This window comes from Lissotriton helveticus, chromosome 9 (genome assembly GCF_964261635.1).
Source record: "Lissotriton helveticus chromosome 9, aLisHel1.1, whole genome shotgun sequence".
Lineage (NCBI taxonomy): Eukaryota > Metazoa > Chordata > Amphibia > Caudata > Salamandridae > Lissotriton > Lissotriton helveticus.
Genome location: NC_136070.1, coordinates 559,187,147 through 559,259,235, shown reverse-complemented (window position 1 = coordinate 559,259,235; position 72,089 = coordinate 559,187,147). Strand labels below are relative to the sequence as shown.

The 72,089-nt window shown below is 43.5% G+C and overlaps 1 protein-coding gene across 1 annotated transcript; it reads right to left on the bottom strand.

The window, feature by feature from the left end:
• Positions 1-43,333: 43,333 nt before the first annotated feature.
• Positions 43,334-49,725, bottom strand: CCDC85B (coiled-coil domain containing 85B). Its single transcript, XM_078660461.1, has one exon. The coding sequence runs from the start codon at positions 48,455-48,457 to the stop codon at positions 47,855-47,857; it is 603 nt and encodes a 200-aa protein (XP_078516587.1). The 5' UTR covers positions 48,458-49,725; the 3' UTR covers positions 43,334-47,854.
• Positions 49,726-72,089: the final 22,364 nt, after the last annotated feature.

Genomic DNA, 72,089 nt, shown 5'->3' with positions numbered 1-72,089 from the left:
GGTGTGTGTTGGGGCCATCACCCCTGACGCCCACTGCACCTGCTGCACTAATAATTACAACACTTGTAGGCAGGCAATTAAGTGAGATTTTGGAGGCTGTTACGTCAATGACATGTAAAAGTTGCAATCCCTTTGAGCCGGGACAAGAGTGAGACACACTTGTGAACAGCTATGCACAATGTGCCTTCTACACTATGCCAAAAGCAGATAATCTAAGTAAGTCTACTTTTAGGCAGAGGATTGTTTACACACCTAACTAGATGACATACCTCAGGTTGTGCGGACCAGTTCCCAAAATGACCTGGATGTCTGTAACCAACTTCTGAAGGAGGCCATAATTTCAAGATGGCGGAGCCCCACTGAGGTGTCATAGCACAGTATCTGTGGTCGATAAACTCTTCGATTTCCAGACTCACCGTCGTTGCACCTCCTCCTGTAGGGGAAAACCTGTGTATCTACAACGAAAAAAAGGGGACTAGCACGGTGTACCTCAAATCTGAAAGACATTTTCAAATGTACTATCAGTTCTGTGCCCCCATATGGAAAAAGTCAATGACGGGACAAATTCGGCCACATGCCAGCCATCTACAACAGCCTGCCTGAAAATCTCGTGCTCCGTGTAAAGGATCGTTCCCTACTGATAACAATAACTCATATCGACTCCCGCGTGCTCTTATTAAAGCAATCTGTGCGTTTTCAGGGGCTTAAGTAGACATTTAACAAGAAGAGAGAGCACACGCTGTTTCTTGCCGGCGAATCTGCTGAGGCAACCCCTCTGCAGCAGTCAGACGTTCCTTCCGGGTCGATGGTGAGAGAGGAAAAGGCCCGCAGAAAACTCATCAGGATAAAGCTAATCAAAGAAAAAACCCCGACGCCAGCGTAAAAATGAAGACAAAGCGCCTGCCGAGGACTTTTAGCGAGCATTAGTTGTATTTCATTTAGCAAGCTCGGTCGGTTGAACCATTTGATAGAGAAAGGGGACGATTTTCGGACAGGCCAGTGATTCCGAAACGCCTCTAGGGCTGTTTTGAAGTCAGTCACGTGTCAGGTTTGCATCCCTGACATGTAATTGACTCTGCTCTAGCCCTTCCTTTACTGGAGCAGTAGGTCAATTGCCGGACCGCTTTTAAGTAAAGGGTCCGATGGCCCCAGATTCAAGCTAGGAGATATGGCCTGTGGTGTATCAAGCAACAGCCATAATTGGGGTTGCAGTGGCCCTTTTTCACCAATTGGCCCTGGTGCAATTGCATCTGTGGGATCAATGGCATCTACTCCCCAGCATGGAGTGCTGATAGGCATGGGCAGAGTTCATGGAGTTCTGCTACATGGAACTCCGCTAAGTGCTGAAAAAACTCTGCCACAATCATTGGAGTTCCACAAGCAGCAGAGTGCGGTAAGTCACACTGCTTTTATTGATTTTTAGTACCAGGAGTTTGCCCCTTGCTGTAACATGAGTGCGAACGGCACAGTGCAAGTTGGTGCTGCTTCCTTCTGCCGCTTGAGTAAATGTTCTACTCAGGCGGCAGCTTCAACACGAGCGGCAGGTTTCTCAGTGCGAGCGTTAGCGACCTGCCACGACCGCCCACATTGAGAAATCTTGCCGGGAGGTGATCTAGCGTATGATTTTCCTCGCTCGCCAACTTAAGCAGCGCAAGAGGAAAAACTCTGCTCCGCGTCCCTCGCAGAGTTTTTGGGAACTCTGCGCTCTATGCGGAGCGTAGAGTGGGCAAAACTCTACGAACTTCGCCGGCAGAGCAGGGTTCACTGCCCACCCCTAAGTACTGAATCTAGTTGCTGCTTACTGAGTATTTACAGATTCGGAGGCTTAGGATGGGATTTCCACCTGGGCGCATTTTTTACTGTCATGACCAGTATTATAATGTCCTGGCCGGTACACAAATTAGGAAAATCACTGTAAGCCAGTTTATCAATACATCCTTTAAAAAATAAATATAAGAAGAAATCACTACAAAATGTGTTCAGCAGCGGTCGTAATTTCCCCTGAGTGATAATTAAAGTAAACAAAGACAGAAAGGTCATGTTAAAAATGAATACAGACAATATTCTATAAAGTTCTAAATACGTATTATGTTGGGCCTTTGTAGAATGTTAAAACATGAACAAATGGCTGGTGATTTGATAAGGAAAGGTGGCAACCCTAGCTACACCTGAAGTATTGTGTCCAGTTCTAGAACCTACACATGAGTTATCTTAGGAGGCAGCAACCCTTTCAAGTATTTGGTACACAGGCTGTGACAAAGACACATGCGTGCTAGCATCATACACTAAACGTACTTGTATCACATACTGGGCAGAATTGAACTTTGGCTGCAGCAGGATCTGTACTTTGCAACCATGTGCAAGGCCAGTACCAACCACAGCACACACTAATCTACTTAACACCTTGCATCGAGATACCAGACTTGCACATGCTCTTGTATTATCTTGTATTTGCATAGGGCGCAACTTCTACTGGTGTGGCATCATGGCGCCCCAACTGTCTGAAGTAATTACAGGTGGATCTGTATGTTTGGTTGCAAAGGAGTTGCATGTAGTATGTGGGAGAAAAGTGTGAAGTCAAGACACATGGTTTGGTCTTAACTCAGCAATCCTGATGTTGCAGCTATGCGTGCACTGTTTACAGAGGTAAAAGTGATGTGATGATGCGCACTTCATCAAGCATATTTTACATAATTGATCGCAGAACAGTTGCATATTTGGAGTGCTATCAGTGGTGGCCGGCATGGCTTGTGGGTGGTGAGTCGGGAACAGTGGATCGTGCGGGGGGAATTTAAAAAATGTATAAACTTACCTTGAGGCTGGGTCCCACGTCTCTGCTCATGCTGTCCAGGCTCCGACTCCAGGAACTGGAAGCAGGCAGTCAGGCTCCCTCCCCTAAGCCAATCACAACACTACAATGCAGTGTTGGGATTCGTCTGAGCGCCGTGAGGGGCTGGAGAGGTGGGCATGTTCTCCATGCAGGCTGTAATGCAGCCTGCATGGAGAACGGGGAACGTGCGCATGACTGGTTTGGGCGGCCCAAGAGGCCCGAACAAGCAGTCACTTCACACTTAGGAGTAGGCAAACCACTCCTCCCCTGCTCCAAGAGCAGAGCAGCCCCACGCACAAGGCAGCAGGACACGAAGCATAAAATGATAATAACTCTAAGATATTATCATTTTATGTTTCTACTTGGTACTGCTTAAAAGCAGGGGGGCGACGCTTCTCTGCCATAGCGGAGGAGTAGCCATTGCGTGCTATCCATTTCTCAATAGGGTGCTGGAGCGGCCTTGTGGGTGTAAATCAACCAACAGTTGCCCCGTGACAAAAGTATATTGCGTAGTCATGGTCACCATATTAATGTAGATTATCGTAAAGTGTAAAGATAACCAGAGGAGCAAAGTCTTGTGTCTTCGTATGAAAGGTGCAATTAATCTCCATATAGAAAAAGCCCAAATTAGCTTAAAGCTTTCTAATGTGTGGTTTGAACAGACAAGCGAGTAGACCAGTGATTCAATCAAGCAGAGACATGGATGGAGAAATAACCAAGGTAGCTAAAGAAAAGAGCCAGTGAGTTAGAGTTCAAGACAACCTGTTGAGGAATAGATAAGGGGAAATCTGTTTTAGAAGGGTAAAGCTAAGAGAGGAAGCGGACTTACAATGCTCAATGGTAGCTAGACTGTTTCTTAAGCGATGAATGTCTGCAACATAAAATACCCATAGATTCAACTGGGTACCTTCCGCATGGACATAAATGCATGTGCTTAAATGGAGGTCTCCCATCGGGTCTATATAGAAACTGGAGGTCATAGGGGCCATAATAGAGACCCAATGTCAGGCTCATGATCCATGGCTATGTACAATTCCGAAGCAGCCAACATCAAAAGGCAAGAAGCAATACAGGACATTGCCACTCAAGTCCCTATGGTAGTCAGAATGGTCCAATGGTAGACTGTATAACATTAAGCTGAGAGATCCAAAAACATGAGCAAGCAGACATCCACCTCATGCAGCACACAGCCTGTCAACAGCCTGGTGGTGGATAATGCCCACTGTGTTAGACCAAGGACAGAAACCATATTCATAAAACTAGAGAAGACTGAGTGGAAAGGTGAATTTTTAAGTTGTAGAGTCAGAGTGTTTAATTTGGGTGAACCAGATGTCACACATGGGTGGAGTGTCTAAGGAAATGGTTGGCACAAGAACGTTCAATTCAAGCTGCACCTTGACTCCACTGCTGAGTTAGTGGCCCTGTATTAGAGCCACACAATCTTTCAACTGTGCTGTAAGTCGAAAAGTAGCTTGACTCAAGGTGAAGAGACCAAAGAGGGTAATCAGGAAATAGTGGTCCCAACCCCCACTCTCGACAATATATTCTCTGGCTTTAATGGGGTATAGAAGGAATTTGCAATTTTCGTTTAAGTGATGATGTACTTATTTAGGTTGGTATCAGTCAAAAACTCTACACATGCCTAAGGGTGGGGATGCAAATGGTGATGGGTGCAGGCCTCAGCCTGCACAGATCTAAATGTGGATATCTGAAGACTTCTATGGACACTGTTTCCATGCCACTGGTATGTCTGCTGACCTATCCAACATGAAGGGCATATAATATGCCACACACCCTATCAACATCTCAAACAGGGGTGTAGGGAATTGGGTTACTGGTTGTGGTGGTAAAAACCTACTCAAGCAGCAACCGCAGTCTCTGGCAGGGTGAAACACAAGCAGTGTTAAAGTGCGCACAGTCATAAAGCCAGTAAAAACGAAGTCAGCAAAGGATGGAAAACAAAACGTTGGAGCAAAACAACACCAAGGATATCAGGTCTAACACGTGTTCCCCCAGGCTGAAAGCAGAGAGAACTACCCACCCTCAGGGGTGATCTTGTTGCTAAGGTGAAAGAACCTGGAGAGACCATCAGCAGTGGTGTGGTCAGTTCCACGGCGATGCACCACCATAAATTAATTTCCCTGTATGGAGATGAATCACCTCAATAGTTTGGGACTCTCACCCCTCATCTGAATTAGACATCTGAGGGGTCTGTGGTCTGTCTGCACCCAGAAGTGAACCCCAAACAGGTAAGGAGTCTCAACTTCTTCAGTGCCCAGACCACTGCAAATACTTCCTTTTCTATTACACTCTCCCTTTGTTCCCTGGGTAACCTCCTGCTGATGAAGATTACTGGTTGATCTAGGCCCTCTTTATTTGGGTGTGAGAGCACAGCCCCCATGCCAAACTCTGAGGCATCTATCTGCACAATGAACTCCTGGGAGAAATCAGAGGCTTTAAGCATTGGTGCTGTGGATGGGTCCTTCTTGGGGGGTCTCTGAAACGCCTCTGTCCAGATCACCTGTCTGAGCTGCTTCTTCAAAGTCAGCTCTGTCAAGGGAGCAACAATGGTGCCATACCCCTTGACAAATCTCCTGAAGTACCTGGCGAGGTCCAGGAATGTCCTCACCTCAGTCTGGGTCTTAGGGGGTTCCCAAACCAGATTGGTTTGTATCTCGGCCTGGAGGAGCTGAACCTTGCCTCCTCCAACTTGATGACCCAAGTAGGCTACTGAAACCAAGCCTATCTGTTACTTTCTGGTCTTGATAGTGAGGTCTACTCTCTGCAGAGTCTGAAGCACTTCTTTGAGGTGGCACATGTGGTACTTTCAGCTAGAGATGAAGACAGCAATGGCATCTAGGTAGGTGAACTGAAGTTCTCCAAACCAGCCAGGACCTGATTGACCAATGTCTGGAAGGTGGCAGGGGCATGCTTCAACAGCAAGGACATCATCCAAAACTGGAAGTGGCCTTTGGGGATAGAGAATGCAGGCCTCTCTTTGACCCCCTTGATTCAGGCAATCTGCCAGTTACCAAACGTCAAACGTGCTGAGCAACTCGGCAGTCCGAACCGATCAAAGTGCTCATTAGCACAGGCGATGGGTAAGCGTCAGTCTTAGTGACTGAATTAAGCCACCAGCAAACCATACAGAACAGGAGTGCAGATGTGGTACCGTGAGGAACAGCCTTGGGAACCAGCACCACTGGGCTGGACCAAGGGCTTCTGGAGGGCTCAATTACCCCTAGCTCCTGCATTTTGGAGACAGTACCCTTTATGCTGGCTCTCGCCTTGTCAGATAGCCTGTAGATCCTACTCTTCTCAGGCATACTGTCCCTAGTGTCAATATCATGGTTTCACCATATAGTGGGCCCTGGGGCAGTAAGAAGAGGGAGACAAGCTGCCCCAACACTTGGTGACAGTTCCTCTGTTGCTCTAGGGTCAGGATAGGGGAGAGGTTGAAACCCTCCAATGGCCCATTCTGCTCCTTGAAGAAAGGAGGTCAACAAGAGGTTAATTCTTCTCCTCCACACCATCATCAGTTACTAGGACCTTGGTAACCTCGGACTTCACAAAGTGGAGTTTGAACTGACTGACATGCAGAAACAGTAAAGGGTTCATGGTGATCAGGAGATCCACCAGGTAGGTGACCATGCCACTGCGCTCCTTCACCTCACAGTGCCCAGACTAGTGGTCTTGTAGGACCCTGGACTCCATTCCATCACCCACACTTCTTGGCCAGGCTTCAACTCAACCAGACTGACCTTCTGCTCATTCCATAGCTTCATAACCTCCTGACAAGCCTCCAGATTCTCCTTTGCTTTATTCCAGAAGCACTTCATCTGAATGCGGAGGGCAAGCATGTAGCTGATCACATTCTAAGGTGCTTTCTTGGGAGCTTGCTCTCAACCTTCCTTTACCAGGATAAGAGGCCCTCTTATATGGTTCTCATATAGAAGTTCAAAAGGGCTGAATCCAGCCCCCTTATGCAGTACCTCCCTGTAAGCAAACAACAGGCATGACAAGAGGACGTCCCACTTCTGCCTCCAGGGCTCTGACAGGCCTGTGAACATGCCTTTGAGGGTGTTGCTGTCAAAAAGCATTGGTTTGAGGATGATAGGGTGTGGAGAGCTTAGACTTTATGTATGCAGACATGAAGTTGGTACCATGGTCAGATGGTCAGATACTATCGCCTTGGATACTCCAAATGGGTAAATATTTCCATTAATGCCCTGGCCACCACTGTCACTGTCCTCAGAGGTATAGCCTCTGAGTACCGGGTACCAGGTGGCATGGTCCACCAAGACCAGGATAAAACTGTTGTCCAGGGATACCTTGGGGTTCAGAGACCCAACAATGTTGATACCCACCCTTCCACATGAGGCGCCATTGGCTGGAAGGGGAACCAGGGGAGCCTTGTACTTCTCTCCTAACTTTTCCCTGGCCTGCCAGGTGGGACATGACCAGCAGAATTCATCTGAGGTCACCTTCATCCGAGGGGGAGGCAATAAAGTGCTGCCAGGGGAACATCACAAGCTAGCTAGCTCCAGCAGGAAGATCCTGCAGCACTGCCAACACATGGGTTGCACCAGGCTCAGCAACCTTAGGCTCACTGTATAGAAGGCCATTCTCCCAGTAAATCAGGTGATCACCAGGGGTGTCACTAGCTGCTTGGACCTCAGCCTGCCGCCATAGGCCCTCAAGAGTAGGGCACTCCTTCTGCACTTTGCAGAACTCCTCTCTGGTGGAACCTCCTTCCTTCTGCCAATTGGTCAGTTCAGGGAGGTTTCCCAGAGCGGCAATGTCCTCCCCTCTAGGTTCCAGGGCTTCGACTTTAGGCTTAGCCTCATCCAGGACCATGGGAGTTTCAGGAGTGGGTTTCCAGCTCCCCATGCTCTTTCTCTTTTTGACAGGTACCTTGGCCATTCTTCCTGGCTCCAGGTCCACCTGACTACCCTCTCTGGTGGCCATGGACCATGGGGTCAGGTACACCCACCCAGGCAACCCCAACGCTCCAGTTGAGACTGGATCTCCACCTCTTTCCAGATTGTGTGCTCCATGTCATTACAGAGCAGAGAATCCATAGGCACAGATGGACTCAGCTACCCTCAAGGAACCGGACACCCCCTACATTCAAAGGGAACCAGAGCCACTGGGTAGTGACTATCTTGGTTGTCAGCTACTACAACCTGGTGAAATATTTTAGGGACTACCTGCTCGGAGTACACCGGATGACACCTGATGGTTGTCATGCTGGCTCCTGTGTCTCTCAGAGCCCCCAACTGCTGCCCATTGATGGTGACCCACTGAGTGTACTTTTTAGTGTTTCTAGGAATGTGGGCCTTTGGCACCATATCTCCGTCACCCACCCAGGGACACTAAGGTAATTTCTGCACTTCCCCTGTACTAAGTGGGGAAATCTCCTCCTAGAGTGCTACACTAGCCAGCCCTGGTGTCTGCCCACCAGTGGGAGGCTGTAACTGCTTGAGACACTTATTATTACGCTTTGAGTGCTCAAACTGATGACACTAATAGCACTTAGGGTGAACCTCCCTGCGGGCTTATGGTCCGGAAACGTATTTTTCTTTTGCTCAGTTGGGGATTGGGAATCCTGCCCCATGGATCTATATTGGTGACCTTTAGAGAATTCCTTGTTTTAATTTTCATCTACCCCCTCTTTCTTCTGCTGTGGACCCTGTCCACCCTTGAGGTGATCACCCCCAGATACCTTCTAGTAGACCCTGGTCCTGAGCCAGTGGTCTGCCTCCTTGACATCCTCGCTGGTGTCAGTAAGGTTGCTGTCAATCAGGTGTTGGCGCAGCTCTGCAAAACAAAGACTGAACATGTGCTCACTTGTCATCAAATTGTACAGCCCCTGGCAATCGTTTACTACATTACCCTACACCCACCCATCCAGTGCCACACAATCCCCCCACGACTGATGGGACAGCTTCTGGGTGGTCCTAAACGGATGCCTGTACTTTTCTGTGGCTATTGGCTTCCTGTCAGCCTGTAATATTTCATTTATTGTCTGAGTTATATCAGCAAAAGCTTCCAACATGCTTTTTGAGTTTATTACACTCTCTGGACAAGCCAGAATGTGTGCCCTGTTTGCATTCATTATCTGCTCCAATACAATATCAGGGTTTACAGAAGCCCATTTACGCATGAGTCCCTTATTAACCCCTTGCATGCGCCGTCCGACGTCACAGTGGGCGTGTGCGGAGGACGGTCAGGGGGGCGTCCGAACCACGCCCACGCCATAAATCACCCGCACCACGGCGAAATTCGAGCTGCGGTCAAGGGGTTAATATTTTAAGTAGGGCTCCCGGTTTTATGGTATTTATTATTTTGACCTTTCCGCCTATATTTATCCATATTTTCTTTCTTCAAATTTTATCTGATTTTATCCATATTTATTGTCTTTTGTGGAAAAGTTAAGCTGAAATGAGTATATTTCCACATTTATTTAACCGAAAACTATGCACTCTTGCTTGAATCCCTGCCAAGATTCAATGCTGTGAACACCCGTAGAAGATAAATCAATGCACTTCCATGAAAATATGCACATTTCAGTATCATCCTAGTGCATACCTACTGGTGTTAAAGCCTCTTTACTAAAATTCCTTTCTTTATTAATCCCCTTACCTATCAATTTACACAGCTATTGGCCTGGCAGTCATGGCAGATATTATTTAGAATTACTCAAAAAGGAACTCAATTTCCATTTTTATCCACATCTAAAAATAAATAAAGAATAGAAAATAAATGTTTTCTGCCCGTATTTAGCTGTAAAAATCCATAAAAACGGAAAACAGGGATCCTTAATTATAAGTTATAGGATATAGGTTTGGTTTAGTGTTAGCTTTTTCAATCTGTGTTTCAAAAAGAATAGACAATGGAAAGTGATCACTAAAACATTCTTTAAAGATAGAAAAACCCACTGATTTTGGTTTATAATATCCCGAAAGAGCAATAAATTCAATAAGACTGCCTTGATCTCTGCCTATATATGTAATCTGATCCAGTAGTTACTGTATGTAGAGATCTATTGTCAGAAAAAGGGAGAATTTAGAGAGGATGGAGTTAAAACTATCCCCACAAGGATTGTGAGCAAAATGACAGTGATCCTCCATTTCTCCTCCCCTCAGACTCAAGGCAGGCATCTTAGAAAAGGGGCATAATATACAGTTAAAATCCCCGCCCCATAAGAGAATAAAATCTGTATTAAGGTCCATTACATGTTTACTAAGAGAGTGTTCAAGCCTCACACCTATATCAATGTTAGTATAGACAAAAGTATTGTAATAAAAATTAACAATGACCAGTGTTACATTTTTTTCAAACATAATATTAATGAATTGAAAGTGTGGCGAGTCAAGAGGAGTACTACAACCCTTATTATTTAAAGTGGTTGCTATTAAGGTAAGCAAACCCCCTTATGATGACCCCCCCACTGCCTGGCCAACTGGGGTATGGATAGATACATACCAATCAATAGGAACTATTTCCGTAGCCCAGGTTTCTTGAAAGCAAATAATATTATAGCCCCTAAGAAGGTCAAGCCAATCATCATTCTTCACCTTTTTTAAAAGATCTGCCACATTCCAAAATAGACACCTAAAAACATCACAGTCATTTTTAGGAAACAAACCGGGTCCGTCTACACAATCACTATTTCCAAAGTCAACATCACGATACGAGACTATGTTTAGAGAGGTTGCATCTACCCCCATTTCTGACTCCAGTTCCATTATAATATCAAGTTCTACATTGTCACAAATGGGGGGTGTAATCACATTTTCTCAGGTATCTGTCACCCTATCCTCACACAGTTTCCTGGACAGCAGTTAACCTGTGAGGATGCCTCAATCATCTTGCTCAAGAGGGGGAAAACGATTATAAGTCGGGACAGCAAAAGGCTGGAATACACAGCGGTCAATGTGATGGGACCTGGAGAGTACCTGAACACCCAGTTTGTAAAAATACCCCAATGGTACTGACACAAATTCTACCTTTGGGGGCTGAGCCTGGAGAGTCTTTCTAAGAGAGAACCAACCATATACATGTTTTTAAAATGAATAACGAAACAGCCTCCAGAATCATCCTTTGGTTGCAAGACGACCCACGATACTCTTTGTACATTATTTATATTCCTAAATAGGCCCTCACAATTAGGCCAGTTTGTTGCTCTTAATAACCAATGTACAACTTTATTTTTCAATTGCTGTGTGTCTTCGTCACTCTCATACCGTATAGGTGGGACATTTTTTAAAACGATAAGCAGTGGAGTTGCTTCTGGAGGAAGGTGACTGGCTCTGTTAGTGCTTATTCTTGCTGTGTGATGTTCAAAACTAGCAAATCCATAATTCTCTAATGTGTTAGGCCCATGTTTAGCTCAGGTTTGACTCTTTCTCGGTACCACACTTGAGTCCCTAGCTATTCTATTTTAGGATGGGAGATCCAAAGTGTTGACAACCAAATTGTTATCTTGATGACTAGTCTCTTGCAATGGATGTGACTAATTCTGCCTGTGAACAACTTGAGGTTTTGCCTAATCCGCTACTTTTTCAGGTCTACTAGTTATGCTAGTCAGACTTGAACCAATCAAAATCTTCAATGAGGTATCAATACTGTTAAGAATGACCATGAGAGGATGGACATGTGTTTTCAGAGTTTTTTCCAGAATATTTGCAAACTGAACATGCATCGATACCTCACCCAGACCTCTTTTACTGGCTCCATCCCATTGTTCAGTTTGAACCGGCGGTTGTACGGTGATAAGAGCAGGCATCCTTCGTTTACATGCAGCACCGCAGAGGAGGATTGGAGACTCTGACAATTCCTCAATTCGCTTCAACCGATACTATGAACATGTCAAACCAAATATGACCTAACAACATACTACATAGGAGAAGTTATATAAACAGGTTCGGGTAAAACCCCAGACCATTTGTTGGGGGACCCATAGAATACTCTTGCGAATTACACTAGTTCAGAGGGAGACAGTTGCAGTGTAATATCACTGATATCAGTGCAAAACAAAGACTTGTGCATTCCTTTTGGGAGAGAGGCCTAAATAATACTGACGTTATCTCATCACATTGACTCATCTAGTAGTGGTTCAATAACAAAACTCTTCCTTTCCTAGATGATATACCCCGACCAATCGTCTAACATTTTTAAACATTGGTGGTCCTGAAGAAGGTGGACATAATTTGGCAAATACCACAGAAATGTGTGTTGACCTGTCTGTGTAAACACCCAGCCCACAACATGGTCACGAAGACTAAAACATCTTTGTCCTTTGTATGACCACTATGTACATGTGTTCTTGGGTGGGTATGATAATTTGTATGGCATGAATGAGTATGTATGGGGAAGTGAGAGGCTAATATGTGGTGGAACTGTAGAGGTATTATAGAAAAGATCTTTCACTTGGATGAAAATGTTCATGAAAATTGTTTTTCCTTATCTATTAAATGAATAATACATATGTAAAAAAAGAAAAAGGATAAAAATTATGAACATAATGTATGGTTTTTTAACATTTGTATACACATAATGAAATAAAAGTTTTTCTGAAAAATAAAAACAATGTTGTAAAGTAGCAACTGGTTTGCATGTTATGTCTCTAATCTAATGATAGTAGCCCATTGGAGCTGGTCTAGCCCTGCAAAAAAAGAAATATGGGTCAAGTGGGAGGCTTTGAGAATCTGTTTGGGTTTTTGTTGTCCCCCTTTTCTCCCAGGCCTACAATTGAAAAGTCAGAGGGGGTTCCGGTATCAATGATCCATCCCATTGCTCTCCTTAGCAGAAGTAATTGTTTAACTAATTTGGGGCAGCTTCCATCTGATATTGGGTATATTGCAGCCTTTAGGTCTCGCCTGGCGAACGCAGCGCGAAGCGCTGTCGCCAGCGAGATCTATTGTTGTGGACTCTCCTCCGAAGTGGGACAGGAGATGGGTGCGCGCATAGCTTTTGGTGATTTGAGTAGGTGTATGCGCACGTACAGCCACGCGGTGTGCACATCTCCTGTCCCCCTTCCGTCCTCGCAAGCCAGCATGCAGTTTCACTTTCACTTTTTTATTTTTTTTAAACTTGCCCCATCGTTGGAGCGGCCCTTGCGGGCCCGCTCAGGGAATAAACATTGACACTGTGCCTTCATCGGCACAAATGAAGAATCCCCCACTTACCTGGTCTGGCGGCTGGCTGCGGCACGGTACCGGAGCACTCCTGCTCCTCTATACTTCTGCCAGCACGATGCGGGGCTCTCTCCTTAGGCATGGGAGCCCCACACTGCTATCTGCCACTCTCCCGGGACTTCAGCTCCCGCACTTCCTCTCTGGCGCCGGGGCTCCCTCTTCACCACGAGAGCCCCGGAAGGGGACAGGCGCTGCCTACACTGGCTGCACACGCCGCCACTGGGCACGAGCAGCAAGGCACGCGAAAGTTACATGTACCGCACATGCGCGGGCAGCCCTCGCCCTCCCAGGTCTCCTCCCCGGCCTGGATGTGGAGCTGCTTTCTGTTTTGCTTGTTTAATCGTGCTATTATTGTTATTCTCACACATTTTGCTGGAAAGCAGTTCATTGCATTACTTATCCTAGTTTTCTTTTTAGCCCGGACAATGGCATGGTTGTTTGTCAGCGGGTCAACGTGCTCCTCATTGCCGTCCTGCTCCTGGGTCCACATTTTACATTACCAACACCGGCGACATGCTTAATGTTTTAGCAGGCGCCCAAATGACTTGCCGACTTTGGCAATGCTTTCACTGTGGTTTAACCCCTTCCACGCTCATGACGAGCTGGGCTCGTCATGAGGTAGCCTCCTCGCACGCTCATGACGAGCCCAGCTCGTCACGTAACATGCGATTTAAAAAAACTCAGCGTACGGGCGGAATTCCGCCCGCACGCATGCGGTTAAACTGTTTCTTTAAATCACAAATGAACAGTTTCTAGCTTTATTTCCGGGCAGCACTTTTACGTGCACACGTATTTTCAAGCATGGGTAAAGCGATGGGGCTTACTCTTTCGTTGCTGATGATGCCCGGTTGAGCTGCCCTGGTGGTTGCTGGTGAGTTGACGAGGGAACTCCTCTCCGGCCGTTCCCCTGCCTCCCGAGCCTGAGACGGGGCTGCATGGTGTCCTGATTCGCATCGCTGGGACTGCGGCTGGATTTTCTAGTCCCCCTGACCCACAGCAACGAGAATGGCGCAACTGCTGCTGCCCTGTACCACTGAGCCTTTTTTCCCCTTCTTCATCCGAGTCAGCGCGCCCCCCTGACCCACAGCTGCCTTCCTCTCCCGGGGCCACTGCCTAGTCACCCACGCTGATTTCCCCCTGACTTCGACGACCTTAGAACGATCGAAAAACTACAGCCTTCCCCCACCACATCTGGTGATTGCCTTCCCCTTTAGCCCTGCTCTAAGGGTAGGTTTCCTTAAGAACTTGTTAACCGGATTTTGTTCTACTGCCATTTTGTCATAAAAGTAACGGGGTTCATTCATGGATCCTCAATCTTGCGGTCTCTCTTGTTTCTCAAATGTACTCCTTCCTCCGGTCAGCGCCTTGTGCGTTCCAGTCTGATCATTGCCTCAATCGATCTCCCCGCTGGAACTCCTGCACCCCGCTTTACTCGTATGGTCACCATTATGCTCCCTTTCTCCCCCTCCCTACCTGTCCCTTCCCATTTCTAATCCGACCCGATGCAACAAGCGGTCCGGCTCTGGATGTTACTGTTCTAATTGACACTTTCCGGTTTGTGTTCTACTCGCTTAACCTAACTGTGTTGTGTTCCCTGATGTTCGATCCTCCATGACCATTTGCCTAGGCTGTTCTATATTCCAACTCTCCTCTATCCCCACTCTATGCACCATTGTACTTGTTTTCTATCATGTTTAAGGCTCTAGTAATGAATGTAACTCGGCTTTTCTCCATGCCATGATTCGTTCTTGTAACTGACGTAACTATGTAAAAATGTAACTGATTTAACTATGTAAAAATGCTTACCGTATGTAAAGCGCTCTGATACCTCCGGGTCTAGCCAGCGCTATATGAAACTCCTTACATAAAAAAATTTAATAAATAATACTTGCGGCGGCCAAGGGACTTTGTCTCCTCACTGCATGTATACACTCCTCATGACGTCGGTTTACCTGATGACACAGCACTACATTAAATCGCTGTGAGTTTGTTGTTTGAGCATTCACTTGCATGTGGACTAGCCTTTGAGTTGCTAGTGTAGCTAATTGGTTTTCCTGTTGGCACAAAGGGCGCTGTTTGCGCGGCTTCATCACTCTTCGTTAAGACCAGTTTTGCTGTTGGCTTACTGACCGGGTTTGGTGCGAATTTCTACGGCTAACTCCGGTGAGTCTCCTCATTCATTACTTCACTAATATATAGCTCTACTATGCACTCATACTCAGTTTGTTTCACCTACAGTCCGGTTTGAATTACCTCCTGAGTTTTCGCAGGTCTCAGGTAATGAACTCATTACGCACTCACTATCAGGCCATGGCATAGGCACAGTGCACGTTTCATGGTTCAGCTGCTTGTTTTCTATTTGGAAGCTCTCAGGTGCTGTTGACACTCCGGTGGCATGCGCTGTTTTATGCACTGTAATAACCCTGCTCTGGCACTTGTCCTTCCGGTGGGTAACACGCGAGCTTCCTGACGGCAGAAGATGCACCCAGGAAGTTCTTCCTGATGGTGAGCGTGGCTCCACAAGTCCACTCAGTGGCTTGCAAATGCGCACATCACCATACTTAAACACCTCTGTGGGGGGAAAAGAGATGGTTTTCATTCAACCAAAACATTATTTTAACTTTCTTCCACATAAAGCGCTGATTCTCCCCCTTAGGTGTTGGCCCACACTTGTATTTTTTTTTTTGCAGTGAGTAGGTTGACATTATATCCGTTCCTCTGTTCTGAATCTTACTTTCACAGAAATTAAGCCCAATTGTAATTATATGCAATGACTAAACCTGAGTTCTGAATTTGTTTTTGAGATCAGAGCCACAGCATTTAAACCAGCAGACATAGTGGAACTATAGAAACTGTAGAAGAGACAAAGATAAAGACAAATAAATATCCCTAGAAATTAGGTTCTCATCCACAATTTAATTTAGCATTTCATTTATGTCCTATGTTTTAGAAGAGATAGGTGAATACTTAGGAAGCAAGCAACAATGCTGTGGCCAGGCGTCATGTTAAATTGCAGTGCATAGAGGAGAATTCCTTTTTAGGTCTCGCCTACGCAGCATTTACAAAAGTTTGTGGCCCAGATGTAGGTAATAGCAGATTACCGAATGGTAAATACCGAATTTTACCGATTCGGTATTTACTATTCGGTAATTGCTATGTAGGTAAAAAAATTCGGTAAGAATATAATTACCGATTCGGTAATTACCGATTCGGTATTTGCTATGGAATCCTATGGGCCTTGAAGCCCATAGGATTCCATAGCAAATACCGAATCGGTAATTACCAAATCAGTAAATTTACCGATTTTACAAGGGGGACAGGGTGTCACTTTGACACCCTGTTGCACCCCTGTTTCAGGCTTGTGTGCCATGTGACAAACATACATGCCCTTAGGGCATGTCTGTGTGCCACATGGCACAGGTGTACATGCACAGATGTGCATGTACACAGGAATTCGTTATTTACCATGTAATAGTATTACATGGTAAATACCGAATCCTGAATGGCCTGTAGCACTGTTAACAGTGCTACCTACATATCAAATTTCAGATTCTGTATTTTTACCGATCGGTTATTTTACCGAATCGGTAAAATTACCGATTCGGTAAAATTACCGAATCTGTAGGTTTTTCAAACCCCTACATACCAATGTCCAAATACCGGTCGGAAACGGCCGAAAATCGGTATTTTCGGCCGTTTCCGACCGGTATTTGGACACCTACATCTGGCCCTAAGTTATTTGCAGTGTAAATGACAATGCCTTTTATTTAGATGTTAATTATCAAAACAGATTAATTCAAATTTCTTTAATGAACGAACCCCTCTATTTTTTGAAAGTGCTAACTCCATATAGTGAATTTCATTTACTAATGACCACCATTCCAAGATGTGAGGGGGTTTGGGGGAAATCCAAGCTCTGGCTAAAGTTAATTTTGCGCAAGAGAGAAGTATCGTAACCAGTGCCTGCCGTGATGAGGTGGCAGAGTGTATATCCAACAATACTAGTAAAGCTTTAAGAGAAGGTAAGTTTATCTTTTTAATTTTTAAACCTTGTCTAGTTCTGCCCAAAATTCCCTCAAGGCCGGGCAAGAAAACAGCATATGTTCAAGGTCTGCTGCAACTAGGTCACACTTGGGGCATTTAGTACGGTCACTAAAAGAACTATTAGAAGGCCATTTATAAATCTTTTCCGGCGTATAATACAGCATACAGGTGGTTTTAAACTGTTGTAGCCTTAAGCTTGATGATTGCACTTGTTTATTGATATTGGAAGAAGAGGCAGTTATCTGTTCAGGCATTATATTCAGACCCATTTTACTGCTCCATTTCTCTGCTAATTTTGAACAATCATCGATTTTAAAAGCGCTGAGGCACCTATAGCCTTCACTGATTGACGATTCCTTCTTAAGTGAGTATAAGCAGTTCCAGGGTTCACAGTCTGAGATGTCATATATTTTAGTCTTCCGTATCAAAAAATAATGTATCTAAATATATTTAAATCTCATTGATTCAGACAAGTTATACAATATTTTTAGTGTCTCGAAATCTAAAAAACCTTGTGCGCCGTATAGGTCCCCCAATACATTAATGCCCTGAGCAGACCAGCTATGAACCATGCCATCGTTAAAAATCCCGGGGAGGCCAGGATTTCCCCAGAGCCGTAGTTTTGGATGAAAAAATTTGGTTTTACAAAATGTTAGGATATTAAACCAAATCTTAGCGGTGTCCCTGGCAGTCTTAAATTTCACACTCTTGAAATAGTTGGGGTCGTTAAGTCGTAGCAAAAACATTTTAGAATCCGATTTTAACATAATTAAATGAAAATAAAGTGGATTATCCATATTAAGCACAGAACGGAGACGCCTTAAAAAAGAAGCCCAGAAATATAGTTTAAAATCAGGAAAATTAAGGCCACCTTTGTCTAAACTATTTTTTAGTAGCAACATAGATCTACGGGCTTTCCTATATCCCCAAATAAAACTGCTGAAGATACCGTCTAGCTGCTTGAAAAAAGAATTATTCAGTGCTAGTGGAATGGAGCGAAATAGACAGAGAAATTTAGGAAGCACTTTCATTTTAATCAAGTTAATTCTACCAATTATACTCAGAGGGAGTTTGTGCCATTTTTTCAACCACAGGGTAGTTGTTTTAATTAGCACGTTATTGTTAATAGAGTTTATATCCTGTATTTTAGAAGTAATTCTAACGCCCAAATATGTAGCAGCTTTGCAAATCCCCAAAACCGGGACCTCAGGTTCATAATTTTTTTTTTTTTAAACCTTTATTGAATTATGCAAAGTATGACATGCGCAGGCCTACAACCACAGGGGCCAGCCGCAAATATAGGGAATAAAGCCAGGAGACATGCACATTTACACGACCAAGCAGGATCATCAATATAAGTACCACATGTGAATGTACGTGTCTCAAAGCAAAAGGATATAGAAGGTTTTCATTTTTTAAGATTATAAGGAAGCAGTAGTGGCTGCGTTATCAATGGCGTCACACCATACTGTAAAATGAAGAAGAGATGGGGGAGACGTACCCCGCAGTGCAATCAGAACCAGGCGATAACCCTTACAGCTATCAGAACAACACGTTCGCCGAGGCAGAACAGGAGCAAAAGGCAATAAAACAGCAAGCGATGTAACAGAGCACCATTCTAAAAAAAAAACACCCTCCGAAGACAGAGAGGCATAGGCAAGTATAGACGCCGGATAGAGAAAGAAGTAAAGTAAGGAGAGACAGCCAACCCTACTGAAGAGGAAGAAGCCCTCCCAAAAGCGGAAAGAGAAAAGAGCGAAAGGGACCATAGAACAAAACAAACTAAAATAACAAACCCCCCCCACACCCGCCACCCTGCACCCCTGTAATGGCTACGGCCTACCCCACTAACAGCGTGCCTGTCGCCCCGGAACTGCCCCAAAGAAGGGAAGAGAGAGAGAGTGGAGGAGGAGAATAACAGACACACTCCCAGCCACCTTTAACCCCCGCCATTAGCGACCTCCCCAAAGCATATTAGCCACTATTAAAAGCAAGTATTGAGCGTCAACATGGGGAGGACATCAACCAAAACCACCCGACTCCCTGTGAGATACACGGTACAATCCCGGCATAGAGACCTTAGCGTATTCCGTATAGTGACCCATGTCTTCCGAGCCACAGTAGTCCTGAGGTAGCCGAAGCGTCCATAGCAGTTCGAGTCAGCAAAAACGGAACAAAGACCGGACACAAAATGGCGACATCCACATATCCAACAGGGAAAGATGAAAGAGAATGGCAGACCTCTCCAACAGTCACTTGAGAACTGTTCTCGGCGATCAGAACCTTCGGCAACGATGTTCCACCGAGCAGGGATCGTGCAGGGAAAGCTAACTACGGTTGTAGGTGCAGCATGGACGAGGCCAAAATCATCCAAGTGGGCTAAATCAAGCTGCCACTCGGGAACCTCAAAATGGTTGTCCAGACCTTCCACCGGGACCACAGTGCGCTGTTCGTATGTCGCAGCATCATCGTCCGGTCGCAAGCAGATGTCTTCCAGTTTTGCAGCCATTCGGTCACACGTGACGGTGAATTGGGAGTGGAGCGCCCCAATGGCGGCCGTTACAGACCTCAACGATAGTGCGCCATCCGTCCCCTCCATCTCCCCCCGCAAAGAGACGAAGCAGGACTCGAGCCCCGGACTCACCTCCGAGGCTATAGGCACACACTGAGCCGATGACAACAGCGGGCGCTCCCCCAACTGGCAAACTCGATATCTTCGCCGCCCGCGGGGGCCAGCCCTTCAACCCCGTCCTCTCCAGCAGGGTTCCCGGGCGTGCGTCCCCCGACCGCGGCTCAGGATGATCACCGTATGTCACGATACCGTATCTTCAGCGCCAGCTGGTGACTGGATTGCAGATCGGAGATACAAAAAAATCCGATTCCGGAAGACCGGACGAAGCCCTGGTCCCACAGCCGATGTTGATCGATTCCAACCCGGATGGGTTAGAAATCGAGGTCCCGGCGGCAGCCCTGGAGCAGGCAGAGAACGGAACACGACACAACTCCGTCACCGAACAAGTTAGAAAATCCGGGATTGCACCAGCGGTATCAGGCGAACTTCATGCACACAGGCGTCGGGCGTGGGTAAAGGATAAATATCAGGATATACGAGCTGCCGACGGAGGTCGACGGAGCTGGGAGCTTACGCTGCCATCTTGGTTTGTAGCGTAGCTCCTCTCAGGTTCATAATTAACTACAATTTGTGTTTTGTTTATATTCAATCTGTAACCGGATACTGCTCCAAATCTGCAAGCCTCTGTCGTTATCCCTTGAAATGCCTCTATTACATCGGGAGAATAAATAGTGATGTCGTCGGCATATGCGGTGATTTTCAGAAACTGTGAACCAGACCTAAAAGGAATAATTCGGGATTGTGTCTGCAAAGCATATAAAAACGGCTCCATTGAAAGGGCAATTAATAAAGGCGATAAAGGGCATCCTTGACGGGTGCCCCGAGAGATGGCAAAAACCGAAGAAGTCAGCCCAGCGTAGCTAATACTAACTGTAGGGTTATCATATAATGCCCGTATCCACTTTACAAATTGGCCACTAAACCCCAATTTTGTCATAACAGACCAGAGATAGTCCCACCCCACTCAGTCGAAAGCTTTCTCGGCATCTAATAAAATCATGCCGAGTGGGGTGGATTCTGTCCCGGCTATATCAAAAGCGGTTATGGCCATATTGATGTGGGTGGTGGTATCCCTCCCCATCACAAACCCATGTTGTTGCGGGTTAACAATTTTGGGCATAAGAGGAGCCAGTTGTGTTGCTAAGATTTTTGCAAACACTTTAGCATCAGTGTTGATAAGAGAAATAGGCCTATATGATCCCCGATCTTCCATGGGTTTACCCTGCTTAAGAAAAAATTTATTTTAGCCATATTCCAAGAGTTGGGAGCTTTCCCATTTACCCCAATGGATTGAATAACTTGTAAAAATAAAGGTGACAGTTCTTCCATACAAATTGTATATACCTCTACAGGGATAGTATCTTCCCCTGCTGCTTTTCCAGAAGGAAGTGAGGTAATAGCTTGTCTGAGCTCCAGCAGGGTAATATCCTCCGATAATTGTTCCATTTCCGAAGTATTGCAGGTGTTTATAACATTCTCATCTAGATAATCCCGTATTGAAACTAAACTAGGAGAAGACTCCGGAGTATAAAGAGAACTATAAAAATCCACGAATTGTTCTAATATGTCTGCTGGTTGATCATATAGCATATTATCAGAGCCTCGAATATTCTTAATTAAAGTACTAGCTCTATCCTTCGCAACTTTATAGGCCAGAATTTTGCCAATGATGTCACAGAACATGTAATGAGTGATGTAATATGTGAGGTCATAAGCAGTGCATTGCAGGGGCGCAAGTTATAGTTAGCTAACCTAATTATAACTGCTAAATTTCACTGGTTTGTATGAGTGAAACCAGAGCCTAACTATAACCACTGTAACTGTTGTTTTTTTCAGTGAATTTCTACGTTTTTTAAGTTCCATTTCCTAACCATAACGTCCCTGTAACCTTTGTTTTTTTCAGTGAATTAATAAGATTTTTTAAATGCTAATTTCTAACTTTAAAGTCCCTGTAACCTTCTGTTTACACAAAGACGTCCTTGGGGGCCAACAACTCCTCCTGTTACCTCCAGTAAGTCCTACACAGTGCAATTGTTTAGAGATCTTCGGCGGTCACACCCCATTTCTCCACAACACTGGTGTGCCTCCCAAGATGGCTTCAACCAGGAAGTGTTGGCAGCCAATCAAATTTTAGTATGGTGTCAGTAGGATTTTGAGCTCCCAGATATCTATATGTTCTACACTTAAATATCTCTGAAACTACTGAACGGATTTACACCAAGTCACAAAAAGCACACTTTCAGGACCACCATCTAGTTTTCTGCCAAATTTGGTGTAATTCCGTACAGCGGTTTGGGCTGTAGTCGTGTTCAAGCCATAAAAAATCCCCAGAGACTTAACATGTGGAAAATGTGTTTTAGGACCCCTTTTTTCTCTGACCCCGCTTGTCGGATCACCCTGAAACTTTCAGCACAACAGCTGAACCAAAAGGGGGCGTTTTTTGAAAATATCGAGAAGATTCGTTAAGCAGCGCAAACGTTTTTGGCAAAACAAAAAATGCTATCAGGCACAGACCACAACAGAAGTTTCTTCAAAAAAGGTACGTGAGCTGGTTTTAGGGTTCCATCGTACAGTTTATTCTTCACCCAAAATGAACAGGCAAGTGTCTGCCTCAGACGCGTTTCGATCGCCTCCGCGATCTTGATCACCTGACGCGCTGAGATCGGACCACCATTTTAAAGCAGTGTGCAACCAATGATACAAAGGCATGTGGAAATGTGCAATAGAAATAAAAAACATACATAAACAAAGGAGCATATATATATTATATATATATATATATATATATATATATATATATATATATATATATATATATATATATATATATTCACTGAAGAAACCATAGGTTATAGACCATATATAGTTAGGAATTAGCATTTAAAAAACCTTATTTTACTCACACAAAACCATTGAAATTCCATATATAGTTAGTTGCACTAACTATATATCGCGCACCCGCAATCCACTGCTGATGATGTCACATATTACATCATTCATGACATGGTCAGTGACATCACTGATGACATCACTGATGACATCTCAAATGACATCACTGATGACAACATCCAGTGACTGTATGTTTCTGTAAAGTTAAAATGTGTCTTACATATTGAAGAATGAGTGGAAGTATAAGTGTCTGGACAAAGGATTTAGTAGGTGCATGACAATGTATGAGTGAGTGATTAAATGTGTCTCACTGAGTGCATGGGTTAGTGACTAAACTGTCTTAATTTGTGCATCATTATGTCTGTTGTTCTGTAAACTGCTGCATGTGTTGATCAGTAGCTATATGATTAACTATATGGGTTACTGATTGATTGACCAAGTATTTGTATGGGAGACTGAGTGTGTGTGTGGCTGGCTGGGAGGTGTGTGACTCTGTGCAGATCAATGTGTACTTGTATCAATGATTGTATAAGAAGGTAAGTATGTGTTAGTATATGTTTGAAAATGTAAGGTGCTCTATGTTTAACTGTATAGACAAGAAAATGGAAGTGTCATTGATTCTTTACAGGACTGACTAGGTGTGTGAGTAACTCCATGGATGAGTGGCAGACTGTGAGTGTCTGTATAGGTGTATGAGTGCATATGATAGTGTTGTAAAGATGAGTGATTGTATGTATGAATGATTGTATGGGTGAATGAGTGAAGGTGTGTGTAGACGTAGGAATCAGTGAGTGCGTATGTAGTAACTAGTATTGGTGTGTCAATGGTTTCAAAAATTATACTCTGTATTTAACACTGGGTGAAACAGAGGTTATATTAAAATGTGAGGAGATGCATTGTATTGTCACATGAATGATATCATCAGTGATGTGGTCATTGATGTCAAATGAGATGTCATCAGTGATGTCATTTGAGATGTCATCAGTGATGTCATCAGTGATGTCACTGACCATGTCATGAATGATGTAATATGTGACATCATCAGCAGTGGATTGCGGGTGCGCGATATATAGTTAGTGCAACTAACTATATATGGAATTTCAATGGTTTTGTGTGAGTAAAATAAGGTTTTTTAAATGCTAATTCCTAACTATATATGGTCTATAACCTATGGTTTTTTCAGTGAATTTTCAAGGTTTTGTAAATGCTAATTCCTAACTATATATGGTCTATAACCTATGGTTTTTTCAGTGAATTTCATTGGTTTTTTAACAGCTAATATCTGTAGCTGTAAAATGTATTCTTCTTTAAATCCAAAAATATATTTTATATGTTTATTAATAATTTTTTTTTAATTTTTTTTTTTTTCTTCGTTCCCGCTTCGCGAATCGGGAAGCTTCCCGTTAGCTGACCTTGATGCCGCGAAATAGACCGCGAGCCGGTAAACGTTTCTTTACCGCAACTGCCGCGTTAGAAAACAACATCGTGACGCCTCCCGTCCGCATGACGTTTCGCGTTGTCGCGTGATACGTCATATGACGTGCTACGTTAGCGAACTGGTACGCTTACCGAGTCGCAAAGCACAGGTTTCTGGAAGCAAACCGGGAGGCCCTGCAAAGCGCTTAACGTAAACACAGCAGGTCATGTGACTTGGTAATAACACTTTTCATTGGTTCATTTCACTTTTGGTTTCCTAATGATGTAAGACTAGGTCATATAATCTAAAATGAACACTTTTCATTGGTTGAGAACTATTGTTTTTCCCAAATGATGAAAATCCCTCCTTCTTTCCTCACTCTGACTTTCATCATTGTGAGAGAAAGACCCTTTGTTACCAGTGAGCAATGGCTTCTTTAGTAGCTTCAGCTGGTGCTTCCCCACCACCTCCACCACATCCAAGGAAGAGTGGACCACCTGCTCAAGTTATAATTCAGCAAGAAGAGGAAGAAGAGGAACAGGATGACGAGCACGAAGAGAGGCACTTTTTGCCTGAGGAGCCCATGACGTCTCACCGGAAAGAAAACTTCATTTGGCAATTTTTTAAAATTCCCAAAGGTCAGAAAAAAGTAAATGCAAGATACGTAACTTGCCTTATATGTCAAGATAGACTGTCCAGAGGGACCGACAAAAAATACAGTTTCGGAAACTACACAATGCATCGCCATATGACTAGGTGGCATCCTAACAACTACAGTGCTGCACAGTTTCGTAACGACCTAGATAATCTCCCTATTATGGCCAGAAGATCTGTTATACCGGAAGTAACGGGACCAGAGGGCAGGGAGATGGTGCCAAATATTCAAACGAGATTTCATGAAGTAAAACACGTCTGCGTATATTGCAATGGATTCATTTGCTACGGAGAAAGAAGCATCACTCTGATCAACAGAGCTATTGACTATCATATGCAAGTTTGTACGAAACGCCCCAAATAATAAATACTTTTTTTTTGTTTTGTTGCTCCTGTTGAGCCCTTTACAATGAATCGTTTTCATTGCCTCCTGCAAGAAAAACCCCAAAAAATATAAAACTGTTCAGAAAAATTCAAAAAGTAAAAAAATGTTCAGAAAAATAATAAAAAAAATATAAACAACAAAAACAATTAAAAAAAAGTTCTTTTCAGAACTACCTCCCCGTTATTAAAAAATTGGTACAATATTTGGAACTGTGCCAACCTCTATTTCTCGTAGTTCGCTTCCCAGTTCGCTCGCCGGTACGCGAACCGGAAGTGAACCAAAATTTTTTTTTAAAAAAAAGAACAGTAAGTATAAGGGAAGGAAACAGACACTTATGTTAAAAGAAAGACAGCTATAGGGGAGTAAACTAGAGATACTATTACCCGTAATCCACTGCTGATGATGTCACATTTTACATCATTCATGACATGCTCAGTGACATCATCAGCAGAGGATTGCGGGTTTTTTGGCAACGTGCCTTATCCACGGTTTAATAACGCTGCCTTTTGCTTTATATAAGTTTTCAAATTGTATGAAATATATACCAATAGGTCGTTATGAACCTTTAGGTAGTGCTTTTCTTCATGAGGTCTGGTCGCTTCCATACACATACAGATGTTTCAAAGATGATCAAGAAGTTTATCTGAATGGAGAGGAATGCACTGTATTGCCAGATCATTCACTAATGTGTAGGCACATACAGTTACACGGTTCATGCAACAAACACCGACCAAATATGGCTTGCGTGTTGCAAGGCACGCCAGTTCCTGCTATCATCCCCACGTTCAAGTTGTTGGAAAATGGTAGTTATTTGATGCTCAATATTGAAGATTGTTCTGGGTTAATTAAAAGTATTCCTTTTATCGTAACAGTAAGTGAACGGGTTATTTGCTGCAGAAATGTTCTATTTCCTCCCACACATGAACATAGGGAGTTTTCAATCTGGCCACAAATACCAACCTTGGGAGCAGATTTCAACGGCATGGCAAGAATAAGAGCTCTTTTGTCTCAGAGAGAGGTGGCCTTGAGTTCGGCCCGTGAAACTTTCATGCTTCACATAGCGAACACCCGTACAGAGGTGCAGACCCTTTTCAATACTGATTCGCCTTTCCATTTCAGCAAGATGGTTCGAACTATCTTTAACGCGTCCTCCACAAAGGCCCTGGCGCACTTTTTTAAAGTTGTTACCAGTGGTCTTGTGACTTCATTTGAGAAAATCTTTGGAGTCATCCCTGCTTTCTTTCATTCTATTTTTTTCCACTGTGCTTCGTGGATTCCCATTTTTACTTGCATTACCAGCGGACGCTCTTGTGCTTTTTTACATTTTTAAATATGGATGTCCCTCCTGTGCAAGCTCCCGCCCTGCAGCTGCTGACACTGTTCCGCAATCGCATGCTAGAATATTATGGCACAATGCCGTTGGCGATATTAAGCACGGCATATGGATTATCTTTTCGATTCTCCTACTTCACCTGTGTCCAGCCTGTATTTCACTGCCTGACCTGTGATTTCGATTGGGCCATTGATTTGTGTCTCTGCGGACCGGTTTCTCCTGACGTCGACTTTAATCAGCTGATGACTCCTATCATTACTCACGAGTTGGTTTGTCCTGGCGAAAGGATTATGGCTGTGGCATTGATGCATGGACTAATTGGTCCCTGGAATTTACTGGCGGCAACACAGTCTTTCTTGGAACAGAGCTTTCTTGAAAACCCACCGAGCTGTCCTCTGATGGTGATAGAGGATCCGGTGCTGGGAGAGCACGTATGTTCTTTTCCGCTTTTAAATTGGATGGCTGAACTCTTTTCGGATGAAGACGGTGACTTCCTATTGGAGGCTGTTGCAGCTTATTTTGCATACACAGTTATGTCATAGACCTTTTTCATGTTTGATATGCTGAGTACTAGCATTTCATTGACAATTCATTGACTTATTTGTCAAGTTTTTATTATTTAGCTTGCCTATTGGCTTAAGACTCGATAAAGTACTTGGCTGTTTTATTTTTCTTTAGCATTAAATTTTCATAGCTTTTAATGTTTTACCTTGCGGACCGTCCACATATAAAGTTGCAATCTGCTCTCATGAGATGGCACTTCTATTATCTTATTCAGTTAGTTTCCGGATCATGGGGAGGTGTCATCTAGGTCCTGGATATCTTTACACCGTGTTAAGTTAGCATGGGCTCATTACCGGTTTAAACGCCATTTTTCCTTTTTTGCAACTTCTGCACACGACACTTAGTTGTTGCTTTAGCTTTCAACCTAGTAGTTCATCGTGGTTTACATGAGAATAATATGTTATTGCTCTACTATCTGCTTTGCTTGTTAAACTATATCTGTACAGCGAGTGCTGAAGTTTCAAGAACAACACGATACAGAATTGTTATGAGGTCTGATCTCCACGACTTCATACTCATAACATAAGTGCAGCTTCTGCCAATTCTGGGCATGAGGCGGGTTTTATATTGCTTTGCCGAACACACATACACAACAGTTGATGCGGTTCACATGAAGAGAGAGCTGGTGTCTGCTGATGTGATTCCTTCAAATCTAAGACACTAAAGTATGGGCACGCCCTAAACCAACACAAACAGACCTTCTTAGCAAATAATATAATATGTGTATTAGGGAGGGTGAGATATAAGCAGCCGAGGGCCGTGGAGGGAGTTACGGTGGGGCAGGGAGGCGGGGAGGGGGAGGGGCAGGGTGGAGCCCTCTCCACCCTGCCCCTCCCCCTCCCCGCCTCCCTGCCCCACCGTAACTCCCTCCACGGCCCGTGGCTGCTTATAAGTGTTGCTAACTCTTATTCATTTACAGCATGTTAACATACTGTCACCATTCGCTTTTTATGTACTAGTAACTATGCTGGTAATTTTGCTACTGATAATATGTGTACTTGTATTATCTAAGATACTACGCCTGAGAAGACGGCATTAGTAAATAAACATTTCAAATACACATGTGTTCTTCTTAACTCCATGTTCTGGTTTCTAAGAAATATATAACGACCGACTGTTCATGAGTTCCACGTATCCTGAGGTACTATAAGTTCATATTCTGGATTGTCTAAACATTGAGAGTTTGTTATATCCAATGTGACACTGTACCTAGCTTGCTAAGGGGTTTTTGATTACTAAGGTGAGTTTTGGGGCACCCTAATTCGCCGAGGTTCCAATCCTCTGTCCACAGTTCTGTGTGAGAACAGAAACCCTGCGACAGGGGCACCCCCGACCCTTGCTGGAGCTTCATCACACTTGCGATACAACTCCAGCAATGCGCCACCTTTACGGCACAGATACATCACGCATCTGTGCTATTTTTGCCCCATGATGCGCCGCATTGTAAATGCAGCACACCATAGGTGACGGAACAGCGGCACAGAATGACTAACACATCCCTGGTGATGCGCCAGTCATCATAAATCTATCCCTATGCTTCTTATCTTGTTAGAGATGAACCGCCATATGTATCATCAAAGTTTTTTGCATTTCCTAAATAGCGAACTTTAAGGAATAAATAGCGATTCTTTACCATTCCTAGTTTGCGATGAGCTATTTGCTAATTACAAATTACCCATTCATTTCCTTCATTTCCATAGGGCGGTTGGACTCACTTTTAGCTCGAACGGCTGAATGGATTTCCACGAAACTTGGCAAAATTGTAGGGACTGGTAGCCCGATGTGCCTTTGCTATGTCTCAAGATATATGCTCCAGTGGTTTTTACGAAAATTAACTTTGAAAAATATATATTGGGCTACATTGGCCTATATATATGTTGGAGCCCAAATGTAGCCCAATGTAGCCCAATGAAGCCCAATGTAGCCCAATGTAGCCCAAAGATGGCCGCCAGAGACAAAAAAAACAAATGTAGCCCAAATATCAGCCAGATGTAGCCCAACTATAGCCCAGTGACAGAATGACCAATCAGCTTCGCAAACCTCCGTTACGCGAAGCGGAGCGCTGTTACAGATATATATCTTTTTTTGAACGTTAATTTCTCAAAATCCACTGGAGCACATATATTGAGACCTAGCAAAGGCACATCGGGCTACCAGTCCCTAATATTTTACCAAGTTTCGTGCAAATCCATTCAGCCGTTCGATTATTATTATTATTATTATTTTTTGCCCCGCGGGGCCCTTTTAAAACCTCCACATCAAACCTAGGGGGTCAGCGAGGATCTACTATGCCCCCTTATGGTCATTTGCCCCTTCGCTTTGGCCTCCTCTTGTCTCTCGATCCTACCGAGAGACAAGATGGTGGCCGCTACGGACTGTTTGGAATGTTTACAGACGCCGGAGAACCAATCAGCTTCGCTTCACAAAGCTCCGTTGCGCGAAAAGTACGCGTACTGGAGCGCTGCCCGGTCCGCTGTTACAGATATATATCTTTTTTTAAACGTTAATTTCTCAAAATCCACTGTAGCACATATATTGAGACCTACAAAAGGCACATCGGGCTACCAGTCCCTACAATTTTGCCAAGTTTCGTGCAAATCCATTCAGCCGTTCGGGCTAAAAGTGAGGCCAACCGCCCTATGGAAAACTCAATGTTAAAAACACGTTTTGGGACCCCCCTTTTTTCTCGACCCCCCCTGGACGAACCCCCCCCCCCAATTTTCAGGGGCTGCTCAGAAACAAAATGTGCCATTTTCCTGAAAATTTCAGCCAATTCCGTCCACAAACGCCAAAGTTATTTGACATAGAATTTTCAAAAATCCCATAGAGAAAAAATCCTAACTATATATACCTACTGGCGACCGCCAGTAGGTAATATATATATGTACCTGTGGATTAAAGTTCTCAGGGTTAAATCCATTAAATATATATTATCCCTTGTTGGATTTATAGAAGTCCTATTTGCTCCTATGAAATCCAACCTCACCCAGTGTTCCAAAGAGACATGATTGAAGATATGAATTATTTGGCCTGATTTTTTTGTGACCCAAAGACTCCTAGCCAAGTGACTTCACAAAAGTATAGAAAGGCACTTCTAAATATGCATGCCATGAGTGATAAGGTCCAGAGAGGAAACATTATTTACTGCATTTTTTTATTCCCATACCGGATCTTCATGCTGTCTGACTTTGCTCGCTGTGGGTTGCGGCACAATGTATTTGGGGATACAAGCAGGGCACAACATGAGGGCATGGCATTGGCAGTATTACTTCACTATTTTCAAAGAAGGAAAAGCCACTCTCCTTTAGTGCAAGATAGTGGGAGGAGGGAAGAGTGTGTTTTTTTATTAGTGTTGTCTTCTGCTTCAAACAGAAGGCAGTTAGAATACACTTCAATGTAGCCTCAAAAGTGCATTTTCACAGCATATCGCCTAACCGCTCCCCCAACACACTGCATTGCATCCACATTACCACTGATGACGGCCAGAATTGTAACATCTCTGGAGCCCTTTACCAGGGCCGGACTGGCCGTAGTGGGCACCGGGCATTTCCCCGGTGGGCCGCCAGGTTTGGGGCCGGTTTTAAGCCCTAGGGGGCCGTTTTTGTTACTGGGGGCCTGCAATATCGGCCTCCGGTAACAAAATCAGCCCTTGCAAACAGCTCGGTTGCACCCCTACAGCCCCCCAGGGGGGCCAGCCGAGCAGTTTGCCAGGGCCGGTTTCGGTTCCCAATCCGGCCCTGCCCTTAACTGATTGCATAAGGAACGATCTGGCCTGTAGAAGACGAGAATGTTTCTCCAGTGGGTTGAGGCATTTGCTTTTTTCCTTTTACTGTCCGTAAACAAAAGAGTGATCGCTGAAAGCATTAATTATTCTCAGTCGCTGGTATCCTGACAAGGAGTCACTTTCCTGTTTATATCAGTTTTTACTGCCTGGGCCACTAAAGGCAATGACCAACTGTACGAAAATCAGACATGGTCCTGCTATAATAGGTACACCCCAGCTGGAATGGATTGATGGGTTCCCTTCTATACAGGAACAGAAGTAACCTTCAGACCTGCTTAGTCTTTACTGGGCCTCATCAGGTATTTGTAGACTGAGTCCTTTGATGCGGCGAGCATGGGATCCATGGTTGGGTATAATAATCAAACTTAGGGCGTCCCATTCAGAAAACATAATGATTAATGGATTTGGCTGTCATCTGCCCACAACTGGAAGCCAACATGGTAATGTTCTAAAAGGTAAGCTATGTCACACATACAGCTATTGAATAGAAGTCATGAAAGGAATTACATCAGTGCATAATGTTGACCACCATGTATAAGGAGAACTCCACCGATCGAGTTTGAACATGCTGGCAGTGCATCAAAAGATGTGTTGCTCTCAGGGGCAGACCATGACACAAATTTATTTTCTGAGCCTAACCAGTGGTATGCCAGGATCTTCCAAATAAACAGGAGGTAAAAGTTTATGGAGAGTCAGGGTGGTGTTTTTGCCTTCATCAAATGAGGAGGATCTCTTCTGAGAGGGCTACCGCAGGGATTACTTAAAGACAAACAGTTGTTTATATACAATGTATAGTATACTATGTGTGCTTGTTTGTATGCATGACTGTGTATGTACATTTAAATCTTGCGTCGTTGGATGAGTTACCCTTCAATTGTTGCATCCCTTTTTGGAAATTATGATTTTATCAAGATCCTTGATATAATTATGACATCTTTTCAGTTTCCGGGATGCTACCTCTTTTATCCCACAAAATATCTGTCTTATTTACTATGGGTGTAAATTACATGCACCTACAGGGGTGCATTGATACTGTACAGCTTGCTTATTAATACATTATTTATATTGCTGTGTCTGAGAATATGTATATTTAAATTTTGTATCATTGTACAAATTATACTTCATCGCCTGTATTCCTTTCTGAAATTATCATTTCTTCCAATCCTTTGTTATCATTTGCAGCTATTTTATGTGTACTTTGTCCTCCTTTCGTCTCTGAATATAATGCAATCTAAACAAATTTGTTTCAGTTATAATGATTACCAATTAAACTGCATCCGTTTGTTTTGTTTTTTTAATAAATATTTAGACCGTTTCCCAAACTGTGGATCGCCAGCAGATTTCTGGTGGGTTGCGAAACAGCAATAAATTAAGGTACCTTTATATTTTGTATTTATTTTGCCACATTTGCTGTGCTGTGCTTCAAAGGCAGGGGCCAAACACCAGGCTAGATCTTCTGACAGATTGCTGCTTATTCTTTTGGGGATTGGTGTTTACTTTTCTTTCTCAGGTGAGAGGATTTTTTAAAGTGAACTATGTGACAATCTTGCTGGGGTACATAGAGTGTGAAAGGAATGGCTATAGGATGCCATTTGTTTATAACATACAACAAAACCGAAGTACGTGTGCACATATTTCAGAATATGTCAGAAGTTAGGAGCGCAAAAATGAAGCACATTTTTTGTAATTCTGAAGTGTAGTGGAAACAAATATTTAAGTAGGATCAAAGGAAATTAAGACACTTTTACTGCAAATGATATTCACTGAAACCAGTTGTCCACACATTATCATTTGTGTGCTATATAGTTTTAATAGTAAAACTGTATGTCTGTGCAATTTAGTGGCCATTTAAATGGAAAATGTGCTGTCTGTAAATGACAAATACCACACAATGCTTTAGTAATATATTTGAGACAGTGTGCTCCAAAATGCACCACCAGCTACATACTACACACATACCACTCTACTACTGAATAGGTTTGCTACAGTTTGTGTGAAGCTAAGATTTTTCACAATCCCCAAAACTTCAGGGATGAACAATAGTGGGGGTTAGGACATCAGTGTTACAAGTATCACTGGTGCAAAGCTACTGAACTATGTCCCTAAGTCCAGTTTTCAAACAAACCCTTGCACGATTTCTCAAGACCCAGGGCAAACATTCCAGTAGATTTTGCTAGTTTTTTACATCACAAAGCCATCTCACTTGTGCATGACTTGCACACATACATTTTAGAAATACAGATGTGGCCTAGCAGCATGATTATGTTCCTATATATATTATTCTATAAACTTGTTTAGAAAGATAAGAGACTGAGATCTGAATTATGAACTATAACATTAACTGCAAAAATGTTGGTGGTTTAAGTGCAAGAGTTATAACACAAGATTAATAATTGAGATTCATTTTATGCTTACACATTGTCTTTGCACAACAACTCTCTTCAATCTTCATCCTGATGAAGGATACTTGAATGACAGATGAGGAATTAAATGTTAAGTGGAAGGAAAAAGCATTTTCTACTCTGCATTGAGAATGCAAAATCTGTATGCTGTTACAATGGACGATTTTGCATTGTAAAATTTTTTTAACTCTAAAACACTGAGCGTTTGGTCCTAAATGTGTGTCTTATCTGTTATGGCAGTACGCATTCATTGACACAGTAATTGCACCTATTACTCGGCCCTGCACCACTAGCACTAACCACAACACTGATCCAAATATTTTATTCTTAAACTGTAACACAAGTAAAAATAAAGCCATCCGTAATCACTTACCTGACTACTACAAGCGAGGAATAATGATTTAAGCGATTGCAAACGTATGGGCCTAACATTATCCTGTGTAAATCAGAAAAACTATTTTAAATGCTTTGTGCTGGATCATTTGTTATATGACGTTATATGTATATTTTTATGTAGTGAATTAAAAGGCAATGTATTTATAAAATAAATGCAGATAAAAAATATCTGTAATCTATTGACTTGAGTGATAATAGTCACAGTGCGTGTTTTATGCGCTGTGAGTGTTTGGGAAATATAGCAGGGCTGGCTCTCCATAACGTGCCAGGACCCATCTGAACTAAGTTTCTCCATGCACTAGCTATACCCTTGTATGTTTAGTCACTGCATTAATTAAAACTCCTATGACATCTGAAATTTTATTATTTGCCAGAACACAGTGCAGGGTACAGTGACGAGTTATAGTTAATGGAGTGTGGTGAATGAGGTGACAAGACGGTGTATAGAGGTGCGCTAGTGTTATTAATTTAAAGGTGGTGCATAAGTATAAAGGTGAGTTATAAGTATAGCTTTTGAATTTGTTATGGTTGTGTAGTTTAAGGTGTGCTTGGCACAAATAAGATAAATAAGAATGTAAGTGGTGCAGAAATCATTAATTCAAGAGACACCTATAACTTTAGATATTTTTATGTTTGTGTAGTTTGAGTTGGGTTTGTATACCAAACAAAGTTTTCCTAACTATAACTTCTCTTTAATCTTTGGCTTATAACGCTATTAACACATAGTCATACAGTTTAGTCTTGTGGAGTGTTATGAAGTGGAGTGTGGTACAATATAATGGCAGATACTGTTGTGAAGTGTACTATGGTACAGTATACTGTGGTATAATGGATTGGAGTAAAGTGGAATGAGGTATAGTAGAGTGGCATATAATGCAATCGCATACACTGGAATGACAGAGTGGTGTCACATACAGTGTAGTGGCGTACAGTGAATTCAGATACAATAGAGTGGCGAATATTGGAGTGGCATAGAATGTAGTGGCATTTAGGTCTTGTAAATATTACAGGGTGTATTTGTGTACACTGTACTGGGGTACAGAGGAGTGTTATACACTGGAGTGTTGTACAGTGTAGGGGAATATATTAGAATATCGTGTACTGAAATAACATACAGTGGAGTGGCGTACAGTGGAGTGGGGTAAACTGGAATAGAGTAAACCGGAATGGGGTACAGTGGAGTGCCACACAGTGGAATGGGGTACAGTGGAGTGGTGTACAGTGGGCTTACATAAAAGCGGAGTGTGTTACAGTGTAGTATTGTAAAGTTAAATTGCATAAAATTGAGTGGCGCATATTGGAGTGCCGTACAGTGTGGTGGGCCAGAGCAGAATAGCGTACACTACAGTGGCATATGGTACAGTGCAAAAGCATATAGTGGAGTGGCCTAAGTGTAAAAAGATGGTGTTCTAGCAAAGAATTCAGTTGTGTTCAGTGTAATAATGTGGAGTTTAGTGGCGTTAGGTGTTCAGATGTACACTGGAGTGCCATATAGTGGAGTAGCGTACAGTAGAGTGTCGTACAACTCAGTAGGGTTAATTATAGCAGTGAAGAGTCTAGTGACATACAGTGAAATGTGGTTTAGTGGAGTGGTGCGAAATGTAGTCTTGCAAAAAGATATAAAATACATGGGTTTGTGGTGCAATACAGTGGCGTATACTGCATTTCAGCACAATGGAGTGCCGTAGAGTTCAGGCACTGTACCCAACCTACCCTGTAGTGGGTGGGGCTCTGGCCTGACCTCAGGCCAGGCCCTGTTGCAAGTCATTGATGCAGCTGGAGGTTGGGTCCAGTGCCTGGCCACAGTTGCAAACAGTCAAAGTAATTGAGTGACTTTGATGAATCCGGCGCTGTGACCAAGTCCTGCAACCAACCCCAGCTGGTATGGCTATGGCCCCTCAGCATTAGTGATTGGGAGCTCATGGCATGTTTGGCACAGGACCGCACTACAGACGCTGCACCCAACCCCCGCTACGCAGGGCCACAGGCTGTGCACAGTGGTGGTTTTAATTAAGTTATTCATTAAAAGAAATAATGAAATTAAAGGAAACAAAGTTAAAAACTGAGTTATAGTTCTGGCTGAAACGTGTAAAACCCCTGAAATATACCCGTTATGGTTATCAATGCACACAACACATGCCATACCTCATATTGGCTTCATGTTTAACTCTTGGATGATTACCTTGTTAGTGCATCTGCAGATGGATGTTTTAAGCATGACAGCTGACACCTGTAATGGCATGCATTGTGTGCACAGCACACCATTACTGGCGAATTTCAGAGGTATTTAGAACGTTTGAGCAACAACCGTAATTTGTTTTTAACTGTGTTTTTTAATTTTTCAGTGAATCTGTATTTTTTAATACTACACTATATTACTAACCCCCAATGAAAACGACCTTTGGCCATGGGCAGAGGGAGTTGGCCACAGGGCCTAGCTTGTGATCAAGCCCTAAGTCCAACCCGCTTCCACCAACCAACCCCAATTCATACAGCCTTCACCCTTGAGTAGCAGAAGTTGGCTACAGAACCTGGACTGCAATCAGACGCTGCACTCATCCAGTTTCTGACACCCACCCCGTTTGGCCTAACCTTCAGCTGTACAGCGCCTTTAGCTCTCCCCTGTTATTTTCTTCTCTATCTCTCTGCCTCACACCCCTAATGTCTTTTAACTTTTTTTAAACCACACAAGATGATGGACGGAATGTTGCACAATGGTAAAACATTCACCCCAGTCATAGATCTGGGTTTAATCCATCGTTATTTTGCTCACCAAGCCACGCCAGTTCAGACATGGTCATATGCAAATCAGTCCTGACCCTGTGCCTCATGGGAACAGTCCAGCCCGAACTGCCAAGCCATGTCTTTCCTGGACCGGAATCAAGCATCCTATGACCGGTTTCTGGCTATCAGCCGTCTTCAGCCAGGATAGCTTGACTCCAGTGGCTTCGTGAGCAAGGGACCCTTGTTTGGGCATACCCTTCCCACATAGGGTGAACAGCAAAACACACAAGATGATGGACGGAATGTTGCACAATGGCAAAACATTCACCCCCAGTCACAGATCTGGGTTTAATCCATCGTTATTTTGCTCACCAAGCCACCCCAGTTCAGACATGGCCATATGCAAATCAGTCTTGACTCTGTGCCTCATGGGAACTGTCCAGCCCGAACTGCCAAGCCATGTCTTTCCTGGACCGGAATCAAGCATCACTAAGCCACTGGAGTCAAGCTATCCTGGCTGAAGACGGCTGTTAGCCAGAAACCGGTCCTAGGATGCTTGATTCCGGTGGAGTGGGGTGGCTTGGTGAGCAAAATAACGATGGATTAAACCCAGATCTGTGACTGGGGGTGAATGTTTTGCCATTGTGCAACATTCCGTCCATCATCTTGTGTGTTTTGCTTTTAACTTTTTTTAACCATTTTTATGAACGTTCCAAATCAAATCCAAATCGTGATTTATTTATTTTTCTTTACAAAATGACAAACAATTCCACTACATAAAATAGTGGGTATTGCAATCACGTTTTTAATCATAAATCACTCCCAGCTTTCGAAATTTTTCACTTATCTGTTTTTCACGCCAATGGCCCCTCTCCCCGTCAACAACCCGTCCCAAACAACTACCCTCTGGTCAGACACTTGGTATACTGCTTCAATGTCCAGTGGAAGGTTGTTTTTTCCAGTGCGAATCTGGTGATCTGAAACAGATTTGCGATTTTCAAGATCGTGAAACAATTTTTTTTTAGAGACCTTTACTAGCCAGTCAAAGTTGTCAAATAATTTAAATGTGATTGAAAGGTGTCATGAATCACAACTTAAACAGCTTAGATACATAAAACTGTTAACATTGTCAACCCCCTATACATTTTTTACAAACGCTTAGTTCTAAAAAAGAAAAAAAAATACTGCATGATTTTCACCAAACCAACAAAAGCACACTTTGAGTGAAGCTGTACTTTCATGCCAACTTTGGTGTCAATTATTCAGCAGTTGTTACTGTAGGTGTAAGCATAAATTCCAATGGCAGCCAAACTGCTGCTTTGAGAACAATGTTTGCGAAATAGCATGAATTTAGCTGACAAAACTAAGAAAACATTTAAAGAAAAAGGAGGAGACATTATTTCCAACCGGTTTAAATTACTTTGAAATAGATCAGTATGTTTTCAAGCAGTAAGCAAAAGCACTTCCTATCAATGAGGACCAATAATACGGTCTAGCCCAAGATTCACCCCCTCCTTAGAACCAGTTTAAGTCCTGATACAGCAATCAACAATTGAATGGTGATCACTTAACCTTTGCGAAATATCTGCCACATCACATGTTCCTTTAATAACTTTATCCTCTTAAGCTAGAAACATTTTTTTTGTGAAATCTGCAAAATATAAAGAGGCGAAGAAATATGAAGAAGTACAGTTTATCCATAATTGTGAGGACATTGCAGCCGCGGTACAAGCGCATAGTTACAGTGGCCCGGGCCATAACATCTCCTCTCTGTCCACATCTCATATCAATCAATCTACAATTCCTACACAGTGACTAAACAAACCCCCCTTCGGCATCAGGACATATACCCACTACAACGTATGCATGAACTAAACCAACGGAGCCACCTGCACTAGCTACACTAAATGCTATCACAAACACCATAAACCACATGTTCCAAACTACACCATCCTCTGCAACCAAAGCCTTTCACCACCACTTACATAATCTACTGCCAACAAAATCAATACCATAAAACACCCGCACCTTGCCAATACTACAACGCTCTATATCATACATCAGCTTCCTCGTACATGATCTACACTGATTTAATGGCGTGTACATATTCTACCCTGTCTACCCCCTATTTTCTACTACGAATGCCCTAAATTGAATATACCACATGCACATAATATACTATACAGAGACTACCATTTACAACTACGCCACAAAGTTCAACTACAATAGTTATTTTTTGTTTTCTTGCACTTAATTGATATCCCGATCCAAAATGAAATTCATCTTGGAGCTGCTACAATGCCCTTTAATAAATGCTTCAAGTACTTCTTCAAACTTATCTACATGAAGTTAATCAGTCCTGTATTTGTTACTAAGTAATGTGCTTCGGGCAGTGCATGGTGCAGTAGGGCTGGCTTATCAATGCCTGTGCTAAAGGAAGCTTGAGTAAGTGCATTGCAAGAGGTGGTATGTTACAGAGATTTATAGAACGCTATATATTGCCATTAGTCACACATTGCTGCCATATTTGACTAACCATGCCTCCCCGATCTTAAGGATTTCATCACAAACCAGAGGGTTATTTTTTTACTCTTTGAGCTGGATCAAAGTATGGGTGTGGTTAATATGCTGGTGTAGTGTATATATGTGTTGTGATGCTTAATGTTATTTCATGTGCCTAATGTTTGTAGAACTAATATATTTCCCAATAAAAAAATGAAACACCTTGACAACTACCAGTGTACATGAAAGATTGCCTTAGTTATATTCAACTCTCAGCAATGATTCTTCACAATGGAGACAAAAAGCGTTTCTTCGATTTTCAGGCCTTCACCAACCAGCATTCATTCACAGCCACTGAGCAGGAAGCAAGATGTTTTGTCTTTTTTTGGCTTGTATTACTTGCACACTTTCTTAGTCTTCTTGTTCCTTTGAACACATCTAAGTGGGCTCACCCAGGACACTTCAACTTTTATTCAAATGCTGCTAGGGAAGTGCTTGCACTGGTGCTGCCAATACTTTATCTGAAGAAAAATGCATGGCTGTGGGTGTGGTCAGTATCTGTTTTATGTTTGAGGAAAGCTTCCATCGATGGAGCCAAGACCGTACTTCTGTGAGAGAGAATTTTAAACAAATGCCTATGTGCTTTACTTGTTCTATGTGAGGGTAACGTGCCCCACTGTACGTATGATCCCTAATCACTATGCAAAGAAAGATGACACCGCTGATTCTGTTCTGTGTGTCAGTGACACTTGGTAGAAGAGTTTCACTATAAAAAAACATATCTACTTTGGCATGGCTTTTTTTTGTTTAGATATTTTATGGTAGTCTGAATGTGTATGAAGATCTCTTTAAATGCATTACTTTTATCTCACATCACAGACCATTATTACACTCTAAAAAAGGTAGCCCAACTTCTTTCTGCCTTTGATAATATTAGATTAGGATTACTGTATTGCCGTAGTCACGACGACACTATTCAAACTACAGGGTGTGGAACAATGGTACAACCTGACCATAGGTAATTAGTGTCTCCCAATCAAGGCAAGAACACATTTTAAAGTACCACTCTGTACTACATAAAGCCGGGTCTCTTTCCAGGATACTTATCTAAGGCTTCCTATCCTGTCAATTCACTACCATCAGCCTCCTTAGACATACAGAGGCCCAAAAATGCACAAGTCCATAAACTTTCAAGTCTCAAATCACTGGAACTCATTCTTTACCAAATAATAGACTTAAGTTTCAGAGGGACCTAAAAACACATTTGTTCTGCTTACCTACTTTACAGATATAAACAAAAAGGCTGGTTCTGTTGGGGACACACTTGAATTGAAAAATGTATTGAATACATATAGGAAACCAATTTACTTTGTGAATGATATATCAAGGAGGACACAAAACAATGACCACAGTGGAAGAGGCAGGTCAATCTTTAGTATTTAACCTTTTGGCGTAAATTTAAAAGCAATATTCAAGAAAGCTGTCCAAAACACAAAAAAACATGTACTAGGAATACATTGAGTGGGAGAGTCGTGACTGGTGACTGAGTGTTGGAAATGATTAAACAAATACAAACCAAATCATACAATTACTCACAACAATACATTCAAAGTATCCACTATGCATTACAATAGTCTCAGGAGGATAAATTATTTCTTAGGTTCCTTTGGACTCTGTGCAGGTGGATATATATACAGAACGTCGACGTTTCGACCAGCCGGTGTGAAGATTGTGAAGGGCGGAGCCGCCATGGCGATTGCTCAGGCGGCGCGTTCTAGACGCCTCACCGGGTGCGTGTAATTTTCCGAATGGCGAATCTTCACACCGGCTGGTGTTGAGGATTTTAAATAAAGACATAAGAAATATTGCGCAATTGATGCCGCAGGAGTTAGTCGGCTGACAAGCTCCCCTCCAAAAGAACACTCGAATAATACATCTACTACCAATAAGGCGGTCCTACTATATTCCAGTCCTGATGAAGACCCGCCTTTGATGCACACAAACCAGTGCATTTCTGTTAGGGTCGAAACGTTAACGTTCTGTATATATATTCACCTGCACAGAGTCCAAAGGAACCTAAGAAATAATTTATCCTCTAAGACTATTGTAATGCACAGTGGATACTTTGACTGTATTGTTGTGTGTAATTGTATGATTTGGTTTGTATTTGTTTAATCATTTCCAACACTCAGACACCAGTCACGACTCTCCCACTCAATGTATTTCTAGTACATGTTTTTGTTGTGGTTTGGACAGCTTGCTTAAATATTGCTTTTGAATTTACGCCAAAAGGTTAAATACTAAAGATTGAACTGTCTCTTCCACTGTGGTCATTGTTTTGTGTCCTCCTTGATATATCATTCACAAAGTAAATTGGTTTCCTATATGTATTCAATACATTTTTCAATTCAAGTGTGTCCCCAACCGAACCAGCCTTTTTGTTTATATCCCTTACCCAGGTTCTGAGGGTTACTGGGTTACCCCATTACTTGTAATACCTACTTTACAGGAGCACATACAAATGGAGGAACCCACGCCTGAATTGCACACAGAGCCACCAATCCTTTTCCCAATGCTCTCCATTTGAAAAGCCAGACAACACCCAAAGTTTCCTTTCTGCAACCTTGGGAGGCTAAATAGGAATTATCTGATGATATCGCCCCACATTCATTCACATCAAGAAAAACTCATGGGCAGGAATAAACTAGACCTTCTGAATCAGAATACCCTCCCATGCTGTATTTTGGTCGGCCCCTTGTACTCTTTCCCCCCAGCATCCAAAGCAGCTGGAAAACATAGGTATTAAACACATTATAAAAACCTTCACATAATGAAACAAATTTTCTCCACAGACTAAATTTGCCTTTACTTTTGTTCAACTGATTAGGCGTTTCACTTCCCAATCCTGTTGCTGACAATAAAAGTGATGACACAATGTCAAAGAGCACTGGGAGAGAGGAAGCAACATCATCAGGCAATGGAAAGTCAGAATTTACCATGCAGATGTATGGGTAAGAATGTATGGGTAGGAGGTGAAAGACAAACTTTATTGAGCAATTTTAAAATCACATTAAACAATTGTACACACTCACTGGAGCTGTATTAAGGGTTGCGGTCCAAATGCAGTGAGTGTGGCAGTCTGATGGCCGTATTACTAGTTGTGTGGATTGCATTTTGGAAGACAGTGGCTGAACAGCTGACACCGCCAGCGCACCGCAGACCACCGGGGTCACGGCCAGGGAGGCAGCTGCCATAGGACGGTACAGGGGAGTTTCTCCGCAGTCCGTATTATGGGCTGGCTTTTCCACGAGCTGACTGCAGCGGTGAACCTCCACCTTCAAGTCAGCAGAAACAAATGATTTGGGGTGTGAACTCACCCCTTTCTTGTTCTTTCGGCTAGAGTTAGACGTGGATCCCTTTCTTCAGGCCCCCCTTCACAGCAGCAACTTCACTCCAAGGATTACGACCCTGATTGGGCGATGTACAGATGAGTCCTTTTTGTACCATATACCCATTGCCTGGACTTCCCACATATGGGCCCGACACCGGCAATGGGTAGGTGGTATTTTTCCACATGTATCTTGCAAATGTGTGCATTCGCCACATATACTGTTGAAATGCTCACACAGGCATCGGTACATGTGGAAAAATAATCAACACTGCTGCAAAATCTCTGCAGCCACACCATTGTCACTGTGGTAAACTCGTAATACAGCATCTATGGACCACTGGCGCAACGATCTCCTAGTGCCACAGTGTTAGGGTGGTTGAACCGCCAAACTCGTAATAAGGCCTTTACGATTTTCTGATATTTCAGCAAGCAAAACTAGGTAAAGAACCAAACAAGACATGCAACGGAAAAAAAAGTGAAGTACTTACGTACATTTTGAATTGGAAAATCACCAGTATAGCCTACCTACATGTGACATCAGTGGTTCAAAATGTAGAGGTGCAGGACAGGTTTAAGGGTTGGTGGATCATTGTATAAGATCACAAAACGAAGGAAGGAATGTAAATGCATGACCCGCTTGGCACAGATAAACCGGGTCTGTCTCATTTGATTGCTCATCTTAACTCTATGTGTTTTCATTGAGTACAAACCTACTCCACAATTAAGATTACAAAAAAACGTTCTAGCCTACTAACATAGTAGAACTTTAGCACATATTAGACTTGATTAGGATTCTGTAGCTGAGAAAAGGATGACAAGAACTTTACGAACTTACCATGCATGGTTTCACGGCTTAAATTGAACTATCTGCAGAATTTCGACTAATGAAATTCAGTTGACTGTGTTTTTTAATATATACAAGATAAATTACACTCCCGTTTGAGATCTCTATCCAAATACCATATAAATGAAACAAGACAGCAGCGATCTATAAAAATAAAATTAAGGAATAGCATTACAAAACTACTTGAAATTCAATGAAAATAATTACAACGATGACCTTACAGTTTCACAAAAGTAAAAAAAAATTAACTTTTTAACTTTTGTTTCTAAAGGCGTGGTACGGCCCGGATTCTAGGTCTCTATGTGAAATGGATTTCATATTTGGGTGTTTTCATAGAGTATTTTAACAGACTGTATCTTTATTGTTGTTTTCAATTTGTAATTGTTTTAATTAACCAAACAATAAAGTGTTCATTCATTCCTTCATTCATGTTCATTCACTTAAGTTCAAAAGTCCTGAGATTATCTGGTTACGGTTCCAAAGCAAGCTCAACTTTCCTGGGAGTGCTCCACCCTCATCCTACATAAGCATCTCCCTTCTACACAAAGCTTCTCATTTGGACTGGGCCAAGAGTTGTTAACATTGCATAGATATTGTAAGTGGTAAACGTTAGTATTTTTTAAGTTTGATAACATCAGTGCTAAGTGTTTTGGCAAAATATACATTCACAATAAAATCTTACATTGAAGGGCATTAATGCCCTAGATCAACCTAGATCCTACAAGCTCCTGTACCTCTCTCTAGAAAAGAATTCTTAGACATCATCATGTAGTAGCTATAAAGGTAGATACGTTCCAATCAGTTCCTAAAGAGCAAAGTTTAGGACATTTGATGTTTAGTCAATTTTACGGTCTACGTCATTAGCTTTTTCAATCTCAAGCAATGTTTAATAAATTGCATCACATTTTTATTACCTATTTAACTATTTCACAGAATGGGAATGCCACTAAGGACTGAAAGAGATTTCTGATTGACGTCCTTTTGGTTACAAAATGAACTATGGTGTTTCTGAGTTTCATTTCTAGAATGTTCTTTCAAGGTGTGACTGGTGGGCCTGTTAAACTAAATAGAACAAAATAGCTACTGACGGAACAATTCTGCGATCATACAGACGGAGCAACTTGCTACCCTATTTGGATTCCCACAAACTTGTAAATGAAGTTGCACTTACCTATATGAATGCAAGCCAACCCTCTGCAACAAGCCATCAGCATGTGGCACTGGACAAAACAACGAATAAAAAGAAAAGAAAACCCAAGTGACCTACGAAATCCCAATTGAGGAGACTGTGTTCATTGGTAACGTATTCTGTATACTACATGGTGTGGTGTTCACCTAGAATATGAAAACACTTGCATACAATAATACAAGTCTGCCATTGATTTGGGTTAATTATTGGATTTGCTAGAACCATTTAAGATCATAACCTTGCTAAAGGTGCAGAATATGATACTAATAGAATTTGCAGATTTTTAGAGGGATCAGGCATTAAATACCCAAGGTGCCACAGAGCCGCCTCCAAAACATAGTAATATCACACTAACTCATCTCCTCTCTCCCCAAACCTGCTTGTCTTCAATATTCAGCAGATTTTCAATCGTTCTGTAACTGTCTGTTGTGCTCTGCATTTGCACATCTTTCTCATTCATTCTCTTGCCTGCTCTCCCCCTTTTGCAACTTCCCTCCTACTCTAAGTTTGTATCCTTCTCCTCCTTCTTTCAAAGTCGAACTTCCATTTCTCTCTCCCTTCCATCATCAATCTTCTGTCGTGATTTATTACTTGCCTTCCTCTACATGTCTGCCCCTCTTTCTACTGCTCTTTCCTCTACTTCCTTCCTCCTATCTTCACCTGTATGAGTTTCTCGCTCCCTTCTCCTTCCTCCATTCCACTCCATGTACACCTATTTCTCCACCCTTTCTCTCTCTCACACTGTATTTTTAGGTCTTCTCCAATCCCTGTTCTATCTCTTGCACCGTCTCCCACTCACCTTTGTGTCTTACTGTCAGTGCAACAATTCCTATTAATCCTTTCCTGGCCCGTAGATTTATAAGAGCTGCCACAGCTTTGCAGATTCATTCATTGAAATATGTAACATATATCTCCTTCCACCCTTGCGTCTTCTCACTCCATCACTGCCAAAACTGCTCCAATTTGTCTCCTCCTATTGGTGATCCTACCTCCTGCTACCACAGTTAATCTACCTAAATCCCCTTTTTAGATCGAGCATTCAAGACCTCTTGTATATACTTTAGAATATATACTTTAGTATATACTTATAAGTGTATGTACTTTGTGGGCTCTGGAGATCAGCCCTAGGACTTGTCTGCTTCCGCTTAGGGACTTTTTTTCCTGTTCAACTGCCTCTATTTAACTGTCTTGATAGAAAATAAACAGCAGAGGTCAGTAAAGGTCAGTAAAATACCAGAATTGCTTTCTGCTGTGGGACTTTTTTTTTTTCTGGCAACTGCCTCTATTTAACTTTCTTGATAGAAAACGAGCAGCAGAGGTTAGTAAAATACAAGAATCACTTTAGCATTCGCAAGATTCCAGTCTAAAGAAATGGTCTTCCACGAGCACCCGTAGACAGTAATATTTCTTTCAAATCTTGTATTTTCAGTGAGATGACCACCGAAGGCCCTGCTTTCATATTAAAAACAGTGCTTTGGACTATACCATTTCCCGCTGAAAGGCAATATTTCTCTCCATGTGTTCCCATACCTGGTGTGTCACACAGTTTGGTGCTTACTTTCCCTCCATGTTAAAGAACAGTGGATGTTTCAAGGCCCAGGCTAATGTGCTGCATAGCTAAATACATATAAGATCCCAAAGGAGAGACTGAATGCATTGCAAATGCTTATTCTATCGTTCTGCTCTCTATGTGATCGTCTCACCCACAATTTCTTCCTCATTCAATTTCCAGCCTTCTCTTTCTCTCTCCCTCGGTTCCCAGATATTTCTCCTTAACTACAGCATTTTGTGTCTAATCTGATTCTTCCACCCATTCTCTCCACCTCTGCCTTCCTCCCTCCATAACTTCCTAGCTCTCATGTTCAATTAATCAAAAATACCGGATAGCTGAACAGATATTACACACCCTTCGATCAACCCCCAGGTTGTCCCATTTTTTGTTCTACACATTCTCCTAGTTGCTGCTGCGCTGGCTACGGAGAGGGTAAGGGGTAGAAACAACATATATAAATATATCTCCGACAGCCATGTTTGCTTACTGTCCTTGCGTCTTACCTCAAGCCCTGTGAGACTAAAAGAGCCATCAAAAACTGATATCTCAGGCAACTCTTAACTATTCACAAAGTACCGAAGAGCTTGCAGCTGCTTCCCTCCTTAATCCTTCCATAATTACTAAATCACTCCTCCATTCCCACATATTTCTTTCCCTGAGCCAATGCATTTCCTTTCCACAACCATCAGCAGTGCATGCCAGATGATTGTCTGCTCGACCCACACCCTCAAATTAGATCTACTTTTCTGGCTGTGTCAATGAATGAGCAGAATTTAGTGGTGGTTTGCATCATCTGCCTGCAGTCGACTCCTCTCGAAAAGCCTCTCCTATGCACCACTGACAGCAATAGAGTCTCACACCATGGAATGCAGGATGTAAGTCTTAGCCAGTTTTAATGGCCTTGTAGACTTTTGCACATTCTCACTCCTAATAATCCAGGCTTACTGTAAAACCATCATCTTTTGTCCCAAACACTCAAACCTTGCCTCTAAAGCCACTGAATCTTAAGCGGTATGTACTTCAATAGACAAATCTGCCCAGATGTGTTAAGAGCAGGGTTATCTATTACAAATAATTGTGAAATAAGACCTCTAATAACAACCTCAAGGATATGACCATCACAACAAAATCACGTATTTTTAGCTGGAGAACATTAAAAGATTTAAATACAGTTTGTGCCATGAAGAATATATGGGGAACACCTTAAATTCCCCCAAAATGACCACCTTTGGGAAGCAAAGAAAAATTATGAAAAAAGTCAAATGCTATCCAAAATATTTGCAAATATACCTCATACCTCATGCTGAGAAACAACGACTTAAAGGGGGTATTTTATTCTTTAAAACATATTTATTTCTTTTTTTCTCCATCACTGATACCAGACGGCTTGTTGTAAACCAACTTTGACATAGGTATGCCAAAATCTTCTGCTTCCAGGACAACCATCCAAACCAGCAAACAAAAATAGTAATTTACACAGAAAAACCTGAAATCTGCAAAACGGCCCTGTGAAACAAGCAGAAAAATGCCCCCATTGGGGCTCCTAAAAAAAATATCACACCTGCTGTTACGAATCAGTATTGCTGCGGATCTGTCTGACGGGGGCTGCAAGCATGTCAGCCCGCAGAAAAGCCATTGTCCTGAGTTTTTAAAATTTGATGTGATGGCAGGTGGGTCCTTGATGTAACCAGAAAGCAAAGGAGGGAGTGCCCGCTCCCTGAGTGTCCCTGCACCAGGAGCACCTGCTGCAGGGGTTGGCACCGATGGGAGAAAGTGCCTGATTTAGGCATTTCTCATTGGCACCTCTGACTGGCTAGACTGGGCCTGCTCAACCATTCCTGCTAACCAAGCATGCAGGCCCTCATGGACTACAAACGTTTTCATGCTCTGCCACAAAAGGAGACCAACTTTCCAATTACTGCATCTCATTGGCCTCACTCTTAGACAAGACATTCATCTGGGGGCTGAGCAAGGATAAGGATGTGCTCCGTCTTACCACCGCATGGCCTCAGGTGGAGCAAGTCCTTCTAGGTCAAGCATTGTTGGTAGCCGCCACACATTTCACTGATTGTCTTTGTGCGACCAAGACTGCCCACCCCATTCCAACCACTTCAGGCACATTAATCATCTGGCGAACAGGCTATGTGTAGCTGGTCTGGGCTGCCCACGCTGCCTGTGCTGGAGCTACCATCGCCCAAGTCACGGGGCCCACAAGGTAGGCTGAGCTCGGATGACCCAATGGGGCTGGGGTCTGAGCCTCTGCTGACACACTCTTCTTCTAGCACCAGACACAGCTCCTTGAGGTCCACGTTCTCCTTCACCAAATCACCCTGCAGTCGCTCCAGCTCTGACAGCTTTTTCAGGTAGCCCCCGAGGTCATCTCGCATCACCTTGGCTGCATGATGGCCAAAAAGCTGCCACTCGCGGGAAAGGGTCTTCACTTTGAGTCGGTCATCATCGAGAAAGCAGCAGAGCTCACGCAGCTCCTGGTTCTCCTCTTGAAGACGATGGTTCACCTGCTTGAGCTCACGGATCTCAGTTAGGTGCTCCTGTAGCTGCTTGTTAACCTCCTTGATTAGACGACCCCGCTGAATAAGGGCTGCAATCTTCTGGGATTCCTCCTTACGCAGCTTTTGTACCAGATCCTCCTTGCTGTAGGCAAGAACCTCCTCATCAGACATCTTGGAAAGGTCCTTACTGAGCAGGTCTTGCTCACCACTCATTCTGCTGTCCAGGAAAGACACTGTGTGCACGTGTGACTGCTTGAGCTCAAGCACCAATCAGTGTACAAGTCTAAAAAATAAACTTCCAGCCTTGGGTAGAATTAATCCTCCTTAAATCAGCATTCCATGTAGCGGAGAAAAATACATCAGCCAAGACTAGCGGCAGGAACAAAAATGAATCCACTGCATCTGTTACTAAAGAAAATTGCCCACTCCCCTAATCCATTCCAAATCCGGATTGCAGGAATCTCTAGGAGAGATTAATGAACAAGCAAGAGGATTAAGGCTACTGCCTGTTGCAAAGGAGAGGGAAAAAATGGGCCATGAAAACATCAAAGCACCAAAAAAAATGTGTATCAAAAATGAAAACTCTCCTTCACTGGGGTATCCTATGGTCTAAGCAGGTGATCCAACTGCTTTGTCAATGGCTGGCAGCAGTGGCGACCAGAGACTGTAGCTCGCTGGGGTACTTCCCAAGATGAGGTGGGCTTTTGGTGTTCTCAGCCTGGCTAATGGTGGATGAGAGAGAAACAGGCAGAGATGCTTGCCTTCAGCCGTGTCCTCTTGGCTCAGGCGCGGGTGGCAGGCTGCGGCGGCCGGGAGAAGCAGTGGGTGATGGGGTATTCCGCAGCGATGTTGCGCGGCTGGAGCTCCGCCAGCCGCAGCATCTTGGCAGAGAGGACCACCACGGGAGACAGCTGGTGGTTCGTTGACGGTGGTGCCCGGTATTCAATCTCCTCAGGCCGATGCCTCCGGGCGAAGGCTGCGCAACGGGATCACAGCCATCTCCGAGCGATGGAGGAGCATCGAGCCCCAGCCGACGGCTCCTGGGTCCGACCGCGGGTGGACGAGCTCTGAGCAGGCGCAGGGAAATCGGGGAACAAAGCTGAGGAGGGAGCTGAGGCGGCGAATGGCGGAGCCAAGGAGGAGCAGCCGAGGCGCTCGGGCAGTGCCGCAGCTCCACGGGGGACCCGCCTGCTGGGCTCGGCGATGCTGCGCGGAGGGGGCACGGCGGCTAATGAATTGGAAGAGGAAAAAAAACTGACGTCAGGATGTCGCTAAAAGCCGCCCGTGAAAAAAAAAAACACAATTCCGTCCTGGGCTCGAGAGGATATCCTGTCCGAGCAGCTTAACAATGGAGGGAGTTCCCACCGCGGCTCTCGGGGGGCGGCCCCACCTGCGCCCCCGTCTCCTGCGCTGGGATCCCCGGCCTGAGGCGCACTGCGCGGTCTCGGGCTCCGTCCTGACGACGCGACGTGCACCTGCGCGGGGACGCACGCCGCCTCCCAGCGCGCGCACCACCCCGGACCGCGAGGACACCAACGGTCAGCCTGGCGTTAATATTAATACCATCACGCACGCCGCAGCCCTCGTTGCGTCTTGGCACCTGCCTGTTCTCTACCCCCAGAGTGGCCCTTTTATCCACCCTCGGGGTTAGAGCAACTGAAAACGATGTTAATTACCTCGACCTAATCCTCCTAATACCAAGAAACCTCTTATTTTAGGCTAAATACACAATTGCTTGGGCCAGAGAGGTGTTGGGAGCCGCTGCCTCAGAGGAGTAGACAACGAGTCCGTTTCTATGCTGCAGGCGTAGGTCACTAAATAGGGACCACTGTTCCCCCGCTCACAGAAAGGGGTATACCTCATATTACGGGGAGGGCTCGGTATTATTATTATACTGCGCCAGAGGTGCGGTATCAAGTGCTATACAAATAACCAATTAATATCAGTCATCAGTAGATGGAGAAAACAACCACTCCAAACCTCTGCAGGGGGTTGCCACATGACTCCGAGAAGACCGCAACTACAGAGCTACATTGGAGGACCCCATATCGATAGTGGTCAAGCACTTCAGCTCTTATTTGCAGGGGGAGGCATATTTAAGAAAGTAATTGAAACCCTCACCTCTATGAGGACACAGTACCAATAAAAGATAACAAATGGTAGGCAAACCTGTAGGAAGAATCCACACCAAGAGAAGGGGACAAGTACAGCTGTCCTCAAATGCAGCAGGACAATCCACAAAGAGACATCCGTGCCGTCTTCTCCAGTAGGTGAACACTATGTCATAAGTATGCAGCCACTACAGGTGGAAACTGCATCATTGGAAAATACAGCCATTATGGTCCTTCTCAAGAGGAATACACCAACCACATCAGGAAGAGAAGACAGCCATTGTATCTGTAGGCGAATGCCACGTCCGTCACCAGGAGCAGTCACTCACTAAACATGTGTAGGAAGACAGAAGATCATGAGGAAAAAACATCCGTTTCAGTTGCTACCTGGTGGAAGATACTATGTCACTAGTAGACAGCCATTGATACTTTCACCTGCTGACAGGCACCACATCACTAGTAGAAAACAACTACTCTGGCCAGCCTTGAAGGAGGACATCACATCACTGTTCCCAAAGCCTTCTTTGACTTCAGAGGACATCACCTAATGTGTCCACTCAATTGACTCTGCCCATCGGAGAGTTTGAGGTTGTAATATGAAAGCCCTTGAATAGAATCTGCATTATGTGCACCAATTCACAGGCCTTCTCTTCCTACCCACAATATCTTATTCATGCTGATAAGTGGCTTTTCTTCCCCATTGATGGTAAACCCTCTCTACTGAGTAGTACTTCTGTCCTATTCAAAGTATGTCTGGCCTGATCAGATGTGCTAGTGCCTTCCATTAAACTGTAGTTGGCAGGTTAATAAATTCAATCACAAAGGTAATTGTGAAATTATGGATTCCCTAAATACATTTGCAGCTTAATCTGTAGCCATCCCTCGTAACTTTCAGGTTTCCTGCTGATGGCGACTTTCTGGTGTACAATTTTAGATCTGGCTCAAGGCCGCTTGCAACATTTTTGCCAAATTGTTTATCAAACCCAGATGGGACTTCGATACACTGCGTTTGATTGCAGAATGTGTGGCTGGTGCAGCAAGAGGGGTATGCTTGTGTCATGAATTAGTGTGAAGTTTAGCTGTTAAGGTGAAATCTGCTGTTTCCATTTGTGGTATTGTAAAAAAACAGAAGTTCTGGCTTTACATAAAGCTTTCTGGGGCCAGCCATTTGTTGCAATATCTTCTGTTTACATAAGCTGTTTCCTAACTCGAATAGCATCAGTTTGAGAAGTAGTTCAGCAAGTCCTATATCTCCCATGTTCAATGAAAATGATGTATTCCTATTCTTTTTTTTATCTGTGTTGTAAACATAGAAACCACGTTTATTCTCTTGAGAGCAATAAAACAAAAATAAGCAGAACTGCAAACATCATAAATACCAAAGGTGTGCTTTGTGTAGACAACTAAACCACATAAAGTAAACAAAGATAGCCTGCAATGTATGAAGGTGTGTAAAATTGCAGCATATGTGCCAAACAGCATGCTTTTTGTCCAAAACTGTCATTTAACAAATCAGTCAATTCTGAGATTTGTAGGCTTCATTTAGTTCACTCCGAATAACAACACATTTTATAATCCTGACACTAATGATTTTTTAAAGGAAGTTTCAGGCCAGGACATATGTTGTTCAGCCTTCATGGAGATAAATGATTGCCCCAATGTACAATGCATTAGTGCTGATACTCTTGCAGGTACTGAATTGCAATGTTAATGACATAATATATTTAGAAGTTGAAGGACTGAATTAGTATGCAGATTTTACAATATTTTCACCTACAGGTGATCATTGCAAGTAGGCCTTAGAAGGACACGTAGTCTACATAATTCCATAATTTCATATAAGTGATGTGGTCAGGGAGAAGCCAATAATGTGTCAGTTTTCATGTGTGTCACTTGTGACTGTGCCTCTGTATGTTCTCTGTGACCATGTGTCAGTATGTCTTGCTGGTTATAACTTTGTCTATATGTGTTATCTATACATGCCTTCCTCTGCTTTGGTACTAGTATGTCTGTTGGTCTGTGCCCAAGAGAGTTGTATGATGGAACTATGCATGCAATTACATTTCATGCCTTAAGGCGGTCTTTACCATGACTGCATCTTTACCATGCATGACTCCACAACTAATTTCATTGTAAAGGCATGCTTGGTAAAGGCTTATGCTTGGTAAAGCTTACACCCCAGCCCCCTGCACTGAGCCCTAAAACCCGGCCCTGAAAACGACCCCAACTCCATACTTACAAACACCCCAGCCCACGCTCTGAGCCCTAAAGCTGGCCCAAACCCTAAAACGACCCCGCCCTGAGCCCTAAAACCGGGCCCCAGCCCTGATAACAACCCTGCCCCAGCTCTAAACCCTAAAACAGGCGTCCCTACCATAAAAACACCCCAGCCCCCATTCTAAAACCTCCCAGAGCCCTAAAAACTACCCCAACCACCTGCCCTGAGTCCTAAAACCCAGCCCTAAAAACTACCCCAACCATGCCCAGAAAACTACTCACCAAGCTGCATCCCGATCCTTCCCGTTCCTCACAATTTCATCCGGGCAGGAAGTCCCTCCAAGTCTCCAACACCTCCCACCCACTCGCTCTGAGTCTAGAGCACTTTATACCTTTACCGCCCTACAACAAAAATCGCTGTAAAGGCATGCATGTGAAAAGAAAATGCATGGTAAAGGCATATGCGTGATAAAGGCAAGCGTAGTAATGCTTGCACTGTAACTGCACACGTGGTTCAGACCATGTGATTAATGCAGTTTTCCACCCAAGAGAGATTATATGTATGTTTGTCCATGGGCATGGGTACCTGTATGTCTCTTTATTTTTAGGTTTCATCTAGACAATGCATGCACTATCACTTCGGATACCCGTTGGGTGATAGCTGCGCTACACAAGTGTCCCTTACATTACACGACATCGCTTGCAAGCAAAAAAAAAATTTGAAACAGGTTTGAGTCCACCCCATACTTAACGTTACTTACCATTGGTTAGCTCCCACATTGCTCTCATTTTTTTGCTTCTCATTGGTGAGGGTCTCCTCCTGCATCCACTTTCTCTTTGGTTCTTCTGGTTGTTTGGTTATCAATGGAGCTTAGACCAAGTACAGTTTCCTGCCTCTGCAGACAGTGTCCTTCCACTGGCCTCCGCCTTTAGGGCTACAATATTTAACATTTTTCTTCTAGTACTCTGTAAGAGTTCATGTGTTGCAGGAGCTCTCTACTCACCCCCCCCCCCCCCACCCCTCCTTGTTGTTTTCCCTGTCCCTCCCACCCACTCCCTCCTGGCCTCTTCATTGTTGCAGTCCTTCCCAACCCCCCTCTGGTCCCTTTTTTCACCCCTCTACTCCCGTCTCAGAAGAAAAGGCGCTACGACAGCCAGTGCTGACTGCGTCATAGCGCTTAAAAAAACATTAAGCCATGGTTTTCATTTGTCAGTGAGTTTAACAGCACCGCCCTGAAAGGGTCAGATAAGAGATCACAAGCTTCTGTCAGCATTTTTGCGTCTTTTAAAGAATAAACTGTTTTGTAGGATATGTCCACATTGCTGATGTAAGTATTCTTACCGACTTTGAGCATCTACTCACTCTGAAGCTGCTGCAGGGAGAGGACTTTTGAAACGGACTGTAATGTGCAGATTATGTTTACCAAACCTACTCAGCAGTTTAAGAAGGAGATAATTCGCTCAGGGCCGGACTGGGGACCCGAAGCAGTTTGGGGAAATGATGTTGCATTAGCCGCATTTTGCACCGAGCGAATGCTGAGGGCCCAGAGAGTACCGCCACTCATGAAAATGTTTTCTAACACATTTTATTGTTTTTTACTAATGGAATACAAAACACCAAGCGTAGGCAGTGCCACCACAGAATAAGCACTGGCAAAGTCAACAGGTTTTGCATCCGCAAAGTAAATTGGTTTTGTCAATATATTTTTAGACATGTTGCACAGCAGCACAACTGCTGTGCAACATGGATTAAACTTTTATTTTTAAAAAAGCTCGATGACGCAGCCAGCGTTGACCGCACCATAGCACTTTTTTGTCTTTTAGGACATGTTGCACAGCAGCTTGCTTATGCTATTGTGCAATATGTGTAAAAACAGCATGGGGAGAGGGGTGGTTCAGCAACACGAGGGCAACCTGGCCTAAAAGCAAAAAAAAGTGCTATGACGCATCATAGCATTTTTCTTTCAAATTTAAGCCATATTGCTTTTGTGTAGCTTAACCACCCCTGCCTCCGCTCTGTTTTTACACATTGCCCAGTAGCAAAAAGCGATGTGACACTGGCCATGTCTTAGTGCTTTTAAAAAAACAATTTAAACCATGTTGCACTGCAGCTCGTGCTGCTGTGCAACATATCTAAAAATACATTGACAAAACCAATAGATTTCACAGAAGCGAAACCTATTGGCTTTACCAATGCTTGTTGCTTAGGGTGCCTGTATGTGTTTTGGTTGGTTTGTTGCGTGTCCTTATCTTATTTGTGCTGTGTGTAAACATTATTGTCAGTGTACATGGTTGGGTGGCTGTACGTATATATGTCTTTCTGCAAGAGTATTTCTAGGTGTATTTTCTTTATGTCTCTTCCCCACTGTGCACATTTACCTGTATGTGTTTCCTGTATGTGTGTGCATCGTGTGTCACTGCGTGTCTGCATGCTTGTTGCCTGTACCCCTGCCTCTTTATGCTGTTTTCCTACATTGGTGCCCTTGTGTTTTGGTCTGTGTGTATGGGTGCCTGTATATTTGTTGGCCTATGTAGTATACGTAAATGAACACCTGTTTGTCATTTCTTCTGAATATGTGGGAGCATGTAAATATGCTTGCACAAAGTATGTGTTTTTATTCTTCAAGGAGAGGCAATGGATTAAATAGGCCCTGACACGTGACTCGACTCTTTTCAACATAAAATGTGATTTCCTCTGCAGAACAGTCAGCTATTAAGGCTGCATCTCGCTGGCACCACTCATGATTCCAATTACCGAACTGGCAGCCATCTGCCCGTCAATGTCCTTGCTGATTTGTGTGCCCCATAGTTCATGTTCGTTTATGTGGAGATTGTGACTTTGTCTTTTGGCATGATTACTGTAGTTATATGTGTATTCCTATATGGGTGTGTTATCTGTGTGTGTACTTGGAGGCAGGCATGTCCATGGTTGTAAGCTTGATGGCATGCATGGGTGTTGACAGGATTGTTGGTCTGTGTGTACATGAAAGCCTTTGTGCTAACTCTGCTACTCATTCATACCCTTTGACTCTGCCAGTCCGTCCACACTCGTGTTTATGCATGAGTGCTTTTATGTCTTGTCTGTACTGTAAATGTGTTGCATGGGGGTGTGTGCGTGTTGTCTGTGTTGTGTAACTGTCTCTGTGTTTTGTCTGTGTTTTGTGTGCCTGTATGTTTATTGGTTTGTGCCTATTGCATGATTTATTAGATGGACCCATATCACTGGACCACTAGATTGCCAGCCCTAATCATGTATTTAGGACACTGTTGATTTGGAAGATGTAGTCTTGGTTCACCTAAAGAACTGACTTAACAGATGTCCTAAAGCTCTTTTTCAGAGTGGTAAGAACCGACGTTTTGGAGGGCGTGGCAGGGCCGGGGAGTGCAAAATGTGGGGCCAGCAGGCATTAGCCTCTTTTATCTGCCCCGCCACTTTGCTTCCATTGCCCGTGTGGTGTGAGAGACTTGGGGCGACAGGGGTGATGGGGACGTAGCTTCATCGATCGCCATTAAAGAGGACTGCAAGGTCGTGCTCAATCTCTTTGCCTTTGCCCTTTTCGCCATGCTGCTGCCTCCTGTTGTGATCCCACAGTCCTACTCAGAGGATGCTGCAGGCAGGAGATTTCTCTGTTACCCACCCATCCATCATTTGTTTTACAGATTTTCCAGGGTGTTTACTGATGGTAATATGTCTTTTTGAGTTCCTTTGAATGTAATATATCGTATTGTATGTAATCTACCTTTTGTCGTGTTGGGGTTGTGTGAATTCATGGTTGGCAGGGACACTTCTGGTCACCATGGCATCTCACAAGGAACAAAATACATAGAGTACCAGTTTCACAATGACCGAAATGGGGCATTTGCTGCATTTCAGAAACCTTGCACTTTTACTATGGGTTGTCAGTTGCATACACAACCCTTACCAGTCTTCCATTCCTGCTGTTTGCCTTAATTGTTGGTGGCCTTCTGGGGCGATGGAGAATGCGGCCAATACAAGGGGGCCTAAGTTATAGCCTAGTTGTCGAGACCATCTCTCCGGCAGCTGCTGGAGTACCGTAGGTGGGATGCTCTGGGGGAGTGGGCTTCTAGCCTAAGTGACTAGAGCTTGGGTCTGCCCAAGAGTGGACTTCTTTTGTCCCGACCTGGGGCCCAAAGCAGGTCCAGAAGTAGTGTGTGGTGACAGGAGGACCAGGTGGAAAGCAAGTCATGAGACCACAAAAAAGTTTTGAATCACAGGGAAGGACTGAGCTGTAGGTACCGTGATGTCTAGCTGACTACGTACTGGGGAAAGCCATTTGTATAACAATCCTAAAAATAAGAGGGCATATTTAAATTAGTGAATTGGATGAGTTATCTTTTTTGTTAATAAATGGAGACTAAGATTATATTCTCTAATAAAAGCAACAATTTGGATCTCAGGCTGTCACTTAATGAAAATGGGGGTCACACAGTGGAGGGGATACCCCGTTTCACGGGTAATCGATGTGCCCCCCTCATTTGCACCTGAAACCAATAATTGTAGGAAAGACCAGGATGGAAAGCATGGTTTCCCAATGACACCATGCTTCCAGCTAAATGTCAACCCCCATTAAAACATATCCATATGTCTCTTGGTCTGTGTACAGGGTGTCTTTATATCTGTTGACCTAAGTACATAAATGTCTTTGCTTTTGTTATGTGAGCATTCCTGGCCATATGTTGCAGGGCATACATCAGAAATTATTTCTCCAAGCTGAGGCCAAAGTTTGACAGGCCAGTATCACTCTGCTCAGTTCTCGACTTTAAATATGTCATCTGTCCTTTGTGCACAGGTGTCTGTATGCCTGTTGGTCTGGAATCACGGGTGCCTTTATGTCTTTGTATGCAACCTGTCCATGTGTCATTCTGTGCATGTATATTTTGTAATTCTGTACTGCATGAGTCAAACTTTTTGAGTTTACAAGTGCTTGCTTCAGTTTCTAGTACTAGTACCAAAGAGCGAATTTTGAGGAGTCTGGACCAAAGGTTAATTTTTCAAAAGATTATTGGCCGGAAGTGGTGTGATTCCACTCAACTCAAGCGATCAATTTCGTATGTTTCTTGTGCATTTATAAAGCATCAAAATACAAGAGGGCAACCAAGTGACCTATTACTGTTAAATGGCAGGGAGCTGTAAATATGTGTCGGGGCGGGGGTGCAGCACTGGGCAGAAATATGTTTCTGCCTGTGAGTGACGCAATGATCACAGCTCTGTTCGACGTACCAAGAGTGAGAACGAGCACCGAGGAGGGAGATATAGAAATGAGTGAGGGATGATGAGCGATCCTGCCTGAAGTTGACCACAGACCACAAACCTGGCCTCTCGGGCCGTGCTTTCTGTTTAGTGGACACTCGTCTTAATCTAAATGTTGGTACAACGACCCATTGTGCCGAAGAGATTATGAACGCCTTCTCGAGCCTGGCCGGGAATTTGCGCATCTTGTGACTGCAGTGCGTCGGGGCCTTATGACCGCCTCTCTGGGAGGAACAATGTGGTGCTTCACTGTTCGACCTTCACAAAACGATAAACCTACTACGGCCTCTGCCGGGTAGGCGTGGGGGTTGCTTCGACTCGCTAAATAGTTTCTGAAAGGCCTGTCCACAGACTGCAGCGCGCTGTAAACAAGCCTGACCCTGTAGTGACGAGTGTGACGACTTCAGACAGTCTTGGGATTTCAACAAGCAGCACGATGACTTCTGGGAATTGTAGTTCTACTTTTAAATTCTATGTAATGGCACTACATGACTATCTATGTAACCAAGCGTTACAATTCCACAAACAGTTCAAAGGACATGACCCCAATAGTTTAGGAGCCACAGAGAAGATTTTGGGTCCTAAGATATTTATGGGGCGAGCGTTACTCACTCTGTAATATTGAAGTCATTCATTTCTATGGCAGTGCCGCTGTGTAGTGTCCAAGTTACTGAAATAAAGCTCCGAACCCCGAGGCTGCCAGAGGGGTAGAACACTTGCTCATCTTAGTAGCATCGCATTAAGTGTATTCCTCCTTCAGGCGCTAGCTGGCTCGGCGCGTAGTCGTCACTCCAGGACACCCCTTTATGCGTCACCTTTCAGAGAAGCACCAGTAACTGTTCGAGGAGAGACCTCGAGGCACTAAATCTAGCTAAAGTCGGGGTTGGCTAGATTATGCCACAAGAAGTTGCAGTTACACTACACAATAATACCACAGAATTATTCTATAGCATTATTTCACTATTTTGTCATTTTAACACGGACATGCCCAGGCAAACATCTCACCGCATTAGATCCTGTTTAACACCTGAATACAGCATCTAGCAACTGAAAGGGGACCAATTAACCTTTACAAAGAATCTGCTGTCGCATCGCAAAGCACCAATTTAGGCACCTTTTAGTAGCTTTTGATGGGTTGGAGCAACAAACAACATTTTTTAGCTGAACCCATTAAATGATACAGCAGACGGAGGATTATGAGACAGGGGCAGTAAACTCCTGTAATGTGAAATGTAATGTGGACGGTAATTTACATTTAAAAATGTCTGCAAGGAAAATGCCACTCCTGGCTCATAGTTTGCAACATGTAAGATCGTACATAACAACCTCAATACATTCCATAGTTATAGAATTTCCTTGGTGCCAACACCGATTTTTCCTGTAGTAAAATGTCTCTTATAATAGCTGTTTAACAGCTACATTTGAAGAAACCTCACTTTTTGTATCGTGTTTAACAACATCACCCTTACAACTTACACCCTCAAACCATCTAGTAAACAAACTGTTGTGAACTTCTCTTACCCCAAGTAAGGAAAAAAAAGTGGTCACTCCAGACGTAAGTGGTAAATTTTGTAACTTCATACCCTCTTTTTAAAGAAAATGACACACTTCAAGACCAGATGTGAGAGCAGTTTTTGCGATCTTTTATGCATCCATTCCCTCGCTTCACCAAACTATTTGAAGTTGGCAAATATAAAGCAACTTTCAAATGTTTTTACATCATGGTACCTTAGGAACTCACACATATGGTCAGACGTAAAATGCGTACCATTGTCCGTGACAATTTCTTTGGAGGAACCTTCCAACAAAAACACATGTACAAGAAAAATGATGACAGATTCAATTGGCAGTCTTCCAGTGTTTGTCTGGCAGTAAACATTCAGAACATTTATCAATGGCAAACTTGACCTGGCTGTACAAGGAAAGCCACCAATGGTTTTGTTGAATTCTTTTACAAGTTTTGGTCGCGCCCAAATTTCCTTGATGGGCCATCAAAATGATATAAGCTTATATCTATACAGGTGGCACTAACAAATTGCCTCTCAAAATCATTTAATTCACTACAGACTACTCCTCTGATTCCTGCATGAATGTTTTCAATCCACTCACCAAACACCTACCTTCAGGCCAACCCTTCACGATAAACTGTATGACTGTCTGCGGATTTTCATCACTTTGATACGCATCCATCCAATCTTTCTCAGTTATAACTATACTGCACTCTCTGATGGCCTCCGAAACAGGCACAACACATTCAGTATTATTTGAGCAATCATTTTCTTCAACATCCTCTAAAGGCATACACAACAAGCAATCAGCATGGAAATGTTTTCCTCCTGGCAGAAGTTTGACAACAAATTTGTATTCTTGAAGTGTCAAAACCAAACCTATCAACCTTGTTGACAGATTTCCTAACCCACTTCTATTCAGAATATGCACCAAGGCTTTATGATCTGTCAACAACTCAAATTTGCAACCCCATATGTACATCTTAAACTTTTGTACAGCCCATATGCATGCAAGTGCCCGATTTTCAATGGTACTGTAATGGACCTCACTTTGTTTCAATGTCCTGCATGCAAAGGTTACTGTTTGTTCTTTTCAAGCTACCGCTTACACCCCAAAACCACGCAGACTGGCAACAACGGTGATTACTGACATATTTCTTCGTAGAATGCACTCAAAGCAGATGCACCCTCAATTAACTTTTTAGCATTATAAAACACAACATCCAATATTCACGTGTCCACAAAAATGTCTGCCCCTTCCTCAACAAGGCTCTCAATAAATTATATGTTAAACTTTCCCTAGGACCAGACCAATGGAGTTCGGGACAGCAGATTACCAAGTCCGTGTTGCACGCTATTATCAATACGAAGGCCCGAGAAGAAGATTTGGGTAATTTGAAGAGCAAATCGTCCTCCCAGTTCTTGATAAATGGGTGGACCAATGATCAGATATTTCCCTATGTAGAGGCTGTGCCTAACCCAATGCTTAGAAATATAATCCTGAAATTTAGAGTTGGCCTGAACCCATGCAACACTGATTGGAAGATAAAATACGCAATGATGAATGAACAGGGTTTATGGACATGTGGACTACAAGTAAAATGTAATGGCCCACATATTTTGATGGATTGTTTGTGGTTCTTAGAAGAACGGAAACACATTTTAATACCCTTGTTTATCACCTACAAGACTCTTAGTAGGGATCAAGCTCTCAGTTTATTGATAAATATGATTTTTTTTAAATGTGACATGTGCAATGGGAATTTTTTTTATTGCAATACAGGAGACGTTGAAGGAATTGGTTATATAATATAAAACGGGTGGGGTAGAAACATGATCTTACCCAGATTTGGGACTACCACCTGCTTTTGATTATCATGGTGGAGGTACAAATATGTACCTTTAGTATAAGTGATCTCTTCCCGTGTTGATGATGAATTAGGTATCCCTTACAGCCTGGAAGAGTTCCCATTGTTTATTTTGTCAGGATTTTATTGTGTTTTATATTGTTTTATAGTCACAGTGTCTGTATAGTTCATATTTTAATTGTATGTATTGTGGTATTCTTTTTTTTATGGCGATATATGCCAAATAAAAAAATATATTAACAACAACAACAAGGCTCTCAATGGGTCAGTAATTTGAGCATACCCTTTTACAAACAGGGCATAGTACTCTGCTAGCCCCAGAAATTACTGAAGGGCATCTCAGTCCTTGGGTGGCATGGCATCTCAGATAGCTTTAATCAGACACATCTTCGGCTCTATCCCTGATGAGGAAATTGTTTGACTTGGATATTCTAATTCCTCATTTGCAAACTTTCACTTGTCACACCTAATGGCCATGCCTCGCTGTGACAAAATTGATAATACTTTCTGTAAAATGTGGTTGCGTTCCTCAACAGTTTTAGCAAACACCAAGATATCATCCTGATATGCCTGTATTTCCTTTACATCTTGAAACAAGTTATCCATTAATTTCTTGAACACGCTAGCCACTGATGCTAGACCAAATGGAATTTTGAGATATCTGTAAACAGCAAATGGTGTTATGGAGGTTGTAAGTTCCTGCGACTCTGTTTTCATCTGATGATGGGCAGACCCCATATTGATTATTGAAAACCACCTTGCGCCCCCCCCCCCCCCCCAGGGTTGGCTATCAACTTATGCATCATAGGTAGAGGGTGAGCTCTATATTTATTAATATGTTTTTATTTAGGGTGCACAAGTCGGCACATATCCTGATTTCTCTGGATCACTGGTGCAAGCCACTGAAAAGAGTTACAAGGTTCAAAGATACTCTGGGAACATAGATATTTTAGTAAATGTTTGAGCTCATTTCTAACACTGAGTGGGACAAGACGAACCTTATGAACTACTGGTTGTGCTTGAGGTTTGAGTTTAATGTGATGGTTAAACCCTTTTATTGCTCTCACTTTTGCTTGGAACACCTTACTAAAATCATGTATGATACTTTCAATTGTCTCTCCAGTGCCATTGATATATACTACTGGCATACTATAGGATTCTTTGACCCTGGGTTAAGATATATACTCATTTTAGCCAAATCCTGCACCAAATTATATCCTTCCCCTTGATCGCAACATACTTTTTGTGAAGGTTTCTCTACTCAGCAGGTCCTGTCAGCTCCCCCTGCTACTAGGTTCTCTTGGCTGATGGTCAGGCTGCTCCTTCTCCACTGAAGACAGCCTTAACAGCCAGCACATCCCTCCTGCCGGCAAGGACATTGCCACAGGTTCCAGTGCCCCAGGGTGCCCCTTGCTCTGCTCCCTCACCAATTTTCCCACCTCCGTTCTCCCCTATGCTGTTTTTTCCAGGTCCGATGCTTCCTGCCTCCCCAGCACCCCTCCCATGAACCATTTAATGAATGCTGCAGCTTGGGCGTGCCTCCGGGGATACCGAAGGCAAGCCTGTCTGCCCCCATCCGTGTCCAGGACCACGCCCCGTGCCAGGAACCCTGGCACTCCGGACTGCCACAGCGACAACTCTGCAGATCTCCATGCCCTGGATCCCAGATGCAACAACTTCTGCCTCACGTCATCCTGCTCCACAGCAAGACCGTTCACCTACCTCTGCTGCTGCTTCACCTCCACCCCAGGACCGACCGCCCTCCCAGTAACCTGCATCGCGACATCCAAGCTGGCTGAGACTCCTCTGGAACAACTCAGATGCCGTCTGATTAATGCCTGATTGCTGTGTTAGCACGCAACTAAAGTCTGGGACACCATTTCCACCCTCACCCCTAACGTGACCTTCATCACAGAGACATGGCTCACCCCCAACATTTATGAATTGTTTTTAGAGATTTTATGGATCACTAAAACGTTTTAAAGACATTTTTTTTATTAAAGAAATATATTTCAGAATCAAATTTGTTTGATGTTAAATTTATAATTGATTTATGGGCTTCTTTAATGTTTTCATACTTAGCAGAATGACTTGTGAATGACTGTGTGACGATACCAAGAGAAAACTTCTATTTCGACATATTCTGTACCTGGGACCCTGTCTCTTGGTGAGTGGGACCACTCCCTCTTTGCTCTCATCAGCCTAGGACATCACCACCGCAACACCCAATGATTACAAAATGAAACACAGCGATCGCATCAACAGACACAGAGGCAGCATTGCCATCATACACAAGGAAGCAATCATCTGCACAACCACTGATGACGAAACCTTGCTGTTTATAATAATAATAATAAATAATCCACATTTGTATAGCGCACAATCACCCGTTAGGGTCTCTAGGCGCTGGGGGCCGTCGGGAAGATTAAGCAAGCTATTGCCCAGAGTCACATGGTGCTGGGCTAACCTGCCGCCGGAGCCGGGGATCGAACCCTGATCCCCAGATTCCAGCGTCAGTCGCCCTGGCCGCGGCGCCACACCTCTTCCTCTATGGAACACCTGACATTTGAGCTCCATGCCAACGACAAAAACAACTCCAGCGACACCCTCGCATCCAGACCCACAGGACCATGAATCAGCCTCAGCAACGGCATCACAGAATTCATCTCCCGGCTTGCCATAGAATCCAAACACTACATTTTCCTGGGAGACCTCAACTTTTCCATTGACGACCCTACAGACAAAAACCCCACCGACCTCCTGGAATGAATGGAGAACATTGGCCTCAAGCAACTGGCCTCAGACCTCACACACAGAGCTGAACACACACTGGACCCCATCTTCACGTCCAGCAACAAAATCAGTTACAGCCACACCACAGAACACACCTGGTCTGACCATTTCGTCGTACAGTTAACCATTGCCAGATCCTTCATCACACCCAATCACACTGCACCCCTTCCCACAGCCGGACCAAGCTCACTCAGCACCACTGGGCAGATGCCATAGGCCTCTCCCAACCCAATACCTCCACTAACCTGAACCAGGGTGGACAGAACTTCAACACCTGGATCGCCTACGCTGTCGACTGAGCCACCCCACCAAACCAGCCAGAATGCACGGACCCACCAAATGAGCCAGCTGGTACACCCCCGATCTCAGTGCGAAGAAACTCAGATGCCTACAAATGGAAAGACAATGGTGCTCCAGGAGAAACAACAGGGATCGAGCCATTTTCAAGTCTGCCCTCAACGGCAACTATCGCCTACTCAAAGCCATGAAAAAGAGTGCCCTGACACACCACATCAAGGCCAGCACCAACCAGACCAAGGAACTCTTCGCCATCGTCAGAGAGTTCACCTGCCCATCAACCACAGCAAACTCGATTCCCTCATGACTGGAACTCTGCAATGCCATCACCACCAGAAAACTCCTGAGAAGACTCCAGACGATCCAGAACGCAGAAGCTAAACTGATCCTCAACCTGCTGAAAAGGAACCACATCACCCAGCCCCTGAGAGACATCCACTGGCTCCCGATTCAAAATAGATGCCACTTCAAGCTTCTGACCCACGCCTATGAAGCTCTCCACAACCACGAACCGGCATACATGAACCATCACCTGAATTTCCATCAACCACAGAGAATCCTCCGGCCCCCTACATCACCCTCGCACAGACACCATGCATCTGCTGCTGATGCAACGGAGATCGTCCTTTCTCCCATCTTACTGCTAAACCCTGGTATGCCGGAACAGGGGAGGGAGGACACCGCTTCACCCCCCAGCAAGGTTCACTCCTGGCATTATGGTAAATGCAGTCTCATGTTGCTTGCTTTGCTATAATATTTATGAGTGTTTTGCCAGAGTTGGTCCAGATAGTGCTGATCTCTAGACACATGTTTCTGGTTCTTTAACCGTCATCAGTAGAGATTACAGGCTTCAAATTTGGGGTTTGCTGAGTAGGCTGCCAAACATTACATCAGGTCAGGTACCTCTCACTGACACTGGTGCTTCTTCCACGAGCTCGCCAGCTCAATGACTCACGGGAGTACTTTTAAACAGGAACAGGGGTGGGAGCAAGCCGCTTCACCCCCCAGCAATGTTGGCCCCCGGTATTATGGTAAATGCAGTCACATGTTGCTTGATTTGCTATAATATTTACGAGTGTTTCGCCAGAGTTGGCGCAGATAGTGCTGATCTCTAGACACATGTTTTTGGTTCTTTAACCGTCATCAATAGGGATTACAGGCTTCAACTTTGGGGTTTGCTGAGTAGGCTGCCAAACATTACATCAGGTCAGGTACCTCTCACTAGTGCGTGGGTGCTTCTTCCACAAGCTTGTCAGCTCAATGACTCACAGGAGTACTTTTAAACAGGAACAGGGGTGGGAGAAAACCGCTTCACCCCCCAGCAAGGTTGGCCCCTGGCATTATGGTAATTGCAGTCTCATGTTGCTTGCTTTGCTATAATATTTACGAGTGTTTTGCCAGAGTTGGCGCAAATAGTGCTGATCTCTACACACGTGTTTCTGGTTCTTTAAACGTCATCAGTAGAGATTACAGGCTTCAAATTTGGGGTTTGCTGAGTAGGCTGCCAAACATTACATCAGGTCAGGTACCTCTCACTGGCACTGGTGCTTCTTCCACGAGCTTGCCAGCTCAATGACTCACGTGAGTACTTTTAAACAGGAACAGGGGTGGGAGCACACCGCTTCACCCCCAGCAAGGTTTGCCCCGGCATTATGGTAAATGCAGTCTCATGTTGCTTGCTTTGCTATAATATTTACAAGTGTTTCGCCAGAGTTGGCGCAGATAGTGCTGATCTCTAGACACGTGTTTCTGGTTCTTTAACCGTCATCAGTAGATATTACAGACTTCAAATTTGGGGTTTGCTGAGTAGGCTGCCAAACATTACATCAGGTCAGGTACCTCTCATTGGCGCTGGTGCTTCTTCCACGAGCTCGTCAGCTCAATGACTCATGGGAGTACTTTTAAACAGGAACAGGGGTGGGAGCAAACTGCTTCACCCCCCAGCAAGGTTGGCCCCTGGCATTATGGTAAATGCAGTCTCATGTTGCTTGCTTTGCTATAATATTTGCAAGTGTTTCGCCAAAGTTGGCGCAGATAGTGCTGATCTCTAAACACATGTTTCTGGTTCTTTAACCGTCATCAGTAGAGATTACAGGCTTCAAATTTGGGGTTTGCTGAGTAGATTGCCAAACATTACATCAGGTCAGGTACCTCTCACTGGCGCGCAGGTGCTTCCTCTACGAGCTCGTCAACACAATGATTCACGGAAGTGCTTTTAAACAGGAATAGGGGTGGGAGCACACCGCTTCACCCCCCAGCAAGGTTCGCCCCTGGCATAATGGTAAATGCAGTCTCATGTTGCTTGCTGCCGCAACGGAGATCGTCCTTTCTCCCATCTCACTGCTAAACCCTGGAATGCACTTCCCCTCCACAAATGAACAGCTCCCTCATTGGCAGACTTCAGGGAGGGACTCAAGACCTGTCTCTTCGACTTAGAACTGCAGCCCAGTGCCTGGATACCCTCACAGGTGATAAGCCACCCTATATAAGTCCAGCTTGATTGATTGATTCAAACATTCTAACTAGTAACACATTAATGTCCTTCTCTCCAAATGCTTTGGGATTCACATCAGTAGGCAATAGGGACACACATCCTTCCAGTTATCATAGAATGTTGTGTCTTTGAGAATAGTAATTAGCGATCCCAAAATAGCCATCACCTGTAAAAGAAATGTCAATTGTTGCATCAGAGTGCCCTTTTTACATAAGTAGTGAAAACAAGGAAGGCTTGGGTCCTGTACTCCCCCGACTGGACCACCCAAATATTGAAATCACAGAAAGGTGTCAAGGGAGGTTTATTTTAAATATTAGCGATAAACCTGAGACCACTAATTCTGAGGTTTTTGAGCATTTATTCTGCTTAGTTTTGATAGTTCAAAAATACATTCATAAATCAATTAGACATGTCTTTTAAAAGGAAACACCACATTAGTAAATCACACAATTGCAACACATTTGTATCCGGGATTTAGAACCATTTCTTTTGTGAGACAATATATACAACACATACATAATCCCAAACGTTATTTGTGACAAAAATATATCAATATATTCAAATTGGCTGCCAGTTTGAATGAGAGGAGCGAGATGATTTTCTAACTGCTTTCACATGGCTGAAATGAAAGGAAACAGTCAGGATTATTACAGAAGAACTTCATGGCCACACGCCCGCGAGCTCTAACTACATTTCACAAGTCTCAAGATTCTGGACCGTGTTTAATTTATTATCAAGAGCTTCCACACGCCCATAAAATTTAAGCCTCAATTAATACTATGAATTGAAGAACAGATTATGAACATCTGTCTGCAGCACAATTGAGAGCCAAAACAAAACCAAGTCTGAGTCTTGAAGAGAATCCCGGAATTGTTGGGGATTCGAAACGCGTTGGCTGTTGAGTGTGGGGGAAGATAGAACAGGGTGTGTCATGAGGGGACTGAATAGAAATGATTTCCCCCTTTTTCTAGGTTGTCAGCATCCTTAAGTAGGATATGCATCCCCACCCACCCACAGGCAGAACAGTAGACATGTGTTGTGAATGAGCAATTGTCCGCCTTGTGTTTTCAGTGTAAATGCAGGACTGGTTTAATTTCAGGCTGGCACACATAATAAATCGATATTTGTCTTGTGATCAATGGTTTGCTGTATATATTTTTGTCACAGATAACGTTTGGGATTATGTATGTGTTGTATATATTGTCTCACAAAAGAAATGGTTCTAAATCACGCATACAAATGTGTTGCAATTGTGTGATTTACTAATGTGGTGTTTCCTTTTAAAAAACATGTACAATTGATTTATGAATGTCTTTTTGAATGATCAAAACTAAGCAGAATAAATGCTCAAAAACCTCAGAATTAGTGGTCTCAGGTTTATAGCGAATATTTAAAATAAACCTCCCTTGACACCTTTCTTTTTACATAAGTGGCACTCAATATAGAATTGCACTCAACAGTAAGAATCACATTGCTGAGTTTCTCTGAAAATGTGTCAACTACCACGTCGACGCTGTTGAGTTTCAAGGAAGTCTTGCTCCTTCTACATACCACCTGAAAATTACCATTTCTGGACGCCTATGATAATACTAAGTTGACTCTTGGATCCGCATCAGTGGCAGGTACCCGTGGATTTCTTACTTGTGTTTTTCCAATTTTTCCACGTGTGTTAATAAGACACACTGGTCCCACATGCTGTTCAGAATCAGAAGCAGATACCATATTTATGACAGTTAATGTGTTTAGAATTGTTATGGAAACCATGAACCTCTCAATAGCTTTGGCTAAATCAATGACCTCTAAGAGCTTTGGGTTTCTACAACTCAGCCATCTCTAATGAATTTTTCTTAAATGACAGTTGAAAATGAATTGATCTCTAATGTAAATATCCAAATTCACATGTTGGAGCTAAGACTCTCAGTACTGACATATGTTCCTCTACATTTTCCTTAGCTAACTGTTTCCATTCAAAGAATGTTTGTCTCTCAAGCATAATGCTCAGCGTTGCTGAATATTGTTTGCTCATCTTTTCAATTGCCTCAATGTAAATATTCCAATTTGCATCACCACATTGTCCCTGTGGTGCTGGGACTGCAAAGTAGATTATCAAAAACCTGCTGCCAAATAATAATGCAAATTTCCGTGCAGGACTATACCCAGTTGTGTTGATCGCTACCATACGGTGTTCAAAAAGTCTCATCCATTGTGGCCATGTTATTTGTGGCTTGCCAGGCTGTGATAAAAAAGGTTGCAGTGAGTGATTTGCCAAGTGCCCACCATGCTGACAGAGAATTGTTGATGATTGAAGTACAGCAGAACCAATAAACTAAGTATCACAATTTTGTCATGAAGGTCAGTCTTTTATAATTAAAAGGAGAATTTTGTACCTGTTCCGCCAGATAAATTATGCCATTTGAGGCAGAGTGGGCTGCATGGTAATCCTGGATGAAAAGAACATGAACCATAATAAAATGGCCACCCGCATGCCGGTTGCTATGCGATGCTCACTCCAAGCTAAGATGGTTGCCACGTCTCAGTCCTCCCATATGCGCATACAATTATCCGGAGACGCATGGGCTAACTGAGGAGTGACGTTGATAAAGGTTGCACTCCGCGGCTCTTGAATTGGCATTCAGGGCACGTGGGAGAAGCTTGAGACAAGCCACTTGCCTGCTCACCCACAAAAAGGACTCAGCAGTAGCTTGCCCAAAAATTGAACGATAAGACCAATCCGGCCACACTGGATGATGGGTTTCCGACCCACCGGCATGCACCAATGAGGGCGTGGGTTCCAGCAGCCAACTCAAAGTGGTCAATAAGCAAGTTCCAAAGAGACTTACGTGGTAGATCGTAAAGTCGGTGGGATGGCCATCAAAAGAGGAGCACTTGTCGCCAGTATGTAGCATGAAGGAGTCGACCAGAATAAGGTATGTTGAAGTAGATTTATTCTTCATATGGTAACCCATGAAGTGAAGCAGCTTTCATGCCTTGGATCCAAACTACTCATACCTAGCTGCATTCGAATCCGAGCTTGTCATTCCGCTCCCGAACGTGGAAGACATTTATAAGACCTCATTGGAAAAATACACATGAAGAATGTACATAGAACACACCCACACATAGCAACATACCCAACACTACACAGAGGCAAAGTGAACCGCAAAAGCCAACACATCAATCGGCACAGAAACATGTTAGGCTCTTGTTTCAAAAGCAGCATGCAGCTGTTTAAAAGTCACATCATTTTGAAAAAGTTTCAGGAAAGATTGGCTTTATTCAGCCGGACACCTTTCCCACACAAAGAAAGTGAACATATGTTACTAAACAATGCTCCATTTAGATTCTGGGAGAATGTTCTGGACAGTCTGTTGTCATTCTAATTGCAAGATTTAAATAACGATATCCTAGGGCAGTATTTTTAGATTCTCACCCTCAATTTGCATCTGTATTTTTAGCAATTCAAGATACGTCTGGACTTCAAGGACTGTACTCACCATCAGGCTCACCCAATGAAAGGATCTTTCTTCTCCCACTAAGGGGTTGTATGATGTTACAACGCATACTTTTACAACGCACACCTTTACAACGCATTTTTTACAACGCAACATCCATTACAACGCATACCATTACAACAAATTTTTTAAAACTACCTTTACAACGCATTCCATTACAACGCATACTTCCTTTACAACGCATACCATTACAACGCATAACATTACATTGCATGTATGGTAAGTATTGGATAGTGTAGGGGTAAAAATTACTATTCTAACTCCAGGGGGTGCAACAGTAGGGTAAGTGTTGGAAGGTAATGGTATGCATTGTAATGGTATGCGTTGTAATGACTGCGTTGTAATGACATGCGTTGTAATGGTATGCGTTGTAGTGTCATGCGCTGTAATGGTTGCGTTGTAATGGCATGCTATGTAATGGATGTTGCGTTGTAAAAGTTTCGTTGTAATGGTAGTGCGTTGTAAAAGTTGCATTGTAAAGGTTGTTTCCCCACTAAGGAGTCCTTGTGGTCGTTTCAGCAATTTTAGTAAACTTGCAGCAATGACCACAAGCCCCTTTGGAAACATATTAGCTTCCATCTAGGCCTGATCAAAATATAAATGATGCTTGCAAGAGGTGTAAAAATTCTGGAATTTCACATTATGACCATTTTGAAAACTTTCTCAGAAGTTTGCATTAGGTAAGTTTATTTAATGTTTGCCTGATAGAGACTGGTTCACAAACAAAAATCTTTCTGAGACTCATTGTATGCTCGAACCAGTCTCCTGCTGGTATCCCACCCAGCTGCGGCATGCATGGATCGGAGGTAGGGGAGCTGGGGCAGGGGCGGTGGGACGCAGGGGAAACAGGCAAAAATGTAATTTAAAAACGTACCTGCTCGCCGCTTCCTTGCCACGTCTCTGCTCTGTAGTCCTCCCTCGCTGGCCTGAACAGGAAGCACACCCAGGCTCCCAGTCAGCCAATCACAAAGCTGCCTTAGCAGCGTTGTGATTGGTCTGAGCGCCATGTTTCGGTGCTCAGGCGCTGACTGGGAGCCTGGCCATGTTCTCCAAGCAGGCTGTAATGCAGCCTGCGTGGAGAACATGAAAAGTGAGCAAGACTGTTTTGCGGGGCTGCCAACCAGTCATTGTGCACTTAGGAGGGTGTTACCACCCCTCCCCTGCCTCTGCCCCCTCAACCAAAAGTAGGAGAAAATAAAATGATAATAGTTATTATCATTTTATTTTCTCTTTATTTCACTGCTAAAAGCAGTGGGGAGATGCTCCTCCGCCTTAGCGGAGGAGCCGCCACTGATTCCACCTGACCCTTTAAACAAGGTATGTTGTGTTGTGAAAAAAAGTACTAATATATTGTGAAAATATAAGGAAATTTCATTACATTTTGTTTAAAAAAAAAAAATAATATGGCACACTTCTACTGCTGATGTGAAACAAATCCAAAGGCATTTATCTTGAACTGAGTTTCAATTTTATGCCCAACAGGAGGGACAGCAATATCAATGTCCACTCGTTCAGTGAAGAGTGTTCCAGGCTAGTATCATTCTGAGCAAACCCTCTCCCCATAAGATATTGCAGCTTGGTAGTCGTAGGCACTCAGTTGACCATGTTCTGCGGTAGCGGGCAAAGGCTTGTCCAGACGCAGGCTCACCCAATAAGATTACTCAGAGTTGGATGAACCACTCTTTACAGGTCCAAGACTAGTTGCCATATGTAAACTGCCTGCAAGAGCTGATCCAACCTTCACTTTAGGGAGGAAGTGAAAGGCCTCCTCCT

What these genes read in the sequence shown, in the direction of transcription:
- CCDC85B (XM_078660461.1), bottom strand. Translation starts at nt 48,457, where the DNA reads ATGAGTGGTGAGCAAGACCTGCTCAGTAAGGACCTTTCCAAGATGTCT.